Raw genomic sequence first — 72,089 nt, 5'->3', positions numbered from 1 at the left:
GTGCAGTAAAGGCTTCCTTCTGGCAGCTCAACTATGCAGCTCTTATTTGTTGAAGTATCGTTGAATTGTCCTCCTTAAAAACAACCACACTGTCCTTTTGGAGAGCAGCCTGCATTTCTCCTGTAGTTACCTGTGTTTTTTTCTTTGTATCCTGAGCAATTCTTCTGCCAGTTGTTGCTGCAATCTTTCTTGGTCTACCTGACCTTGGCTGGGTATTAAAAGAGCCCCTAATTTTCCACTTCCTAATAAGTGATTAAACAGTACTTACTGGCATATTCAGGCTTTGGATATCTTTCTATATCCTTTTCCATCTTTATAAAGTTTCATTACCTTGTTATGCAGGTCTTTTGACTGTTCTTTTCTATCTCATCATGGCTCAGTGTCTAGCCTGCTTAATGCATCCATGTGAGAGCTAACAAACTCATTGACTATTTATACACGGACACTAATTGTGATTTAATTGCCATTTTTAACCTGTGTGTGTGCCATCTTCTGTGTCTGTACCAAGGCCAAACATTCCATGGTATGTAAACTTTTGATCAGAGCCATTTGGGTGATTTCTGTTATCATGATTTTAAAAAAGTAAACACAGTTGATTGATAATAAATGGCTTCAACCAAACACTAACCATGAGTAAAAAAATGTTTTGTGCTATCATTCATATTCTCGGAAAAATGGCCAAGAAACCATAAATTCTGCCAGGGTATGTACACTTATGAGCACAACTGTGTCTGCTCCCCCCCTCCCCTCTGAAAGGTGCCAAATGTGGCACTGGAGGGGGGGGGGGGGAATTCAATCCGTGGAAGTTACATTTCTGAGTGGAACGCTGCTTTAAGCAAGTGTTGGCAATATTTTTATTCAAAGAAATTTAAAAGAAAGTATGCTAAAAAAAAAAAGATGATTTAAAATGTATCCTATAATGCTTATCAAACAATCAAAATTGTATCTGTGACTAAACTGAATCCAGCTCCATCTGGCAGCCAGTAATGTGTGACCAACATTCTGTGTTGGAGGTGCTTAGAGGATTAAGGAGTTTAGAATTAAATGCTTACAGTTCCAAAGTTTTTCAGTTGTTGAGAAGCTTTCTTTTGTTAATAATTCTGAAAATGTAAAAAATAAAAATCGTGCAATCGAGTATAAAACATTATGTTTTGCAAATAGGTTGTGGTGATTGTGCATCAATAGTACTCACAGATTTACATTCCTAATACTGTAGTACGGATTGCAAGGTACCCACACGGGTGGAATGCAGATAACAGTAGATCATAGTTCATATACAACTAAAGTTATCACAAACATGGAAGAAGGGAGGTAAACAATAGACCCAACACTATAGCCATGCAGTTTCTGTTTAGATGTAAAATTTTATTGTGTAGTATATCTAGAAACCAAGAGAAAAAATAAAATAAAACCACCTAACAATATCATACATGCAGGGCTTTTTTTCAGTGGGAACGCAGTTTTGGCACCTTCTGCTGGGAAGGTCTATTGTTGCTGGCGGAGGATCTGTTTTTGTTGGGATTTTAAAATGCTGGGAAGGGTCTATTGTTGGGGGGGGGTCTATTTTTGCTGGCTGGTGGTGGATCTATTGATGGTGGCTGCTGGGAGATTGTATTGTTACTGGCTGGGGGTTATTGTTGGGGGGGGGGGGGGCGGTCCAATGTTGCTGGATCCTATTGTTGCTGGATATTATGTTGCTAGGGGGTCAATTGTTACTGGCAGTGATCTACTGTTGAGGCAGAGGTCTCTTTTTGATGGCTGCTGGAGGGTCTATTGATGCTGGTTGCTGGGAGATCTATTGCATTGTTACTTCAGAGGTCTATTGTTGCTGGGGGGATCAATTGTTGTTGGGGGGCTGGGTGGGTATTTTGTTGTGTGGCGGGTCTAGTGTTGCTGAGGGGATATACTGTTGCTGGGGATTTTGTAGGGATCTATTGTTGCTGGGGAGGTATTTTGTTGTTAGGGGGTCTATTACTGCTGGAAGATTAGGAGATATAATGTAGCTGGGGGTCTATTGTTACTAAGGGAATCTTTTTTCTGGGGGGATCTGTTGCGGGTGGTCTATTGTTTTTAGGGGGGGTCAATTGTTTCTGGGGGGGGGATCTATTGTTTCTGGATGCATATAGTGTTGCTGAGGATCATGGGTAGGAGGTGGAGACAAAGGGTGACTCGGAAGGGGGGGGGGGTACTTGCACCTATTCTGAGGGGAAAAAAAGCTCTGCATACATTTATCTAAAGTGGGGGTCATTTGAAATAAGAGAAAATGAAAAAAGGGTGTGTAAGAGGGAGTCCAGAAGAACCCAGTGATTAAGTAGGGAATAAGAGAGTTTACCATATTTAGGGGCTTATCTTTCAACTGTCTGTGTCAGGGCTGTCTTAATGAGAGGGCACACCTGGGCACTGCCCAGGAGCACCAGCTTCATGTGAGGTCCCTGCACTTTCCTCAAAGCAGCTGGTCCTTGAGCCCACGCTGCCCCGAAAATAGCATACTAGCTCATTATGAAGTACTTACCTGAGATCAAAGCCCCTGCAGCCGTCCTCGTACACAGTTCCGGCGACCGACATCTCTCCCGGGGGGTTACTTCCGGGTATCGCGGCTCTGGCCAATCACAGTGCTGGAGCCGGGATACCTGTCACTCCCACGCATTCGCGTGGGAGCCGCCGGTAACGGCACACAGACTGAAGCAACGGCACATACACGCCATTGCTTCAGTTTGCCCCAGTGCACATGAGCTGATGACATCGGCACATGCAGGGGATATCTTCTAAACCGTGCAGGTTTAGGAGATATCCTGGGTAGCTACAGGTAAGGCTTATTATAGGCTTACCTGTAGCATAAAGTGGTCTGTAAAGATTTACAACCACTTTAATGCGGAGCTCACCCCAAAAGGGGAAGCTCCGCTTGTCTGCCTCCTACCTACTTGATGTCTGATTACCTGCGCTGTCTCCATTGTAGGGGCCCCAGAGCATTACTTTGCCCAGGGGCCCATGATGCTATTAAGACGGCCCTGGTCTGTGTAGTGTTTTACTTCTTGATCTTCATTTGTAGGAGTTTGACTGTTGGAACAGAATCCATGCAAACAATGGGCGATTGAAATGTGTCAGCTTGTCAAGTTTATCTTGCAGGACTGATTCCATTTCATGGCTATAATCCATATAATATATCCATTCTTTCAGGGTTGATGTAGAAGTCAATCTCTAGTATCTAGATATAAATGAGAGTGAGGGTAGTGGCGCTGCCTATGCACTCCCTCCTATACCCTTGTCAGTTGTGAAGGTGTGGGGTGAAATAGTATACAAATAGGCTATAATAGTACAATACCAAATTAAAAATTATATAAATGTGTAAATACCATAAATAGTGATAATAAACAGTAATTGTGGTCAAAAAGCCCCAAAAACAGACCTACATAAGGTGTCAGTGGTGGCCCAGACAGACCGTTACCTACCACCCCTCTTAGGTCTCCAGAAGACGTCATCACGAAACGTGCGTCAGGCGGAGTATGCGCATTACGTCACTTCCGGGGAAGAGTGAGGTGCAACGCAGCTGGAGCGCACGCTGCAAACCACCGCTGCAGACGCTTCTGTGTACCCGGTATAGCTACAGAGTGCACAAGCTACACTCGAGTGCATCTGAGCTTTTTATTCATTGCTTTTATTTTTGTTTTTAAGCTGTATACCCTGTACAGTGCGGTTTTCTTTGACAGCCTTTGGCTGTAATAAAATATTTTTTACCAAAGTACTACACTATGGGAGCATTTTTTCTCCTCTGAGGGATCATTGGAATTTGTGGATCTGTAACGACGTTGGAGTGGACTGCTGAGGAGAGGACTGGAACAGTGCCTGGAAAGCCTATATTACATGCCTTTTACCCCTGGTGGGGAGCTACGTCTGGTGAGTGGGGACCCCTTAGGGGAAGCACCGGGATCACCGCACATACATTGTGTATAGGAGCACCTTCCTCGCTATAAGAAATCTACTCCTAGTTCTGTCGTTTGGATCCATTCGAAATTGAAAACGCTAGTTCTAGAGACTGGTGTACTTTTTTCTATTGTTTATATGACCCTTGTTAACGGACTACTGTCTGAACCTTTTTGGACTATTACATGTCACATCTCAGGCTGCGGCTTGACTTTTTGATTATTTTTCACTTGTTTTTGATGATTTTGGTTACTCTTAATTACCTATAGGTATTTATATGCAAATTGTCTGGGAAAAAATACACTTTAATCATTTTATTTCACACAAACACAATATAATACCCAACTTTTTGGTAAAATATAAAAGCTGGAATTACGCCAAGTAAATAGATACCTAACATGTAAAATTGTGCATGCTCTAGCAATGGCGACAAACTATGGACAAATGTCCATGATTAACCCACGGGGGGCTTGATCTGGATGAATTGAGCTGAGGCTGCTTTTACCCGCTTACCACTTTGGCCGGGTAAGGTGTGTGGCGGCTGGGCTATCTCTTTCTATTTTTGCAGCATGTTATGGGTCTGGATGGACCTTTCCTCAGCCTGCACCCTCGCTGATCAGTGGCATCCAACTCGCTAGACCTTGACAGCCTGAGCAGGGACCCTTATTCTCTTGGATTTACTTTCTTGGAGATATGAATAACACTCAAAGTCCACCCTTTAAACAAAAATGGGAAACGGAACGAAATACATTTTTAACAAATGAACAATGGAAATAAATACAGTATGCACTATACTGCATAAATGTTCTTTCATTGCTCGCACACAGGAAATCATCTATGAAATTCTGTCTTTGTTGTATTGGATTTCTGCATAAAATTGACCCACACATACCTCCCACCTCCTGGAGATATATTAAAAAAACGAGAAATACTGGCACATAAATTCTAGATCTAGTTGAAAAAGCAAAAAAATAAAAAAATAAAATGCTACCCTAATGCCGCGTACACACAATCGGACATTCCGACAACAAAACCGTGGATAAATTTCCATCGGATTTTGGCTCAAACTTGTCTTGCATATACATGGTGCACAAATGTTGTCGGAAACTGCGACCGTCAAGAACGCGGTCACGTTCAGCATGTACAACGGCACAATAAAGTGAAAGTTCCATAGCAAGTGTGCCACCCTTTGGGCTCCTTCTGCTAATCTCGTGTTAGTAGAGGTTCGTTGAGAGACGATTTGCGTTTTTCAGCTTTGTGCTTTTCAGTCCGTTACAACGCAACGAATGTGCCATCTCCATTGCGAACGATAGTTTTACCAGACCGAGCGCTTCCGTCTCGTACTTGATTCAGAGCATGCGTGGAATTTTGTGCGTCGGAATTGTCTACACACGCTCGGAATTTACAAGAAGAGATTTTGTTGTCGGAAAATTTGAGAACCAGTTCGGAATTTCGAAAATTCCGACAGAAAATGTCCGATAGCGCCTACACACGGTCGGAATTTCTGACCAAAAGCTCCCATCGAACATTTGTTGTCCGAAATTTTGAGCATGTATATGCGGCATAATAGTAATTAATATCAAATTCATGAACACACAAATATCCTTATATAAAGAAAAAGGTGTCATAAAAATACTTAGTAATATAAACCAACAAATAAACCTTACAGTTAACTCAAATCTTCCAACTGTAGTGATGAAAAATAGTGGACACCCTTTCCAGATGCACTTCAAAATATACTGTGAAAAAAAGATTCCTCTTTCGAATACAAAACAAATATACAATAGTGAATATTGGTTGAAAGCCCTCAAATTAAACATCAATTTTCATGTGCAAACAGTGCATGCATGAAAAAAATCAAATGATTAAGCCCCAGGGTGGGATGAAACATGATGGAGACATGGGGCCAGATTCAGGTAGATCTGTGGCGGCGTAACGTATCGCATTTACGTTACGCTGCCGCAAGTTTTACGGGCAAGTGCTTCATCCCTCCGGCCCAAGCCCGCCTAATTCAAATGATCCGGGCAGGGGGCGTGGATCATTTAAATTAGGCGCGTTCCCGCGCTGAACATACTGCGCATGCTCCGTTTTGAAATTTCCCGCCGTGCTTTGCGCGAAATGACGTCGCACCGAACGTCATTTTTTGAACTTCGACGTGAGTAACGTCCTTTCCTATTCACGGACGACTTGCACAAAAAAAAAAAATTTTTAAATTTGACGCGGGAACAACGGCCATACTTTAACATGGCAAGTCTATCTATACGCCACAGAATAGCAGCTTTAACTATACGCCGGAAAAAGCCGATTAGCGACAACGTAAGAGAATGCGACAGCCGCGCATACCTTTGTGGATCGACGGAAAATGCTAATTAGCATACCCGATGCGGAAAACGACGCAAACTCCACCCAGCGGGCGCCGAAGTATTGCACCTACGATCCGAAGGCGTACGAAGCCGTACGCCTGTCGTTTCGAAGCCAGAAGCTGTCGTATCTTGGTTTGAGGATTCAAACTAAAGATACGACGCGGCAAATTTGAAAGTACACCAGTGTATCAGTAGATACACCGGCGTACTTCTTCTGTGAATCTGGCCCAAGGTCTGCATGAATTGAGATGTGGCTGCTTTTACCTGCTTATCACTTGGGCCGGGTTAGGTGTGTGGCGATCGGGTTACCTCTTTCTAGGTTTATGTTAAGGTTGTCTTAAAAATGCTGAATTTGGAGATACACTAACTAGGGAGACTTGCAAAAACTGTCCAGGGTCCTAGGTTTGATCTGGGGAGGAATTTTCCTAGATGAAAAAATCTCCTAATGGGGGAGGGTGCTTGTTAGGCCAGTTGGCAGAGGTAGTCTGTGTGTATTCTGGGTAGCGAATTTGGCCTTGCCTATCAGGGATGTGGGGGGCTTTTCAACATCGAATAGGCTGGGTTTCTATGGCATAGCTTAAAAATATTTAGGGACGCCCCTATCAAGGGATGCTTACCCACTCTATCAGATATCAATCACAGTATAAGCGGACAATGGAAGAGTAGTCAGAGGTCTGAATGTCCAGCATTGTTCTAGGGCAACTCTGCCTTTTTCTTTCTCATTGAGAAACCAATCTACTATTCTCTGTAAGTGGCCGACTTGGTAGTTATTTATAAGGTCCAATAGACCTAAGCCTCTTTCTTTAACTGCTTGTTGACCTGCTGTGGCGCATATAGTGCAGCAGAGCAGCTCATACAGAAACATAATGTACCTGTACGTCACAGGCTTCTTCCGAGTTCAGGGCGCACGCGCGAGACCCCGCCCATCGGCTCTACTGTGAACACAGCAGGACTAAAGTGGGGTACACACTATAAGGAAATCGGGCAAACGAACATTTGATTTCCCTTGTTGTTTCACAGCAAATCGGAACCGATGAAAGAAAATTTGTACAAAAATTCTCGTACGACAAATGCCAATTTTTTCGTTGTTTATTGTTTCTGATCATGCACAGTCTTTCTTTTCAGATTTTTCTTGTATGAAAATCGTACAAAAAACTTTTTGCCTCAGATATGCCAGATTAACTTTTATTGTGAACATAAGTGATATTCCGTATTATTTTTGCAGTGATTCATGTAAAATCATTTTTATATGACTCCATATATTTATTACTACAGTATATAGGAGATTTGTCGATTAGCTACCACAATTACTCTACCTAAGACCCCTTTCACATTGAGGAGTTTTTTAGGCGGTACAGCGCTAAAAATAGCGCTGCTATCCCACCTGAAAAACTCCTTCACTGCAGACTCAATGTGAAAGCCCGAGGGCTTTCACACTGAGGCGATGCGCTGGCGGGAGACAAAAAAATCTCCTGTCAGCAGCATCTTTGGAGCGGTGAGAGGAGCGGCATGTATACCGCTCCTTCCCATTGAAAACAATGGGAAACCGTGGCAATACCGTCCGCAATGCGCCTCTATAGAGGCGCATTGCGGGCGGTATTAACCCTTTATCGGCCGCTAGCGATGGTTAATATCGCACCGCTATCGGCTGATTCTATTTTTAGCGGCGTTATACCGCCACCGCGGCTTCCGCCCCAGTCTGAAAGGGGCCTAACTGATTAAAGTGGCTCTATCAGCACAGGGTCACTTGTATGTAAAACATACCTGCAGGAAGACGACATATACCTACCTTTCCAGGCTACCTGTTTTTTGTTTTGTTTTTAGAAACACTGCTTTACTAGTCACTGTCCTCTCAAGTATTTGACCAGTCAGATGGTTTAAATACCTGTTTACTCTGCTGCTCTCTGTGGTTTCTCCAACCCGTTTATACACCCTGTAGTAAGGTACGAGTGGGCAGGGCATTCATAGCAAGCGGATAAGAGGCATGGTATTTACACATCCAGAATTGTGTAAAATACTTGTATAGGACGGTCAGCAGTAAAACAGCAATGTTTTAAGAAATGGGCCACTGGAAAGGCAGTCCTCATTTTGCTGCTATATTAAACATCCATCTGACCCTGTGCTGACGGCGTCACTTTACCAGTTGCTGAGACAAGATATCAGCCACACAGGGCATACATTGTTTTCAATGAGTCATAAACTTGCATTGTGAGACATCTACACCACTAAAACACAACCATTGTGTACCAATGCAAAGCAGGAAGCAGAGCCTGACTAGGTATTCCTATTATTCAACGAGTGATCATCAATATCTGACTTAGTAAATAAGGGAGTGTAACAATTAAGCTTAATACCTAAAGTGACACTAAATAATATCCTTATTCTTCAAAAATAATCCATATACATCCACTACTTAAAGGGGTGGTTCCCCCTAAAACAAATTTCTAACAATACATTCGGAAAACTCCTTACACTGCAGGTAGGCTGGCTTTTTTTTTTTCGTACATACCTCGATCATATTGCATATCGCCGTTTCATCCCTCGTCTTCCGGGTATGAGTCTTGCTGGACCTAGTTGATTGACGTTCCTCCGACCGGCGCATACTGCGCGTCACGACTTTCCGACAGAAACCGAACGTCATTGCGCAGGCGCCGTATAGAGTCGGCTCTATACGGCGCCTGCGCAGCGGCGTTCGGCTTCTTTCAGAAAGTCGTGACGTCAAGTATGCGTCGGTCGGAGGAACGTCAATCAACTAGGAACGCCCACCGCCACGAGACTCATACCCGGAAGTCGAGGGATGAAACGTCGATATCGAGGTATGTACAAAAAAAAAAAAAGCCAGCCTACCCGCAGTGTAAGCAGTCTTCCAAATGTATTGTTAGAAATTTGTTTTAAGGGGGAACCACCCCTTTAAAGCGGAGGTTCACCCTAAAAAACATCTATATACCATTAAATCCAGCATACTTTAGACATGTACAGTATACTGGTATTTTTTTTTTTTCGCTGCACATACCGTCTTATAGATCTTTTTCACCCAGCTTCCGGGTTCTCACTCCCGCGGGGAATAGGCGTTCCTATGAAGAGGCGTAGATGATTGACGTGCGGCTAAGGCACGATCACGTGTTCCGAAAATATCCGAACTGGGACTCGGCACTATACATCGCTATACGGCGCCTGCGCACAGACTAGGAGCCATGTAGAGCTGACTGCGCAGGCGCCGTATAGAGCCGAGTCCCAGTTCGGATATTTTCGAAACGCGTGACGCGCCTTATCCGCACGTCAAACATCTACACCTCTTCATAGGAACGCCGATATCGGGAACAAGCAAAGTCAAAACGAGTGAGGTCAGAACACGGATGAAAGCACAGGGTATGGTCACTGGTCATAGGAGCAGACACACCACTCTGAACTCCTGCACAACTTTAAATAGGCCAATAGGCACCAAAACGTCTGTGCTCACGTGCACACCCATCCATGCTAACATACATGTGCAAGTATTGATGCATAACTGTGCTATGTGCATATCCTCACACATGGCTGTACACACTATTCACCTGACAGGGCATCTTCACAAAGTAAGTTTACAAGCTTCAAGATTGTTCATATTAATAGGAGTAGGCTAAAAATGATTGGAACACAATGTGAAAATGAATGCAATATTTTAATTCTTGACCATAGATAAACTTTGAAGCCAAACTCTGCCTGCACTGCATGGGTTAACTGCTTGTTTTGTCCAGAGCAAACACAGTGCATTAGATTCTATGAAAAACTGCACTCTCCCACATCCAGTGTTGGACTGTTCCTGATGTCTTCGTGTCCAAATCTGGTCTATGGGCGTGATGACGTCAGGGAGGAATAGTACCTGATTATTGGCATTAGTGGGAGGAATAGGGCTCCATTGTTGGTGTCAGTGAGAGGAATAGTGCCTCCATCATTGGTATCAGTGGGAAGAATAGTGTCCCTTTGTTTGTGTGCATTAGAGAAATAATGCCCCATCTTTGGTGTCAGTGATAAAAATAGTGCTCCATGATTGGTGTCAGTGGAAGAATGCATGCTCCATGATTGGTGTCAGGGGAAGAACGTATGCTCCATGATTGGTGTCAGGGGAAGAATGTATACTCTATGATTGGTGTCAGTGGAAGAATGTATGCTCCATGATTGGTGTCAGTGGAAGAATGTATGCTCCATGATTGGTGTCAGTGGAAGAACGTATGCTCCATGATTGGTGTCAGTGGAAGAACGTATGCTCCATGATTGGTGTCAGTGGAAGAACGTATGCTCCATGATTGGTGTCAGTGGAAGAACGTATTTTCCATGATTGGTGTCAGAGGAAGAATGTATGCTCCATGATTGGTGTCAGTGGAAGAATGTATGCTCCATGATTGGTGTCAGTGGAAGAATGTATGCTCCATGATTGGTGTCAGTGGAAGAATGTATGCTCCATGATTGGTGTCAGGGGAAGAATGTATGCTCCATGATTGGTGTCAGTGGAAGAATGTATGCTCCATGATTGGTGTCAGTGGAAGAATGTATGCTCCATGATTGGTGTCAGTGGAAGAACGTATGCTCAATGATTGGTGTCAGAGGAAGAATGTATGCTCCATGATTGGTGTCAGGGGAAGAATGTATGCTCCATGATTGGTGTCAGGGGAAGAATGTATGCTCCATGATTGGTGTCAGTGGAAGAATGTATGCTCCATGATTGGTATCAGTGGAAGAATGTATGCTCCATGATTGGTGTCAGGGGAAGAATGTATGCTCCATGATTGGTGTCAGTGGAAGAATGTATGCTCCATGATTGGTGTCAGTGGAAGAATGTATGCTCCATGATTGGTGTCAGGGGAAGAATGTATTCTCCATGATTGGTGTCAGGGGAAGAATGTATGCTCCATGATTGGTGTCAGTGGAAGAATGTATGCTCCATGATTGGTGTCAGGGGAAGAATGTATTCTCCATGATTGGTGTCAGGGGAAGAATGTATGCTCCATGATTGGTGTCAGGGGAAGAATGTATGCTCCATGATTGGTGTCAGGGGAAGAATGTATGCTCCATGATTGGTGTCAGGGGAAGAATGTATGCTCCATGATTGGTGTCAGAGGAAGAATGTATACTCCATGATTGGTGTCAGTGGAAGAATGTATACTCCATGATTGGTGTCAGTGGAAGAATGTATTCTCCATGATTGGTATCAGTGGAAGAATGTATGCTCCATGATTGGTGTCAGGGGAAGAATGTATGCTCCATGATTGGTGTCAGAGGAAGAATGTATGCTCCATGATTGGTGTCAGTGGAAGAATGTATGCTCCATGATTGGTGTCAGTGTAAGAATGTATTCTCCATAATTGGTGTCAGGGGAAGAATGTATGCTCCATGATTGGTGTCAGTGGAAGAATGTATGCTCCATGATTGGTGTCAGTGGAAGAATGTATGCTCCATGATTGGTGTCAGGGGAAGAATGTATACTCCATAATTGGTGTCAGGGGAAGAATGTATACTCCATGATTGGTGTCAGGGGAAGAATGTATTCTCCATAATTGGTGTCAGGGGAAGAATGTATACTCCATGATTGGTGTCAGAGGAAGAATGTATTCTCCATGATTGGTGTCAGTGGAAGAATGTATGCTCCATGATTGGTGTCAGTGGAAGAATGTATGCTCCATGATTGGTGTCAGTGGAAGAATGTATGCTCCATGATTGGTGTCAGTGGAAGAATGTATGCTCCATGATTGGTGTCAGGGGAAGAATGTATGCTCCATGATTGGTGTCAGTGGAAGAATGTATGCTCCATGATTGGTGTCAGTGGAAGAATGTATTCTCCATGATTGGTGTCAGGGGAAGAATGTATGCTCCATGATTGGTGTCAGTGGAAGAACGTATGCTCAATGATTGGTGTCAGAGGAAGAATGTATGCTCCATGATTGGTGTCAGGGGAAGAATGTATGCTCCATGATTGGTGTCAGTGGAAGAATGTATGCTCCATGATTGGTATCAGTGGAAGAATGTATGCTCCATGATTGGTGTCAGGGGAAGAATGTATACTCCATGATTGGTGTCAGGGGAAGAATGTATGCTCCATGATTGGTGTCAGGGGAAGAATGTATGCTCCATGATTGGTGTCAGGGGAAGAATGTATGCTCCATGATTGGTGTCAGTGGAAGAATGTATGCTCCATGATTGGTGTCAGAGGAAGAATGTATTTTCCATGATTGGCGTCAGGGGAAGAATGTATTCTCCATAAATGGTATCAGAGGGAGGAATAGTGTCTCAAGGGCCTGATTAAGGCAAGCAGAGAGCCGCATGTGGCCCACGGGCCGTAGTTTGGAGACCGTCCTAGACAATAAGGTGCAGTTATTGGGGCAGCGCAGGCAGTGCAGCGCAGGCACAGCCCCAATGAGTATGGAAAAAATTGCCTGCGGTTCAGCTTTAAGAATACATAGTTGCATAGAATGTTTGTGTCATTTAGTATATTCCTGTAAAACCTTTACCCTTTCCAATGCAGCTAAACCCTCCATCTACTAGATCTCCTACATACACCCTCACATTTCTTCCCCATGCCGTTGCTGTAAAAATCCTGTTACAGACAATGTCAGATTTTTAGCCAACAGAAAAAAAGTAAAAGTTTCTCCTGCTACTAGTGTTGCTAGGTGTATCACCGTGACCAAATCTAGCCACATCCAATCAGATCGGACCTCAGAACAACGCAACCATTAGGTTGGAAGTAGTTCCTAAAAGCACTGGATCTGTGACGCCTGCGCCGTGCACTAAGATTAGAGGAAACAAATAAACGTAAATCAATAGATGAGCTGGGAAAACGTGACAGAGCGAGCATGGACCAGCCTGTAACTCCATTGCATGTCATCCTGTTACCATGACAATACAGGGCGCCTGACACTGGCCACACCCCCTCCCTTCAATCACCGTCCTCGCACCTCTCAGACCCCGCCCACTCTGCAGCATTTACCTTCCTCTCCTTCTCCAACCATCCTTCTATCCCTGCTGTGTGTGTGCCTGCCTCCTCCCCGCACACTCCTCCTTATCCCCCCTCCTCCTTCTCCGATCTATGGCAGAAGGGATAGAAATCATAACCGCAACCCACTCCCCAAATTACAAGACAAAGGAGCCCTGCAGTGTCCCAGGACCGAGAGTATACACGGAGAGCCCGGTCCCTGGGAGGACCTCAGCAGGCTGGAATACAATACCTTTACATTCACTAAAGGACATGTTATGGAACACTTTTATTAGTTTTACATACTGAGCCACCTGTGCTGTGCACTCATCAGTAATGGCATAGCTATGGGGGTCCTAACTTCCCACCAACTACAACAGTACTCACCCCTGAAAAGGTCACCCCACTATGTACTGTACACACAGAGATCTCTGATCACCCCACTATGTACTGTACATATAGAGATCTCTGATGACCCCACTATGTACTGTACATATAGAGATCTCTGATCACCCCACTATGTACTGTACATATAGAGATCTCTGATCACCCCACTATGTACTGTACACACAGAGATCTCTGATCACCCCACTATGTACTGTACATATAGAGATCTCTGATGACCCCACTATGTACTGTACATATAGAGATCTCTGATCACCCCACTATGTACTGTACATATAGAGATCTCTGATCACCCCACTATGTACTGTACATATAGAGATCTCTGATCACCCCACTATGTACTGTACACATAGAGATCTCTGATCACCCCACTATGTACTGTACACATAAAGATCTCTGATCACCCCACTATGTACTGTACACACAGATATCTCTGATCACCCCACTATGTACTGTACACACAGGGATCTCTGATCACCCCACTATGTACTGTACACATAGAGACCTCTGATCACCCCACTATGTACTGTACACATAGAGACCTCTGATCACCCCACTATGTACTGTACACATAGAGATCTCTGATCACCCCACTGTGTACTGTACATATAGAGATCTCTGATCACCCCATTATGTACTGTACACACAGAGATCTCTGATCACCCCACTGTGTACTGTACACATAGAGATCTCTGATCACCCCACTATGTACTGTACACACAGAGATCTCTGATCACCCCACTATGTACTGTACACACAGAGATCTCTGATCACCCCACTATGTACTGTACACACAGAGATCTCTGATCACCCCACTATCTCTGATCACCCCACTATGTACTGTACACACAGAGATCTCTGATCACCCCACTATGTACTGTACACACAGAGATCTCTGATCACCCCACTATGTACTGTACACACAGAGATCTCTGATCACCCCACTATGTACTGTACACATAGAGATCTCTGATCACCCCACTATGTACTGTACACATAGAGATCTCTGATCACCCCACTATGTACTGTACACATAGAGATCTCTGATCACCCCACTATGTACTGTACACATAGAGATCTCTGATCACCCCACTATGTACTGTACACATAGAGATCTCTGATCACCCCACTTTGTACTGTACACTTAGAGATCTCCCCATTATGTACTGCACACATAGAGATCTCTGATCACCCCACTATGTACTGTACACATAGAGATCTCTGATCACCCCACAATGTACTGTACACATAGAGATCTCTGATGACCCCACTATGTACTGTACACATAGAGATCTCTGATCACCCCACTATGTACTGTACACATAGAGATCTCTGATCACCCCACTATGTACTGTACACATAGAGATCTCTGATCACCCCACTATGTACTGTACACACAGAGATCTCTGATCACCCCACAATGTACTGTACACATAGAGATCTCTGATGACCCCACTATGTACTGTACACATAGAGATCTCGGATCACCCCACTATGTACTGTACACATAGAGATCTCTGATCACCCCACTATGTACTGTACACACAGAGATCTCTGATGACCCCCAATACCCCTCTATGTACTGTACACATAGAGATCTCTGATGACCCCACTATGTACTGTACACATAGAGATCTCTGATGACCCCACTATGTACTGTACACATAGAGATCTCTTATGACCCCCAATACCACTCTATGTACTGTACACATAGAGATCTCTGATGACCCCCAATACCCCTCTATGTACTGTACACATAGAGATCTCTTATGACCCCCAATACCCTTCTATGTACTGTACACATAGAGATCTCTGATCACCCCACTATGTACTGTACACACAGAGACCTCTGATCACCCCACTATGTACTGTACACACAGAGACCTCTGATCACCCCACTATGTACTGTACACATAGAGATCTCTGATCACCCCACTATGATGATTCTAGTGATGTATTGTCATTCTAGTGATATATATCATAGTGATGTATTATAATTCTAGTGATATATATCATATTGATGTATTATCATTTTAGTGCTATATATTAGATAGATAGATTAGTGCTAGATATTATCATTCTAGTGATATACTGCATATCATAGTGATGTATTATAATTCTAGTGATATATATCATAGTGATGTATTATAATTCTAGTGATATATATCATAGTGATGTATTATCATTGAAGTGACTCATGACCATATTGAGGTATTATCATTCTGGTGATCTAGGATCATAGTGAGGAATTATCATTCTTGTTCTATAATCATACTGAGGTATCCTCATTGTAGTGACGAAGGATCATAGTGAGGTATTATCATTGTAGTGAGTTTATATCATAGTAAGGTATTATCAATCCAGTGATCTATGATCATAGTAATTTATAACCAGTCTATTGAAATATGATCATAGTGAGGTATTATTCTAGTGATTGGGATGATAGTGGGGTATTATTCTAGTGATTGGGATGATAGTGGGGTATTATTCTAGTGATTGGGATGATAGTGGGGTATTATTCTAGTAAGTGGGATATTATTCTAGTGATTGGGATGATAGTGGGGTATTATTCTAGTGATTGGGATGATAGTGGGGTATTATTCAAGTAAGTGGGATATTATTCTAGTGATTGGGATGATAGTGGGGTATTAGTCTAGTGATTGGGATGATAGTGGGGTATTATTCTAGTGATTGGGATGATAGTGGGGTATTATTCTAGTAAGTGGGATATTATTCTAGTGATTGGGATGATAGTGGGGTATTATTCTAGTAAGTGGGATATTATTCTAGTGATTGGGATGATAGTGGGGTATTAGTCTAGTGATCGGGATGATAGTGGGGTATCGCAGTGTGATGATCGGACTGCACTGTGATAGTCGTCGCTCGGGATCTCCCTCCATCCTCGGATGATGGTGATGCTGGGTGTGCGCACACTCGGTATGTATTCTCTCCGGTCAGAGCCGGACACTATGTAGAATGGAAAGGATGAGGAGCTGTGTCCGCACTGTGTAGAATGGTGCTTCCCCCTGAGTAGTATAGGGAGTACCCCTGAGTAGTGCGCTCTGGGTGTTCCCCTGAGGAGCCGGGCAGTGTGCTCGGTGTAATGTAGGGAGTCCCGCACATCGCTCCTCGGTGTAATGTAGGGAGTCCCGCACATTGCTCCTCGGTGTAATGTAGGGAGTCCCGCACATCGCTCCTCGGTGTAATGTAGGGAGTCCCGCACATGGCTCCTCGGCAGGCTCTCCCTCCCTGCACTGTAATGTATGGGGAATGCGCCGCCTGCACGTGGAGGTGTGCCAGTGTCCTTCCGCTGCTGCTGGCGGAGGGATCTGCAGTGGAGGGGGAGGGGGGCTACACCCGGGCGCTGCCCTATTTCCTTGGCTTCTCCCGGCTGGCGGAGCTCAGATTATCTCCGGCCGTGACGGAGCCGCTTCATCCCTGACACCGGCTACCCTCATCCCTACCCCGGCATCACCGGTATACCTCTCGGTCACCCCTCTCGGTGTCCCCCCCCTCCCCACTCAAGATGTCCGGCTGGCAGGATTACGTGGATATGCTGATGGCCGATGGCAGCTGCCAGGAGGCCGCCATTGTCGGATACGTGGACGCCAAATACGTCTGGGCAACCACCCCCGGGGGCTTCTTCCAGACGCTGACGGTAAGTGTGGAGTGTGTGGGGCGCACCTGTCGGGAGCGGACAATCATGATAATGAGGGATAACGGGCATACCCCCCCCCCCCCCCCCGCGGACTCCCTCCCTCATCATGCGGCTCTTCTCCCTCCATGTATCCCCTCATCATCCCCGGATCCGCTATGTCAGGCACACTGGCCGGACCGGTCTTTCCAGTCTGTCAGGAGCCGGGCGCTTCAGGCCGCCGGGCGCACATTGCGTTCACTGGAGAGCGCTTTGCGTAGCCCCCGGTCACTGTCATTAGGAGATTTACGTATTTGACGTAAGCGGCTTTCGTGAATCCCGCCCCCGCCGCTGACACCATGTTCTTCTGCAAGATGGCGTGCTCCCATTGATTTTTATCCTTCACGAGGAGGCCTCAGAGGATGCGGGGACACCCCACATTGTCTGACACCCCACTCAGCACCCTCATTACAATTCTGCTCTCTCATTTCATTGTGTCGTGTCACCGGGGCTTCTGTAAGGCATAGAGCCAGGACCTGTGTGGTGGGCAAGGGGGGCTGCACTTTGTCTCACCGGTCATTTCATTTTATATAGTCGTCATTTAATACCATACACAGAATTAGACAGTGTTCCCAGCATGGAGGAACCCTCAAAATAGCTTTCCAGTCTCAGTGAACCCCTTCTAAGGATGACTAGATTTACAACTCATGATACATTAATTTAATGGTCATTGGGAAGAATGCTCCTCACACGTGTGGTCATTGGGAAGAATGCTCCTCACACCTGTGGTCATTGGGAAGAATGCTCCTCACACCTGTGGTCATTAAGAATGCTCCTCACACGTGTGGTCATTGGTAAGAATGCTCCTCACACGTGTGGTCATTGGGAAGAATGCTCCTCACACGTGTGGTCATTGAGAAGAATGCTCCCCACACGTGTGGTCATTGGGAAGAATGCTCCTCACACGTGTGGTCATTGGGAAGAATGCTCCTCACACATGTGGTCATTGGGAAGAATGCTCCTCACACGTGTGGTCATTGGGAAGAATGCTCCTCACACATGTGGTCATTGAGAAGAATGCTCCCCACACGTGTGGTCATTGGGAAGAATGCTCCTCACACGTGTGGTCATTGGGAAGAATGCTCCTCACACATGTGGTCATTGGGAAGAATGCTCCTCACACGTGTGGTCATTGGGAAGAATGCTCCTCACACGTGTGGTCATTGGGAAGAATGCTCCTCACACCTGTGGTCTTGGGGAAGAATGCTCCTCACACGTGTGGTCACTGGGAAGAATGCTCCTCACACGTGTGGTCATTGAGAAGAATGCTCCTCACACGTGTGGTCATTGGGAAGAATGCTCCTCACACGTGTGGTCATTGGGAAGAATGCTCCTCACACGTGTGGTCATTGGGAAGAATGCTCCTCACACGTGTGGTCATTGGGAAGAATGCTCCTCACACCTGTGGTCATTGGGAAGAATGCTCCTCACACCTGTGGTCATTGGGAAGAATGCTCCTCACACGTGTGGTCATTGGGAAGAATGCTCCTCACACCTGTGGTCATTGGGAAGAATGCTCCTCACACGTGTGGTCATTGGGAAGAATGCTCCTCACACCTGTGGTCATTGGGAAGAATGCTCCTCACACCTGTGGTCATTGGGAAGAATGCTCCTCACACCTGTGGTCATTGGGAAGAATGCTCCTCACACGTGTGGTCATTGGGAAGAATGCTCCTCACACGTGTGGTCATTGGGAAGAATGCTCCTCACACCTGTGGTCATTGGGAAGAATGCTCCTCACACCTGTGGTCATTGGGAAGAATGCTCCTCACACCTGTGGTCTTGGGGAAGAATGCTCCTCACACATGTGGTCATTGGGAAGAATGCTCCTCACACCTGTGGTCTTGGGGAAGAATGCTCCTCACACCTGTGGTCATTGGGAAGAATGCTCCTCACACCTGTGGTCATTGGGAAGAATGCTCCTCACACGTGTGGTCATTGGGAAGAATGCTCCTCACACCTGTGGTCATTGGGAAGAATGCTCCTCACACCTGTGGTCTTGGGGAAGAATGCTCCTCACACCTGTGGTCATTGAGAAGAATGCTCCTTACACGTGTGGTCATTGAGAAGATTGCTCCTCACACGTGTGGTCATTGGGAAGAATGCTCCTTACACGTGTGGTCATTGGGAAGAATTACTTCCATACAGATAAAAACTTCTTATCTAGGAGGAAGACATTTCTCAAGGAACCCCTAGCAACCCTTGTTGAGAAACCCTGGTCTACAGCAACGGGTGCTCCTCCAGAGGTTGTGGGGCCACGTACACACCACCGGATCTCTGCTGGAAACGATCCGGCGGATCGTTTCCAGCGGAGATTCCTCCTCCGGATTTGGATCCGATGGCGTGTACATCCGCGGTGACGTGTCGCGACGCTGGAAGGTAAGTACTTCCATGCATGCGTCGAATCATTACGATGCATGCGAGGGAGGGGAGCGGACGGATTGATCCGGTGAGTCTGTACAGACCACCGGATCAATCCGCTGGAGCCGATTCAAGCGGATAGATTTCTTAGCATGCTAAGAAATTTATATCCGCTTGAAATCGATCGGCCCGAGGAATCTCCGCGGATAAATATCCGCTAGGCCGTACAGACGACCGGATTTGTCCGCTGGAACTGATCCGCGAATCAATCCCAGCGGATAGATCCGGTCGTGTGTACGGGGCCTTGGGGTTCCTGAAGCCATGGCTGATTGACCTTCTTTCTGATGGTGTCTGCATAGTTCCAGGGTTGCCACCTCATTCCTCGGCTCACAGCAGGAGTCCGGTTCGTCCCCATTCAGCTTTTCAGGTCTGATCTCCGCCCACATTTTGGGCTGAATTTGGACCTGAAATGGACCAAAACACGTACAGGACTCCTGTGCAGTTCGCACCTGAGCTGCTCCGGAGATGTGTGAATTGGCTCCATAGAGAGTCGGTCACAATCTCCTGCTATGCAAATTGGATGTGGAGAAAACCACATCCAATTCGCAATAGTGTGAACCTAGCCTCAAACCCTATCACATTAATTACACAGGTTCTGTGGCAGAATAAGGTGGTAACTAAATTCACTTGGTGCCTTATCTGCATTCAATTAGCCTAAGAATTTGTGTAATTCATGTGTTCAGGTTTAAGCCCTCGTTTACATTGGAGGCAGGTTTGATGTGTTTTGCCCGTCGAGTTTCTCGGCCGTGTGTACGAGGCCAGAGGCATTTTCCCTCCTAACTTCCCTATTTTATAAGTTTAGGTTTCCACATAGGCAGATCATGGCACACGTGTATATCGCACATGTTTTTGCATCTACAACCAACATACACGCTCTTTCAACATAAAGAGAAAACAAATACTCCTGCGCTTTAGAAGTTGTTTTACGGTTGGTGGAAAAACGTGTGTCACCACTGGTTTAGCCACCACCTTAGCTATGCTGCCACTCACTACAGGTCAGGGAAACCCAAATGGAACTCTAAAACTAAAAAGAAACAGAAGGCGCGCCAGCCTAGAGCATTACCTTTGTGACAATTTCTTATAAAAAAGGTATGTATTATACTGTATCAAGCAAAATGTATGTAAAGACAACCAGATGCTCCACCCAGCATGGTCTGCTGGCCAGTGTCAGTCATGAAGGTGAAAGTCCTAACAAAACTGATGCATTTCGAGGGGATCCCCTCTTCCTCAGAGCTAAATTTGGATTGCAGGTAGCTGATCTCTATATGGAGAGTATGATCCAAAAGTCCTATGTGACCTCTAATTTAGACCCCTCTCTTCAATGGACAGGCTGAGGAAATCAAGTCCTATGCACACGTGAGAACAAATTACTTATGACAGAATCATGCATTACAAATATATGTGTGTGTGTAAATGTATAAGAAGTCTAGAAAAAACGTATTTGACTCTGAGCCTTCAAGCATTGAAGCACTGTGTGTGTATATGTGTGTGAGAGAAACATGGGGCAATTGTCACAATGGAATATGCTGATAGTAAATATGCAGAAGTCCAGATTAACTGGCATGTCAAAAACGGGGCCATGCAACACACTGACAATGTTTTCCTGGCCCCTCTAATAACGCATGGCCCCATTTTGGACAAGCCATTTGATTTGGACTTCTGCACATTTACCATAAGTATATGAGACACAGTGCTTCAATGATTGAGGGTTCAGAGCCAAATACTTGTGTGTTTTTTTTCTACAGACTTCTTATATATATATATATATATTATAAGGGCCAGATCCACGTAGATAGGCGTAAATATAAGCGGGCGTATCGTAGTTGCGCTACGCCGCCGAAACTTTGAGAGGCAAGTGCTGTATTCACAAAGCGCTTGCGTCTAAAGTTACAGCGGCGTAGCGTAAATGTGCCGGCGTAAACGCGCCTAAATCAAATAAGGAACAGGGGGGGCGTGTTTTATGTAAACTAAGCATGACCCCGCGTAAATAACGCTTTTTTCGAACTGCGCATGCGCGCGCATGCTCAGTATCACATCGAATTTTCAAATTAAATTACGCCCGCTCAATGCCTAGACGACGTGAACGTAACTTACGCAAAGCCCTATTCGCGAACGTTTTACACAAACGACGGAAAATTCGACGCTGTCCCGACGTCCATACTTAACATTGCGTACGCCTCACTATAGCAGGGGTAACTTTACGCCGGTCCGACGCCTTACGCAAACAGATACGCCGGGCGCACGTACGTTTGTGAATCGGCGTATCTACCGAATTTGCATATTCTATGCGTAAATCTACGGAAGCGCCACCTAGCGGCCAGCGTAAATATGCAACTAAGATACGACTGCGTAAGAGACTTTCGTCAGTCGTATCTAAGCAAAAATCCGGCGTATCTTGCTTTCTGGATACAGAAAAAAGATACGCCGGTGCATCCTAGAAGTTACGCAGCGTATCAATAGATACGCCGACGTAACTTTTTTTTTGGATCTGGCCCATAGTGTTTGTGATGCATGATCCTGATGTTATGTCCTTTTAAGTGATTTGTTCTCATGTGTGCACTTATATGACTTGATTTCCTCAGCCTGCCCATTGAAGGGAGGGGCCCAAATTAGAGGTCACATGGGACTTTTGGATCATACTCCCCATACCTGCACTCCAAATGTAGCTCTGAGGAAGAGGGGATCCCCCTCGAAACACGTCAGCTTTGTTTGGACTTTCAACTCCATGACTGACACTGACCAGAGGAGCATCTGGGGGACTTTTGCTAGATACATTCACTTTATTTGTGAGTATAATACTTCCTTTTTTCTTATAAATTGTCGCAAAGGTAATGCGATAGGCTGGTGCGCCTTCTGTCTCTTTTAATTTTAGAGTTACACACCACTCTTTACCAGATACACTGAGGTACCATTAATTCTTAATGCCACCCCTAAACATGTGGAAATACAGAAAGTTTTTGGGTGCACAAAACCTCATGATGTCTCAGCACCAAGCTGAGGCATGTTGGCTAAAGGATATGGGACTTTTCCCCCATGTTTCCCACAGGTACAGAAGTTCATTCAAATGATTGGGCTGCTGTGACTGTGAAAACGCACCCACACAGAGATGTAAATATGAGAACATGGCCTTAGGGGTTCTCCTAGATGTGGAAATTATTTCAAGGGTTCCTCTGGAGGTACAAATGTTTAGACAGGCAAATGTATGCCTCCAGAGATTTCAGTTGCTTTTCAATTAGAGGGATGATTAGTTAAAGGGTTATTTCTCCTTAGTAGTACATTTTGCAGTCCAGTCAAGGGTCCCCAGTAGGGTACAAATCATTGTACAGTGTAGAGAAATGGAGCCTCCTTTAAATTACAACCCTGTTGGCCAACTGCAGCATCTGAAAAGCCATACAGGAAGAATTCTGAGTTATTAGCACCATCCTGCCTATACGCTAGGATGTATGGTCTGTTCAGCACCCCACCCCCCCCCCCCCCGCATCATCAGGAACAAGAGTGTAGCTGCTGTATTGACGTGTCCACAAATCTGCACGTGTGCAGTGTGCTGTCCCTTATCCATGGATCTGCATATATACAATGTGCTTTCCCTCTTGTCCACCAGTCTGAACATGCGCAGTGCATTCTCTCTCATCCACAAAACTGTACATATGCAGCATGCTCTCCCTTGTCCACAAATCTGCAAAGTGCTCTCCCTCATTCACAAATCTGCCCATGTGCAGTGCCCTCTCCCTTGTCTACAAATCTGTATATGTGCAGTGCCCTCTCCCTTGGTCACAAATCTGCCCATGTGCAGTGCCCTCTCCCTTGTCTACAAATCTGTATATGTGCAGTGCCCTCTCCCTCATTCACAAATCTGCCCATGTGCAGTGCCCGCTTCCTTGTTCACAAATCTGTATATGTGCAGTGCACTCTCCCTTGTTCACAGATCTGCCCATGTGTAGTGCCCTCTCCCTTGTTCACAAATCTGCCTATGTGCAGTGCACTCTCCCTCATTCACAAATCTGTATATGTGCAGTGCCCTCTCCCTTGTCTACAAATCTGTATATGTGCAGTGCCCTCTCCCTTGTCTACAAATCTGTATATGTGCAGTGCCCTCTCCCTTGTCTACAAATCTGTATATGTGCAGTGCCCTCTCCCTTGTCTACAAATCTGTATATGTGCAGTGCCCTCTCCCTTGTCTACAAATCTGTATACCGTATGTGAAGTGCACTCTCCCTTATTCACAAATCCACACATTTGTCCACACTGCACCATAACTTCTAACCTACCAGAAGCCCTTGACTGCACTGCAAAATTTGATATAAAGGTGAACTAACCTTGTATTGGAGATTCCTATGGGATGAAAGAAACGTAACTGCTTCCCGACCGCCCACCGTCATTTTACGGCGGCAAGTCGGCTCCCCTGTGCGAGAGCCCATAGTATAACGTCGGCTCTCGCGCAGGCCACTAGGGGCCCCCCGCTCGGCCCCATCCCAAAAATGTGTAAAAAATGTCCGAAGTGTCCGCCATATTGTCGCAGTACCGAAAAAAAACGCTGATCGTCGCCATTACTAGTAAAAAAAAAATATTAATAAAAATGCCATAAAAATACCCCCTATTTGGTAAACGCTATAACTTTTGCGCACACCAATCAATAAACGCTTATTGCGATTTTTTTGAATTTTTTTTTTTTTTTTTACGAAAAATATGTAGAAGAATACGTATCGGCCTAAACTGAGGAGATTTTTTTTTATATATATATTTTTGGGTGATATTTATTATAGCAATTGACGCTCTATTTTTGTTTATAGCGCAAAAACTAAAAACCGCAGTGGTGATCAAATACCACCAAAAGAAAGCTCTATTTGTGGGGGAAAAAAGGACGCCAATTTTGTTTGGGAACTATGTTGCACGACCGCGCAATTGTCAGTTAAAGCGATGCAGTGCCGAATCGCAAAGAGTGCTCTGGTCTTTGGGCAGCAATATGGTTTGGGGGTTAAAGTAGTTCTAAAGGCCAAGGTTTCCCCCCCCCCCTTTTTACATTCCTTGCATTAAGGTAAAAAACACCCACTAAGGGTCCCCTCTGAAACACTTGTCTGAGCCTGTCAGCGATCCAGTACTTTGCCCAGCTGCAGCTCTTCTCTTTCTACTCCCACAGGAGACTCAGGCAGCAGCGGGAGCCATTTATTCCTGCTGCTGTCAGTTACATCCTGCAGGGAGGGAGCAGAAGAATGCTGGTGTGGTCTCCAGAAGAGTTCCCACTCCTGCCTCCATGTCCTGTGAAGAGAGAGCAGAGCTACTGCTCTCAGCACAGTGCTGTATCGAGATCAGGCTCGGGTAAGTACTTAAAGTGTTACCAAACCCACAACAGTATAATCAGTCTGTATATGCAGAATAGCATGCTTGTTATACTCATTGTAGAACTTAGGGGTTAATCTTCTGCATTGTGTAAAAAGGCTGTTTTATTCTGTATGCACAGATCCTCCCCCTCATGCACTGTCTATCTGGGGAAGGTCAGCTAACACAGGCAGGGTAGCCAACCTGCACATGCTCAGTTGTGTCTTTTATGCTGGAGAGAACATTTCCTTGTTCTCAGAGCTAGCCAGGTCACATGATTTTGACATCACACATGTGGGCGTGTATACAGGCTATAGTGGAAATCTTCTCCTACCTGAACACACAGCTCTGGAGAAACTCTGCATGATATCATGTAACTGTGGTATACAGATCAGCCAAAAAGGTTTATAGTGGCAGTATTTTAATGTAAAAAAACGATTTATAAGCTTTGGGCAATGTGGGTGGGCAGATTAACTATTTTCATATTATTTGGTTTAGTAACACTTTAGGGGAGGCTTGGGGGAGATGACATTGAAAGGTTTTTTACTTTTCACTGTAAAGAATGTATTAAGTTAAAAAACATTTACTTTTAGAACCACTTCCTCTCACAATCACGTTGTGCCATAGATGGCTGGTGCTGTCATACCTTAAAGGGGTTGCAAAGGTTTGTTTTTTATTTTCTAAATTTTAACCACTTCCATACTGGGCACTTATACACCTTCCCGCCCAGACCAATTTTTAGCTTTCAGTGCTGTTGCACTTTGAATGACAATTGCGCGGTCATGATACACTGTACCCAAACTAAATTTTTATAATATTGTACCCACAAATAGAGCTTTCTTTTGGTGGTATTTGATCACCTCCTGGGATTTTTATTTTCTGCAAAAAAAAATAAAAAAATGACCGAAAATTTAGAAAAAAACGTGTTTTTTTTTTGTTTCTGTTATAAAACATTGTAAATAAGTACGTTTTCTCCTTCACTGATGGGCACTGATGGTACTTCACTGATGGGCACTGATAAGGCGGCACTGATGGGCACCGATGAGGTGCCACTGATGTGGCATTGATGGGCACTAATATGCGGCACTGATGGGCGGCACGGATGGGCACTGATAGGCGGCTTGGATAGGCGCCACGGATGGGCATGGATAGGTGGCACGGATAGGCGGCACGGATGGGCACGGATAGGCGGCATGGATGGGCACTGATAGGTGGCACGGTTGGGCATAGATGGGCACTATTGTATGTGTTGTACTAATGGATGCCAATCAGTGCCAAACAATGCCTGCCAATCAGTGATGCCCTCCTCATCCCTGGTGGTCTAGGGTGGCATCCTTTTTTTTTTTTTTTATCCCTGATGGTTTATATGGCCATCCCTGGTGGTCCAGTGGGCATCCCTGGTGGTCCAGTGGGCATCCTCGGGGGGGGGGGGGGGCTGTGCTGATGAACGATCAGCACAAACCCCCCCCTGTCACAGGAGCAGCCGATCGGCTCTCCTCTACTCGCGTCTGACAGACGCGAGTGAGGAAAAGCCGATTACCGGCTTTTCCTATTTACATCGTGATCAGCCATGATTGGACACGGCTGATCATGTGGTAAAGAGTCTCCGTGAGAGACTCTTTAACTTGATCGGTGTTGCGGGGTGTCAGACTGACACCCTGCAACAACGATCGCCGCGATGTGCGCCCCCGGGGGCGCGCAGCGGCTAAGAATCCTGAGGACGTCATATGACGTCCAGTCAGGATTCTACAACCACTTTGCCGACGTCAATATGTCATTGGCGGGCGGCAAGTGGTTAAACTAGTGCATTGTTGGTTCACTTACCTTTTCCTTCAATTTCCCTTCTAAATTTTTTTTTTCTTTGTCTGAATTTCTCACTTCCTGTTCCTCCTCAGTAAGCTGTTCAGTAAGCTGTTCTAAATGACTTTCCCCCGCTCGGAAGATGGGGGCAAGCTTACTGAGGAGAAACAGGAAGTGAGAAATTCAGACAAAGAAAAAAAACATTTAGAAGGGAAATGGAAGGAAAAGGTAAGTGAACCAACAATGCACTAGCTTAAAGGAACCAATTTAAAAAATGAAAGACGAACCTTTACAACACCTTTAACTGCTAAGGCTGCTTTCACATTGGGCAGTGGAGGTGCTGCTATACCGTCGTATTTACCACGATATTCGGGCGCTAGCGGTGCGGTATTAATTAACCCCCGCTAGCGGCCGAAAAAGGGTTAATACCGCCCGCAATGCGCCTCTGCAGAGGCGCATTGCGGGCGGTATTACTGCGGTTTCCTATTGATTTCAATGGGAAGGCGCGGTATAGGAGCGGTAAACACCCTGCTCCTATACCGCTCCAAAGATGCGGCTAGCAGGACTTTTGGAGCGGTCCTGCTAGCGCACCGCTTTAGTGTGAAAGCCTTCGGGCTTTCACATTGAAGCCGGCAGGGCATGATTTTTTTCATGCGGTATAGCAGCGCTATTTTTAGCGCTGTACCGCATGAAAAACGACTCAATGTGAAAGGGGCCTAAAGGTCCTTCAGACCTTATGGAAGCTCATATTACACTGCTGTAGCTGACACACATTTTTTTCTGCAGCCAAGTGAAAGTAAACCTTAGAGATTAATCAAAGTAGAAAACATTTTTACAAGATCTGAAATGTGTAGGTGCATTTTTTATTTAGGTGGGGGCAAAACAATTTTACATCTGTAAACCTGCAAAGTTGGAAGAGTCCGTCTTTGCTATGACTGTGCTGCATTAAGATATTTCAGTAAAGACTTGTTAAAAGGGAGGATCTTTTAAATGTATTACTAAACCCAAACATGTAAAAAGCCACCTTTGCATGCATGGTTCTGGCTGGCACCTACATGTGTTCATTTAAAGAAAGATAACCAGGCAGCAAGCCATGTCCTGGCTTGTGTATATGGGTGCTACAGCGCTATTAGTAATTATACCACACAATCAATAAACAAATGAAAAAGCTGCAATAAAGGGGTGAACCAAACCAAAAGGACAAAAAACGTATATATAATACGCTAAATCAACTAATTGTGTAAAGAATATCAGCGCAAGGACTGGAGATAAAAATCCTAATGATGAACAATAACAATGAACAATAAATTCACCAGTTCATAGAGTGATACATTAGTCCCATTCACACTGAGGTCATGGATCAGCTCAGCGGCACACTCCAACAACACACATGCACTGTGTGTCGGTTGATCAGACTTGAAATCACTAGCAATGATACCACCAGAAATCAAGGATCATGTCAGGGTGCGCATTCCACCAATCTTCAGATGCTCACAAGGTATATGCAGGGAGAGAGAAAAAGACCAACATAGCATAATACTGCATGAGTGAGAAAAATAGTATTCACAATGCAGTAATAGCACTCACGAATCCTCAGATTAACAACGGCTACAACGATGTGTGTGCTGCTCAGTACATCAGGTTCCTCATTCGGCACATCCGTGCGTCCCGTCACTGAAGCTCCTCCCCCACGCGTTACGTCACTAGTCACGTGACTTACTCATGGATCACCACGTGACCCATGAGTAATCTGAGGATTACAGTTTATATTTAATAAAATGATTGCATTTCCATGTTCTGTGTACTGTGAGAGACCAGATATAGTGAATGCAGGGTCCTGGGTTTAATAACACTTTAAAGAGGAAGTAAACCCTCATGGGTTTTACTTCCTCTTTATTTCCCTGCAAAGGCAAAGCATAATGGGCTACTGTGCATTGCATAGTAGCCAATTATGTGTCACTTACCTGAAACCGAAGCCTCCGATGTCCCCGCTGAAGGAAGTGTCCCCCTTCAGCCATCTTCCTTCTGGAGCCGCGGACTCCAGCTCTGACTGGCCAGAGTCGTGTGATGTCACTCCCGCTCATGCGTGTGGCCACCAGTCACGGCATGACCCCATCTAGAAACGGCACAGCGCGCCCTTTCTAAAGTGTGCATGTGCCAAATGCATCGGCGCATGTGCAGAAGAAATGTTCGTATGGGGAACTGTAAATATCTTTAGGTTTAGGAGATATTTCCAGTGCCTACAGGCAAGCCAGCCTTAATCTAGGCTTGTCTGTAGGTGAAAGTGGTTGTACAGGTCATGTTTTATCTATGGGGCTCAATTCACTGAGATATGTTAATTTTTGTGTAAAGCTTAGTGAACTAAGCCAAATAGGTCTAATTGTTACATTTCGTTGTCTATTTCTACGTTTCCTGCCATATCTATAACTATATCAGCATTTAAAGTATCGCTATGGTCATATTCATTTCCACACAGTATTTAGATTATTCCGGTTATTCTGAATGATCTTGAAGTTTGTAAACTTTGTAAAGACATCAAATAGTACGTTGGATTTCTAAATACTCGATTTCATCTTATAAGCTCTGTTTACTGTTAAAAATAACAGTGAAATGCAAAACTCCAGTGGGTGTAACAAGAGTTTCCGTAAATCTCAGTGTATCGTTACAGTGGAGGAGTGCGGGGTGTACTAAGATGACGGCGATGGAACGTCACTTCCATTACCAATTATGACAGGTCGCCATATCTGACGGAACACCTGCCTTCTGAACTACAGCGGTGCTGAGAGGAGGAGTTTTGGGAGGTGGAGGGAGTAGAGGAATTATTGCTTGCAAGGTACCATGGGATATGTAGTCCTTAGAAGGTGGAGGTAAACAGCAGAAGAAAAGCTGCAAAGCATTCAGGGAATCTAGAAAATTGTGGAAAAAGATGGCCAGCTGTCAGGCAACACAACATAGACATAGACTCTACTAATATGCATGCTAGTATCTTAGAATGTTTCATTGCTAGGATACTGCATGCTACTACCTAGTGTTTTCACTGATCACAAAGTATTGCATTATTTTTTTGTTGTCCAAAATGGCCTTATAGGATTCTTCTGGACATTACGTGGTTCCATGCATGGTTTCAGTTCAGTTGCACACAGAAGTATATCAGGTTAAAGAATGAATTGATGATAAAATTACAGTTAGGCCTCTTTCAGCTGGGTGCTGTCACACATACTGTTTGTTTTCACAGACGCAGCGGTTCTCCCTTGGCATGTGGAAGTGGATGCACCCCCCTGAACGCACACTGTTCAGAGCCACTCGCCCGCACCCCTGTCATGTTTTGACATGTGGCTGTGTCCGTGTAGCTGCTGCATCTGCATCAACTTCCATAGGCTGCCTACACTCAGCTCAGGGAGTCAGGTGGATGCATATGTGAAAACAAACGCCTGTCTGAATGAGATCTTAGTATAAAGATGTAATACAAGGATAAAGTGCAGCATTTTTCATACTGCTATTTATGTTAATGATTTGTAATGAACACAGACACTACAAACATCACTGTGACTGGGTTTTGTGCTCCTCCCTAACAGATGAGGCACATGCACAGAGTAACATTTGCTGGGCCTGGCCTGTTGATTATGGAATAAGCGGGCCTGGAATGACTGTGCAGTTATTTAGGAGGCCTGCGCTCTCTTCCCCCAAGCCATAGGCACTCGCTGATCTCACTGAAGCTCGTACTTTTACCTAACAATGCAGACAGTTGAGTGCAGTATGCTGCAGTCTTTTGTCTTGCTGTAATTATTTCAATCTACACATGGCTTTCATTGAGCAGCCGCTTGTCTTTGGAACACTGCCATAAGACACGAGTGGCATTTCATTGGTTAAATGTTAGGAATCTCAGCCCTTCTGAAATTTTAACTGTCATGTGTTGGAAGTATGGCTTTGTGAGGCTTTGTTTCTTTTTTTTGTGCTAAGGATATTTATAAAGAACAAATTCTTGTATTATCAATGGGACATTAATATAACAAATAAAACATTTCTGCCTCCATATGACCTTAACCCCCCACTGCTCAGTGGACTTAAATATGGGCTTATATTCCTGAATGTAGAAAATAATATTTCCACTCAGTAGAAGCTGATTTTTGAGGTGGGATGAGTGCAGTTCTCCACACGTTTTTCTGATTGTTAGGAGGCATAGGGGGCATATCTATTGTACATTCATGGTATACTTTACCCTTTAAAAATACATAATAAATGCACCCAAATGAATGAAAAAAATATGAATTTAATATTTTTTTTACACCAACGCCTGCAAAGTGTCACAGCCGAGATCAGTTTATCCCTAGTGTAATGCACAGCTTCCTGTAGGCTATTCTTCCAGTACTACCTCTGGTTATAGGGCAGGAGGAAGAATACATAGACTAGAAGTGCTGGGGCATCAATGCACTTGTGCTGCATTGAGATCTGTGAGTCCATCTGCTCAAGTGGCAGTGGAGCTGAGAATGAAGGATGCAACTGTGTGGGGCTCTGCCTGCACAGCTACTAATGAAAAAAGGCCACTCTGGGAACAAGAAATCAGCTTTTCAGGTAAGTATGTGGGTGCTGGTGGATTTCAGTGGTTCATGATACAACCTAAATATTTGTAACATGACACATGATCTGAAAGGTTGACAATTTTTTTGAGTTTTATGTTGGCGACTGACAAAAATGTTTTATGAGACTAAATAAGCTAATCATAAAAGAACAAGAAGTATATCCACAGCTTAAACATGGAAATTTGAAAGATGTTGGGTGCGTTCCAGTTGACAAAGTTTGTCCCAGGCATTTTTTATTAAATTCCCCTCAAAGACTGTGTGTAAATACATCAGTTAGACTCCTTTCACACTGGGGCACTTTGCAGGTGCTATAACACTAAAAATAGCGCCTGCAAAGCGCCCAGAAAGAGCCGCTGCTGTCTCTCCAATGTGAAAGCCCCATGGGCTTTCACACTGGAGCGGTGCACTAGCAGGACTGTAAAAAAAAGTCCTGCTAGCAGCATCTTTGGAGTGGTGTGTATACCCCCTCCACCGCTCCTGGCCATTGAAATGAATGGGCACCGTGGCTATACCGCCGGCAAAGGACTGCTGCAGCTGTGCTTTGCTGGTGGTTTTAACCCTTTTTCGGCCGCTAGCGGGGGTTAAAAGCGCCCCGCTAGAGGCCAAATAGCGGTAAAACGGCGCTAAAAATGGCGCTTTACCACGGATGCACCCAGTGCCCCTGTGTGAAAGGAGCCTAAAACAGACCCAGACAAAAGCCTTGTTGCCATTGCCCTGTATTTTTTATATTATATATGTTTTTTTCTTCTACAACCTCACACAGACAGTATTGTTGTGTACTTACTGTACATATACACACACTACTGACCCATATATGCTCTTAGTACTGACCCATATATGCTCTTAGTACTGACTCCTATATGCTCTTAGTATTGACCCATATATGCTCTCAGGCCCCGTCCGCACGTCCGAGAAACTCGACGGGCAAAACACATCGTTCTATGCGAGCCAAGTTTCCTCATTGACTAACGAGGAAATAGAGAACATGTTCTCTATTTGGCTCGACGGGATCCTCGTCGGTTTCCTTGGCCAAAAGTGTACACACGACCGGGTTTCTCGGCAGAATACGGCTCCGATCGAGTTTCTGTCGTGTGTACGGGGCCTCACTGTCATAGTACTGACCCATATGCACTCTCTTTCTTTCTCTCTCTCTCTCGTAGTACTGTCCCATATGCTCTCTATTTTTTTTTTTTATTATTATTGATTTTTTTTCTGCATAAGTCACATGCACTGTTGGGTATTTAGTGACTGATTGTGGAAGTCTTGTTTCTGCTATCTAGTGGAGACTGCTAGAGTTGCAGTCAACAAAACCATAAAATGTTTTAAATGCATTTCGTCATGATGGCCACCTGCCACCTGCCAACTGGGATTTGTCCATCCCTAATTTAGTGTATATGTGTTTGAACCTAGAATTTTTACAATTTTTCTTCCTTTGTAATAAAAAAAAATATTACCAAAAATAAGTAGAAGAATACTTATCGGCCTAAACTGAGGAGAATTTTTTTTTTATATATATTTATTATAGCAAAAAGTAAAAAAGATTGCATTTTTTTTCAAAAATGTTGCTCTATTTATGTTTATAGCACAAAAAATAAAAATCGCAGATGTGATCAAATACCACCAAAAGAAAGCTCTATTTGTGGGGAAAAAAGGACGCCAATTTTGTTTGGGAGCCACGTCAAACGACCGCGCAATTGTCAGTTAAAGTGACGCAGTGCGGAATTGCAAAAAGGGGCAAGGTCCTTAACCTACATAATGGTCCGGGTCTTAAAGGGGAGATTGACCACCTACGAGCCCCATCGCGGGATCCAGCGCTGAGCTGGCTTGCCGCGATGGAGACAAAGCCGTCATAGAAGCGACGGGGATCCGACTTGGATTCCCGCCAATTCTACACGTGTGCGGCGTTTGGTATGAATCCTGAGGGGGAACTCCCTGCCGGATTGTAAATAAAAATCCGGCATGGGTTCCCCCCTCAGGAGCCGGGCCCTTGGGTCTGGTATGGGTTGTAAGGAGAGCCCCCCTACGCCGAAAAACCGACGTAGGGGGTTCCCCTACAATCCATACCAGACCCGTATCCAAAGCACGCTACCCGGCCGGCCAGGAAGGGAGTGGGGACGAGCGAGCGCCCCCCCCTCCTGAGCCGTACCAGGCTGCATGCCCTCAACATGGGGGGGGGTTGGGTGCTCTGGGGCAGGGGGGCGCACTGCGGGGCCCCCCACCCCAGAGCACCCTGCCCCCATGTTGATGAGGACAGGGCCCCTTCCCGACAACCCTGGCCGTTGGTTGTCGGGGTATGCGGGCGGGAGGCTTATCGTAATCTGGAAGCCCACCTTTAATAAGGGGGCCCCCAGATACCGGCCCCCCACCCTAAGTGAATGAGTATGGGGTACATCGTACCCCTACCCATTCACCTGCATGCAAAGTGTAAACACAAATAAACAACACAGGGTATTAAAATATTTTATTAGTCTACTCCGGGGCCCCCCTCTCTTCTTTAGCTCTTTCACGAGGGGGGGCTTGCTTCTTTGACGTCTTCGGGTGGGGGCCGCTCTTATTCCCGCCATCTGGTTCTCTTCCGCCGCCGGGGGGGTCGCTTTTATAAAAGCGCCCCGCCCCGGCGGGCTTCCTCCGACGTCTTCCGCGCGGGGGGGGGGTGCTTCTGTCTTCTTGCTTCTTCTTCTGTCTTCTTGCTTCTTCTTCAGTCGCCTTCTGCTGTCTTTGTTCCTTTAGGTGTTGACACGTCGCTTCCTCCCGCTGCAATGCCGGTTGCGGCGGCTCGCACCGACTTATATAGGCCACCTACGACGTCACAGTCCCATCATGCTCCATCATGTGCTTTTACTATTCCAGCGAGTGCAAGATGTCGGCAGCATGTCGCCGAGAAACAGCGCGATGCTGTCGTGCTAAAAACACATTCTCGGCGGCAGGTACTGTAACAAGTGTCAGAAAAAGATTTGGACTTTAACCTCCCTGGCGGTATGATTCTTTCTGGTTTTAGGCGCTGAAAGCGGTACAATTATTTTGCATGGAAATTTGGCGTTTTATATTGTAGGCCTGTAATTCTAAAGCCCCATACACACGGTCACACTTTTTGCCAACCAACTTCAAAATCGACAACTTTTCTAATTTGTGTGATCGTGTGTACGCTCCATCGGACCAACTTTTTCGGGTTTCATCCGACAAAAAAGTTGGGTCTGCAAACAGACCAACTTTTCGGCAACAAAAGTCCGATGGTGCCTTGTCTGACCGTGTGTACAGCAAGCCAACAAACTTTTGTACAAAGTGCAAATACGCATGCTCAGAACCGATGTTAAAATCAATCAACAATAGCAGAAGTTAACCAAAGGGTGGCGGTAAAGAGCAGAAAAACCATGTGATGTTGGGTAATTTTTAGAAAAGTTTACAGAAAAGTCTGACCGTGTGTATGCTATTGGTGTGACCAGACAAATCAATTAAGACAAAAATCCAAGGGAAAGTTTGTTGGATGTGTGACTGTGTGTATGAGATGCAAGCGTTAGTTACAATGTTTCCTGTTAAGAACTTGGCAGACTGCCCGGATATTTTCTTTTGACAGCTGATAAGCCTCTCCACTCATTATATGAAAGTATTGGCAAACTCTGCATTGGAGATCGTCAGGGGGGTTGAATCGAGATCACGATTTTTTAACAATTACCGTATTTATTGGGGTATAGCGCGCTCCCGCGTATAGCGCGCACCCCTAAAGTTGCAGCGGATTCCTGTGGGAAAAAGTGTTTTTGTACTTACAGTTTTGGTGTCTTGTGCAGCGTCCATCGGCAGCTTCGTCGGGTCCGGCGTCCGTCTGCGGCTTCGGGTGTCCTGCGGCGTCCTCGCGTCCTTCCCGCTCGTTTCCCGCGCCGAGTTTGAATACTGCGCCGACATATACAGAGCGCAGTACACTCGTGTATTGTCGGGCAGGCTCGGCAACTCTCGCGCTGACGTCCTGTACGTCCAGGACGTGAGCGCGGAAGGAGCCGAGACTGCCCGACTATACCCGAGTGTACTGCGCTCGGTATATGTCGGCGCAGTATTCAAACTCTGCGCGGGTATCGGCGTATACCGCGCACCCACAATTTTGCCCTGATTTTCAGGGCAAAAAAGTGCGCGGTATACGCCGATAAATACGGTAATTGTGCAGCTCTAATGGAAAGGTGGTTCGTTTGCATCCGGCCGCCCAGAAGAGGAGGCTGTGTCTGCTCTGCAAACACAGACCAGCCATCAGCCTACTAAGTGGACAGCTGTCCTGCTCAGCAGGCGGACTCCGACGGTTTTCTGCCTCAAAATAACCCCCCAGAATTTGTGGGTTCTAACTCTGATAAAAGCTTAAAAATGCTGAAAAACATGGCTATTCGCCATTTATCAGCGTTTTTAAGCCATAAGCTTATGTGGAAGTATAGTTTTGCTAAAAAACGCTACAGCAAAAACACTGCAAAACACTTTCTACGCCTAACGGTACTGGCGTTTTTATAATGTCCAGTGCACATGAGGCCTAAAACTGAATGAAGTGTCACTTTTCCCAGTGCACACCAGCAGCTATGTGTTCAGTGTGGATTTTGGCATGAATGAATACATACTGAACGTGTTTAAAGAAAACGTTCTCACCCATCATCCACTGAGATTCTGCTGAAAAACGGACAGTATTTTTTGTACCAGCAAATTTCTCCCGACATTCTGTCCATGTGTATGGGGCTTTATTCTGAATACTCCAACCCTGGTTTTCAGCTACTTGGCACAACCTCAAGAGAATGCGCCAGCCTATACACCATTATTTGCAGCCAGGCATGTATTTATAATATCATTGCAACCATGACCATCTGTCATCTACTGGCCTTCTGTTTTTTCAATCCTGCAGAAATGTTTGCTATATGGATCATATCATTGCACTGTGTATGTCATGGGAGAACTTCTATAGATTTTCAGATCCTTGTGTATGAAGCTTATGTTGGCTCTTAGAACCAAAGGACTACAATGTAGTGTGCGACAACACCTTATACATACAATTATCTTGGATCCTCACTACCACACCTTTTGTTATTGGTTCAAAACATTATTATGAAAGGGAAGCTTCTAGGTTAAAGTAGAGTTCCACCCAAATATGGAACTTCCACTCTTTGGAATCAGGGGGGGGGGAGCAGATACCTGTGTAATACAGTTATTTGCTCCCACTTCGTGGCATAGATCACCGCGGTGATCACACTGACCTACGCCATGTCCGGTGCCTAAAATGTCCTCCCTCCGCTGTCTTCTGGGAAACACACAGGTCCCAGAAGACAGCAGGGACCAGTGAGGATGCACAGCGCGACTTGCGCATGTGCAGTAGGGAACCGGGAAGTTAAGCCACAAGGCTTCACTTCCTGATTCCCTCACTGAGGATGGCAGCTGAGAGCCGAGTGGTTGATCGGCTTCAGCTGCCGACATCGCGGGCACCCTGGACAGGTAAGCGTCCATTTATTAAAAGTCAGCAGCTGCTGTATTTGTAGCTGCTGGCTTTCAATATTATTTTTTTTAGGCGGACCTCCGCTTTAAGGTCCGACTTTACGTTCTTTCAACCAAGGTTGCATCAAAAGTTGCACCAAAGTAGTGTTGACACCTTTTCAAAGTCACTGCAACTTTAGGTTGCACCAATTTGGACATCTGCCATTGAAAAGAATAGGCTGTGACTTTGTCCAGTGTCGCATGGAGCCTTAGTCCATTTGCATTTTCATTTTTGGTTATTTTCTTTTCATTGTGGTGCTTATTTGTAGTGTATGTGTGTGTATGTGTGTATATGTATATATATATATATATATATATATATATATATATATATATATTGTTGTGTTGAAAAAATAACAGATTTGCTGGCAAGATCAACAGGTGAGGGAAAATCCCCAAAAAACAAAGCTAAATTGACACTCCTAAAAAATGTTGGTTTCCTTGAGAACTTAGGGGAGTTTATACTGAGCGGAGTGGTGTTCAACAGAAGGGGCACAGGAAAAGAAAATATTCACACTCTTGTTACAGGTATGCCAGCTTGTGGCTTCACGGCTGTGCATGTACTGCGTATGCGCGAGTTGCGCTGCACTCTCGGACAGGACAGGCGATCTTCTGGGACCTGTCACGTGTCCCAGAAGATTGCATAGAGGGAGGGGTCGCCTAGGGGTAGAGGAGGAGTTGGCTAAGCAGCCTGAAGACTGAACGAAGTACGTACCCACTCACCCCCCCCCAAAAAAAAATTACATGCCAAATGTGAGGAGTACTTAAAGCGAAAGTCCCACTTTTGGGTGGAACTCCGCTTTAAGGTTTTAGAACCACTTTAAGATAATAGGAATTTTGACTCACTCCTTAGTTCCTTATCTCAAGTTCCGTCCCTCTGTGAGTTGATCACGCCTACGTCTTGCTTGATCAAAAAAACTGGAGCCCCCCCTAGATTTGATAGGTTTATATGGGTACACTCGAGGGGGTGTTTTTTAGCCAGTCCAATCACCAAATAGTAGCAGCATATTATTCATGTTTTATGTATACCAGTACTGTACTGTATGCCAAGATAAGGAATTTACACTTAAAGTAGCAGTTCAGGCTAAAACCAACTACAGTATCTCTAAGGCCTTGTACACACGGCCGAACATGTCCGATGAAAACGGTCCGTTTTAATCGGACATGTCTGCTGGGAGGTTTTGGTCTGATGTGTGTACACACCATCAGACCAAAATCCCCGCGGACAGGGAACGCGGTGACGTAGAAGACACTGACGTTCTCTGACACGGAAGTTCAATGCTTCCACGCATGCGTCGAATCAATTCGACGCATGCGCGGGATTTCGGGCCGCTGGTTATACGTCATAACCAGCGGACATGTCCGATGAGTCGTACTAACCATCGGACATATCCGACGGACAGCTTTCCCAGCGGACAAGTTTCTTGGCATGCTAAGAAACTTTTGTCCGCTGGAAACCTGTCTGCTCGGCCAGAAAACTGTCCGCTAGGCCCTACACACGGTCGGACATGTCCGCGGAAACTGGTCCGCGGACATGTTCGGTCGTGTGTACGAGGCCTCAGGCTCCATGCACACAGAAGCTGATAAACTGCAGTTTATTGGCATTTGGATTTTTTTTTTAAAAAGCCCATGAACTGAGCTTTGGAGTTTATTGGCTTTTTTCTGAATGCCCGAAATTTGTGTTCAAAGTGCTGTTTTTTGGCAGGAAAAAATGCAGAAAAATGCTAATAAACGCTATTGCAAAAATGCTAAAAAATGTTGAAAGGCTCCCTGCAAAGCTACTGGCGTTTTTTATAGCTTTTTTTTTACTTCTGTGTGCATAGAGCCTTAATCTACTGGCAGCCACATTCTAACGTATCTAACCCTGTAAAGCAAAACTCGCTATACATACCTTTTGTGAAGCCACTCCGGTCCAGTCTCCAGCGGCAGATGTGTGCAGAAGACAGCCAACACTGGCTGGGAAATGGCTGGGAAGTGACGTCACGCATAGAGTTACTATGGGGCTTCTGTGGTCGGCTGCCTTTTCTGCACACTCCTAAACAGAGATGGAGCCGCTGACCGGAGCAGCTTGAAGAAAAGGTATAGCAATTTCTTCTTTACAGGGCTAGATAGGTTAGTCTTAGAATGTTGCTGCAAGTCTATTTAGAGTTACTTCTACTTTAAGTCAAAACTCCTGTATTTATCTGTCAGATATGTGATGTCTTCCCCATTGTCACCTGTTTCTATATTGCTGCTAAGTGGTGAGGAAAGTGGAAATAGTGTGTACAGCACATGGAAGTAGTTCTGGCCCTGTATCAAAGGTTATCTAATCTTACCATTGCACTAAGGAGGGATGGCAACTCTTGCTGATTAGTTACATAACAAGCAAGTGAACTCCTTTTACCCCTTATCTAGGGGCCCCTTTCTGCTAATCCCTGAGTATATTTATATCTGTTTATTGAGAATGGAGCTTCTTCATAGTATGCAAAGCTAAAATGGATAAATGAGAAAGGCCTTCTTTGTGGATAAATGCACCAAACTGATCACACTAACCTCTTCTAGATCATATTGATTTCTACTTTCAGCACTACATCAGTTTTTATCAGATAAAAGGTCAGTAAATCGTTTTACTGTACAAGGAATTGAATCAGGTAATTGTAAGGAAGGTGGGGGAGGCAAAAAAAAACACATCACTTGTGCGTTAAGGAAAGAAGCTTTTGATCATAAAAAACAATTGACACGGGTAAATGCGTCTAAACGCGACAGGCGCCTTTTAGCACTTGAGTGTTTTTTTTTTTTCATTTCAGTGGCAATGAAATGAATAAATGCCCAAGCGCTTGACGCTCCTAAATGCACTTGGCATTTTTGCAGCTCCTTTCTCCTGCCAGGAGAAAAGTGTTTAGAAGAGCCCCAGTGTGTATCAACCATATCCTCAAGAGATCTTTCATTCAGGATATCCTTCACCGGACAATTCTCTTGCACTTTTTAAATGTTGATCGGTGTGTCCCTTGTAGGCATCACTACTTTGTCTTATAACTGCTTAATTATTAAAGCCCAGTCCATCATGGATTGTAAGTTGCAATCTTAGGCCTCATTCACACGGACGGACCATTCGTGTCCACCTGCCAGTTTTGACGGCGGACCTGAACGGCCGTTCCATGCATCCCTATGGAGCGTCGGATGTCAACGGAGACATATGTCTCCGCTGACATCCGACCCCATCCGATCCACTAAAAACAGACGTATGGGGGCACCATAGGAGACAGCGGTGCCCGACAAGCTCCTCCCCGCTCAGTGAGCAGAGAGGAGCTTGTCATCCGTCGGCTCAGCAGAGATGTGCGGACAGATCTCCCGCTGAACTGGCGGGGACAGGCGGACTCCGTAGTGACGGAGTGTGACGGAGTCCGCCTCGTGTGAATTAGCTCTTACATAGTTTTCTGATGTGGTATTTTGTGCCCTGATATATGGGGATTGTATTATGATGCTTCCACATTATTGAGCATCATTCAGCAATCATTGCCGGTTGCTATCTTTGGGGGAGATTTATCAAATCTGGTGCACACAGAATCTGGTGCAGCTGTCCATAGTAACCAATGACGTTCTAGGTTTTAGCCCAGGTTCACACTGACTCAACTCACACGATTTCATTCCTGCATGTCAGTCCCGATTTTGGGGGCGATTTCAGAGACATCTGTGAAAGTTTTTGCACAGATGTCAATGAAAATCACATCCCGAAATCACCAAAAGTAGTATAGAAACTACTTTTGGGAATCGGTGCGGCTTCGCACCAATTCAGTCAATGCCATTGCCGGCAATTGCTGCCGATTTGTCATGCAATTTAACATGTCAGATCGCATCAGTGTGAACCAGGGCTTATTGTCAAAGCTTAATTGAACAATCTGAAGTTCAAAGCTGTTTGGTTACTATACAGAAATGTACCAGGTTCTGTGTGCACCAGCTTTAGTACCCCCCCCCCCCCCGTTCCGTTCCATTAGAATATACATGGCAGTTGAAGGTATCCTGGTGGGGAGGAAGTATACTTGGCCTGTCTGCTTTTGCCTTGAATAGGCTAGTACAATTTCAAAAGCACAACTGTACAAAAGTCTCCAGGATATGTAAAGTGGTGAAATCAAAATAGTCAAATAAAAAACATATCCCATATGCCGCGGAGTCTAGAAAACGTTTAACACGGTCCTCCTTGGGGCACTAGAACCTTGGCACCCCAGATGTTTTAGAACTACATTTTCCATGATGCTCAACTACACTGCAGAGTGCATGAGCATCATGGGAAATGCAGTTCCAAAACATCTGGGGTGCCAAAGTTCGCTGCACTAGAACATCTCTCAGATACAGCACAAGAGATGCATGACAGCCATAAACAAAAGTAAAGAATGTTTGATCAAAATGGACATGACCCAGAAATGCATTACTCTGGACACCATGAAGTGAGTGGTAACACCTGCCAGGCCGACTGGCACAGTCCAGAGTGAGCCCTGGCATTAAATGTTCAGGAGCTGCAGGGGGCTGGTCTCACAGGAAGATCACAAGACTCTCCTGGCATGGATATTGCTCTTACATTGCACACTTGGCTGTGTACACTGTGTCCTATTACCTTGGTACACATGAGTGTGTAGATTATGCTTTTTTATCTATTCATTATTTAGCCCTGGTTCAGCGGGAATGAAATCATGCGAGTTCAGCTGAGCTTGCACGATTTCATTCCCGTATGTCAGTCCTGACTTCGGGGCGATTTCAGAGACATATGTGCGGGTTGCTGCGCAGACGTCAATGGAAATTGCACCCTGGAATCGCCAAAAGTAGTGCAGAAACTACTTTTGGGATTCGGTGTGGCTTAGCACTGATTCGCACATGCCGCTTATTTGGCATGCGGATTGACATGTCAAATCGCATCATTGTGAACCAGGGCTAATGGTTGCTTTTCTTGCACTAGATTGTTGCACTCCCCAAATTTGTATTGCCCCTTTACCCTCTTTCATCTAGGGAAATCAAACTGTATACATTTTCATCACCATTTAAATTGTTATTTTTATTAGGCCTAAGGGGAGCTGGTGGCTCTTACTGGTGACCTCTTTTTTTCAATGCTTTTCAACAGTTTTGCGTTTTGTCTTAATGCCATTTTATATAATGCTCAATAAATAACTGGAAAGGCATATAAATTAGGGGAAATAGTGGTGAAGATTCAGTAGTGCATATAGGAAAAGATGTGTAATTGTGAATGGGCTGCATGTTGTCTATATAGGGTTCCTGTTAGAGTCCCGTGGATTTCATATAGTAGAGTGCTTATTGCCTCCTCTGTTATTTATCTTTTATGTACAAAAGTTACCATTAATATGGAAAACCCATTCTTTTTTTGGTGGTTTAAAATAAGTGATTTAAAAAATAAATAAAATGAACCACTTAAAGCGGAGGTATATACCATTCCATCCAGCATACTGCCGACATGTATAGTATGCTGTAATTTTTTTTTTCCGCTGTACATACCGCCGTATAGCTATTTCCCCCCCCCCCCCGGCTTCCGGGTAGTGGCTCCCACGGGACTGGGCGTTCCTATTCAGAGACTAAGTGATTGACGTGATGACAAAAGCTTCCCCCTGCGCATAAGACGCGTCACCAGTTTTCGAAAGAAGCCGAACTGCGAGTCGGTTTTATACGACGCCTGCTCACCGAAGTTCTGCTTCTTTCGGAAACTGGTGACGCGCATTATGCATCGGGGGGAAGCTTTTGTCATCACGTCAATCACTTAGTATCGCAATAGGAACGCCCAGTCCCGCGGGAGCCACTACCCGGAAGCCGGGGGGGGGGGGGGGGGGAACATTGCTATACGGCGGTATGTACAGCGAAAAAAAACAGCATACTGTACATGTCGGCAGTATGCTGAATGGAATCGTATATACATGTTTTTAGGGTGAACCTCCGCTTTAAGGACCAGCCGCTGCAGTTGTACTACGGCAGGTTGGCTTCCAATGCGCAAATCTGCATCCTTGTACGTCGGCTCGCACAGGCGCAGTTGTGGGCGCGCGCATGCAGCTGGCGGCACACTTGCGCCCCCTACTGGGTTGTGGGTTGGGCGGACTAAATGTCCACTGGAAACCCGCGATCGCCTAACGCAGAGGTGCCTTTGTAGACAAGGCAGATCCCCATTCTGACAGATGACACGAGGGATCTACTGTTCCCAGTGACTGGGAACAGTGATCTGTCATGTCCCAGGCAGCCCATCCCCCCTACAGTTAGAAAACACAGAGGGAACACGGTTAACCCCTTGATTGCCCCCTAGTGTCAACCCCTTCCCTGCTAGTGTCATTTTTTACATTGATCGGTGCATTTTTATAGCACTAATCAATGTAATAATGTCACTGGTCCCCAAAAAGTGTCATTTAGGGTCAGATTTGTGTGCTGCAATGTCGCAGTCCCGCTAAAAATCGCAGATCGCTGCCATTACCAGTAAAAACAATAATAATTAAAAAAAAGTCCCTAAATCTATCCCATAGTTGGTAGACGCAATAACTTTTGCGCAAACCAATCTATATACGCCTATTGCAATTTTTTATTTTTATCTTTTACCAAAAATATGTAGAAGAATAGAAATCGGCCTAAACTGATGAATAAATTTGTTTTTTTATATATATTTTTTGGATGTGTATCATAGCAAAAAGTAGAAAAAAAAAACAATTCAAAATGATTGCCGTCTACCCAGCATATAATGCTTTAATTTAATGTGTGTGTAATGGTATGTTGGTGATTTCTTCTTGCCTTTATTTGTATGTGTTCAGATGAGTCTGTTAGCCTGACTATTGTTTCTAGCTGTCATTTCAGAATTGTGCATAACGCAGTCGCACATTACTGCTGTACACAAGTTAGAAAATTATATTAACATGTATAGTGGCGTGTTTAATTTACTCTTCAGACAGAACCTGTAATTTCTGCTTGGGGATTTTTACTTCATATGCTTGCATTCCCTTCACATTATTACTACTGAGTGGCACCTGAAACAACTGTTTTAGTTTTTGTTTTATGTGAAATGAAACACCTTGCCTGTCTTCTTATTCTAACAGGCTCTTGGAGTACACAGTGATCCATGAATTTGGCATGGCATACACAAATGTACCAATTTCATGATAAGAAGTCAGAATGGCAGCCTCTGTTTCTCACAGTGGTTTATGTCCCCTTGTATGAAACTTTCTCTGACACAAGGTTAGGGTAATGGATTCTTCCCGTGTGTTGCAACCCTAAGCCAGCCATAGATGGAGCAATTTTCTTTCCTGCAACAAGAGGTTGCAGAAAATTGCTTGATTCCCCCATCAACACAGTCAGTGTTGATGGGGGAATTCCCCATGTGGAGCCATTGTGTTGTACCTCGGCAAGGGGTGCCCCCCCCCCCCCCTCCCGGGAGAACACAGTGATTACGGCTAGCAATTATAATAGCTGCTGGCAATAATCGCTGCTAGCAATAATCGCATGTAAAATCTGACAGGTTGGTTGTACACAAGATGATCAATCGATTAATTTGGGTACATTCAGCCTGCCCATACATGGCTCAAATCTCTGCCAGTCCCTGCTGAACCGCCTGGGACTCAAACTGTTTATGGCTGGCTTTAATTTAAATCCAAGCAGATCTAACACTTATATTATTTATGTGCAGCTCAGCACATCTTGTGAATACACACAGCAGCTTGCAAGATTTTCTTCATATTCAGATCGAACACTTGTTGGCCCATTTTGTGAACTTGAATTCTTGGAATACAACAAATATTTTATTGTTTCTTTTTTGTCTTGTGTAATAAGTGGCCCAGATAAATAACTTGAAATAAGTACTGTCCACACGCTAGTGCTGCCGCATAATTGGGCATCTTTAAGTTGATCACTTACTACATGCTACATGCATTTTTGTTTTTATCAGTGATTAGGAATATCTTTTGTGACATCATTGTTGCTAGGAGATAGACTGGCTAATAAGGAAAAATGCAGGTATTTACTTTTTTTCTGCACTCCAATTGAAGTTTAAGGGACAGAAAAAAAACACGTTTAGCACCAAATGAGGCACTTGCTCTTTTCTAAAATGACATTGCACCATGTCACATTGATGTGATTAGGCACCATAGAGAGTGTGATTTCCATCCAAACCCAGGACCCCACATTCACTATGTCTTGTTTCCCACAGTATACAGAACATGGAAATGCAATTATTTTAGTAAATATAAACTGCTAAATACCTTTTCTCGTCAGCAGCATATAGCAATCTTGTGACATCTCTCAGTGTCTAGTTAAAGCTTGTAGGAGGCGTTTTCATTGTACTCTGACTGTCCTATGAGGCTGCATGACCCCTGACCCTCTATTCTGACATTGCTAATTAGCCCTATGCTGATCACATGCACCCTCCCAAAAAACAACAACAACTTACTAGCAATACACACCAACCTGAGCATGTGCAGAGATCCCCTAAGGCTCTTTACTATCAGGAGATGATTGGGGACAGTAAAAGTAGGGGAGGATCAGAGAAGATGGGATCAAACAGCCTTTTTACACAATGCGAAAGATCAACCCCTTAGGTTCCACAGTGAGTATAACAAGCATGGTTTACTGCATATACAGACTGATTTTACTGTTGTGAGTTTAGTAACAATTAAAGGCAGGGTAGGAGCACTTTCAGTAAAAGTACACTAACCTACCCTCCCTGACCTGCTCTTTTCTATAACCCCCCACTATAGCCTCTTGCTTGAAGCCTGCCCCAAGCAATGGCTTTGTTTACATCCTCTAGTCCTCATACGCTTGTATAGGACCAAGACTGGAGGCACTTCAGAAATGATCCTTTACAAATGTAGGAGGGCATACTGCACTAACCTGGTCAGCATTGAACAGGATTTTGGCTGGAATATAAACCAGGTGGCTGGTGGTCAAAGAATATCACAGCTAGCCCTCTGAAAAAACAAACCAGGTTCTGGGATGAGGGTTTCTAGTATATAATATGGCAGGTGGGATGGAAAGGGTGGGTTAGGTGAACTTTTAAGGAAGTACCCTTAACCTTCTTTTAAATAAAATAAAAAAGACAAAGATGTGCTAGCTATTCAGAATTTTTGTTTTTCAGCCGTTTGAAAGTGGAACTAAAGCCGCTGTCTCACACCTACTCAACAGTGGTCCAGCGTCTTATGAGGTCCCCTGTCACCGCCAACATCTCCTCCACTCATAACTGGCATGGAATGATGTAAATCACGTGCAAAAGTTAATTCATCCTACTATACAGGCACCATGCTGAGACGGTATTATGAACTGCGGATACACAGCTCAGTGTGCATTGTAGAAGAGACATATCATGCTAAAAATGTGTTGTTTCACTTTAACCACAATAAAACGAGAAATCTGGTTGTTAAGCATTACTTCATTGTATCTTTGTATGTCATTGAGAGCCTAGGTGTCTCACAGTTAAAGCTCTAGGTAAATACAAGTTTGAGTAAAACTGTGAGGATTGTTTGTTTACTCAGAACCAGAAACGGCCTTTAAGCTATCGTTGTTGGTTTTTTCAAGATATGCAGAAATAAAAAAACGCTCAATTAATTTGCATATATACATAATCAAAATGTATTTTCTGTGACTTTTATTGTTGGTGAAGGCGTGGTCTCTTGGAGTTATGACTTCAGTGATGTTTTATGTATATGTACTTCTCTCTCTCTCTCATGTTTGTTGGTATGATGTGCTGCTCCTCTTTGTGTTCTGGAACTCACTTAAATCCAATCTTTTTTTCTTGAAATTGCAGCCTGCAGAAATAGATGTACTGATAGGAAAGGATAGAGAAGGATTCTTCACTAATGGTCTTACTGTTGGAGGAAAGAAATGCTCGGTGATCAGAGACAGCCTGTATATTGATAATGATTTCACAATGGATATCAGGACAAAAAGTCAAGGCGGAGAACCAACATACAACATTGCTGTAGGCAAAGCTGTCAGAGGTAAGACCTTTTTATGTGTATAATAATAATAATCAATTAATAATATGGCTATGTCCTTGAAGGGAAACCTTTTTTTATTTTTTAGTATTCTTGATTTTGATTCTTGACACAAAAATGTTAATAAAACAAATGTATTTATCAGTTTAGGCCAATATGTATTCTTCTACATATTTTTGGTAAAAAAAAACAATAAGCGAACATTGATTGGTTTGCGCAAAAGTTATAGCATCTACAAAATGGAGAATAGATTTATGGACGTTTTCTCTGTCTTAACTGGTAATAGCAGCGATCCAAGATTATTTATTTTTTGCGACATTGGGGCAGACAAATCTGACCCCAAGTGACACTTTTTGGGGACCAGTGACACTAATACATTGATCAGTGCCTAAAAAAAAAAAAAAAGCACTGATCAATATATAAATGACACTGGCAGGGAAGGGGTTAACACTAGGGGAAATCAAAGGGTTAACTGTGTTCCCTGGGTGTGTTCTAACTGTGTGGGGGATGGGTTCACTGGGACAACACAGAGATTGCTGTTCCTGATCACTAGGAACAGCAGATCTCCACGTTGTCTCCTGTCAGAATGGGGATCCACCTTGTTTACATAGACAGATCCCCGTCCTACCTCTCTGGAGCGATCGCAAGTGGCCGGCAGACATCAAGTCCGCCAGACCTTTGCACGCACGCTCTCACGGTGTGCCTGTATAAGTATGTCGTTTTGTGCAGCCGGGCCAACTTGCTGCAGTATAGGTGCGGTAGATGGGTAGTGATTAAAGTGGTTGTAAACCTTCATCTATACCAAGTGAAGTGATACACAGAGATGAAACGGTGGTGAGACGCATTTGTGAGCGTTCATCAGCGTTTTTTGATGTTAGAGCATTTTTACAGCTGAAAAACTCCTCTCCGAACCCACTCGCCAAAAACAGTTGATAAACGGCCTATGTGTGCATGGACACATAGGATAACATGCTGGAGAGTTTGACTGTAGAAAAAACGTCTAAAGCCAAAAACAGCAGCTGTAAAAACGTCCAGTGGGCATGAGGCCTAAAGCTTGCCTAAGAGCAGCTGAGGCTTTCAATCAGCTGGAGGTCCCTCTTCCCTTTTCTCTGTGACATTTAGTGCTCTTAATTGAGACAAGCACACACTATAGAGGCATATGCTTTGTTCATAGTTCATGTCTGAGATTTATAACTACTTTAAATACTTTAGAACTTGCTGCAACATGTGACAAGTCTGGAGGACAGACATTTTATGGAACATCAATTCCCTCCATTGCGTACTCTTCCAGGAGGGGATATAGGTTAGATAGCCAAATTACCCATTTGTGATGATTGTAACAACTCATTAACCACTTAAGGACCCATTCACGCCGCTATACGTTGGCAGAATGGCACGGCTGGGCACAATCACGTACCTGTACGTGTCTCTTTAAGCCTAGCCATGGGGTCGCGAGCGTGCCACCGGTGGCGTGCTCGCGACCCGGTCCGAAGCTCTGTGTGTGTACCTTCCTCCGTTCTTCATTGTGGCAGTCTCAGTGATCATCTGTTCCCTGATATAGGGAAAGACGATCACTGACATCACACGTCCAGCCACGCCCTCTACAGTTAGAAACACATATGAGGTCACACTTAACCCCTACAGTGCCCCCTAGTGGTTAACTAATAAACTGCAATTGTCATTTTCACAGTAACAATGCATTTTTATTGCACTTTTCGCTATGAAAATGACAATGGTCCCAAAAATGTGTCAAAATTGTCCGATGTGTCCACTATAATGTCGCAATCACGAAAAAAATCGATGATCGCCGCCATTAGTAGTAAAAATAAAAATGCAATATATCGCCTATTTTGTAAACGCTATCAATTTTGCGCAAACCAATCGATAAACGCTTATTGCGATTTTTATTTTATTTTTTACCAAAAATGGGTAGAAGAATACGTATCGGCCTAATCTGAGGAAACGTTTTTTTTTATAGGTTTTTGGGGGATATTTATTATAGCAAAAAGTAAAAAATATAGAATTTTTTTCAAAATTGTCGCTCTATTTGTGGGGAAAAAAGGACGGCAATTTTGCTTGGGAGCCACATCGCACTACCGCGCAATTGTCAGTTAACCACTTAAGCCCCGGACCAAAATGCAGGTAAAGGACCAGGCCCTTTTTGCGATTCGGGACTGCGTCGCTTTAACTGACAATTGTGCGGTCGTGCACCGTGATTACCAAACAAAATTAGCGTCCTTTTTTTCCCACAAATAGAGCTTTATTTTGGTGCTATTTGATCACCTCTGCGGTTTTTATTTTTTGTGCTATAAACAAAAATAGAGCGCAATTTTGAAAAAAAATCTATATTTTTTACTTTTTGCTATAATAAATATCCCCCAAAAATATTTTTTTCATGACTGCGACATTATGGCGGACACTTCGCACAATTTTGACACATTTTTGGGACCATTGTCATTTTCACAGCAAAAAATGCCTTTAAAATGCATTGTTTATTGAGGAAATTACAGTTGCAGTTTGGGAGTTAACCACAGGGGGCGCTGAAGGGGTTATGTTTCACCTAATGTGTGTCTACAACTGTAGGGGTGTGTGGCTGTAGGAGTGATGTCATTGATTGTGTCTCCCTATAAAGGGGATGACACGATCGATGCAGCCGCCACAGTGAAGCACGGGGAAGCCATGTTTACATGCGGCTCTCCCCGTTCTTCAGTTCCGGGGACCGATCGCGGGACCCCATCGGCGATCGGGTCCCACGGTCCCGGAGCTTCGGACCGAGTCGCGGGCGCGCGCCCGTGACGCACAGCTGGGTAGATGTACAGGACGTGCCGGTATGTCCATCTGCCCAGTCGTGCCATTCTGTGGACGTATATCTACAGGCGGCGGTCGTTAAGTGGTTAAAGCGACGCAGTGCCGAATGGCAAAAAGGGGTAAGGTCGTTAACCTGCAAAATGGTCTGGGTCTTAGGTGGTTAAAGGGATCTGTCATTATAGTGTAACACTTTGCAATGTTGCTACCTGTTACTACAGACAGGACCGCATTATATTGTCAACGACTCTTTTACCTGTGTCCTGTTATTTTCCCTGTAAACACCTCTGGAAAAGCTTAAAGCGTTTGTTACCCCATCACTTCATATTCCTGATTAGTACCTGCTGTACCATCATATATGTGTGCAGGGGGTGTTCCTAATTACTATGTACCGTACCGATTACCCCTACTACCTGGGTTCTCCCCTATTGTTGCCCCACCCCACAGTGCTGCTAGCTTCCCTCCTTTCCCGCCCGAGGCTGCTGCAGGGAATTTACCAGCCCCTTCATTTCTGAATTAAACGCATTATGTTCATTCATTACTGAAGCATAGTAAACAGTGTTTACTATGCTTAAGTTTGTGAATGAACAGGAAGCCACTCAGCACAGAGCACTTCCCATTCATCGACTGTCCAGTGCAGCTAAGGCTGCAAAGAAAGGGACGTGTGTTTGAGCTTTGGGGTGCACACCCTAATGAAACAGGCTGCAAACACCTATGTGTACCATGTATTGTATAAGAAAGTATCCTGTTCTCTTTGTATTGCTTCCTTTCGTGTAAAATCCCTGGTGTCCTTGCCTGTTTATCTGCTTTTCTATTAACTGACCACACTAAGCAGGAGAACACACGGTGGTCAGTTAACTAGCTATGCTGGGAATACAGCCTGCTCTGGTGGCAGGAGCTGGAACAATTTACATGTTCCAGACTAAATGCGGCCGGAACATTTGAACATGTTCCAAAAGGTGAACCTAACCTTATATTGCCCATTCAGACCTCCCCAATCCGGTGCAATGCATTAACACCTGATGTTATAGCAGGCTACTCATTTGAATGGCCTGCCAGCGCAGCCCAATTTGCATATTCCATCGCAGTGCATTGCAATTAAGGTATATTGGGTGTGTTCTGGTTAATAAACACGCATTTACTACAAATACTTTTTAGTATTCTATCTGGGTTTTCCCAAAATGTGGTTCCTGATGTTTGTAGTGCAGTGTATATACTGTATGTGTTCTTTTGGTGGCAGCAATGGAACATAATGCATATGTAGCATATTTCTTTTCTTTTTCTTGTGCGAACATGGGTTACCTACAAGAAGCTGTTCAGACCCCATAATTCTCTCATGATGACTTTTCTTCACTTTTTTTAGCATACAATTTTACAATTTTTTTCAATTTTACCTGGAATATTTTTTTAACACATTTGCTAATAATTTAAGGAGGTTGTCAACAATTTTTTTTTTTCTCCTCCTTTAATTTTTTTTAGAAGCAAATGCATATAATAAACAAATGTATTGGGCAATCTGTGGCTGGGCTGGAGTGCACAAAGCAGCCCCATAGTGTTAGTGTGTGTGTGTAGGTACAATACATCAGCAGCTGCTGCTAACTTAACTTGTGAGTTCACTTCTCAAGTGTGAGAACAGACACAGCAGCTGTTGTTTTATTCCCTTTCCAACACAATTGGCTTCTTTGTTGAATTCCAAAATTAAATTGCAACTTGTAAACCATAAAGGTTGTAATTCCTATTTGTTACTATAGTCTACCATTAAATCTAGAACCATTTATTGTATAGAGCGTACCAAATGTATCTGTGAAACAAAAATAAGCACCTTACCCTATGGGTTCTCTGGTCCTGCTCATGACAGCTTTCAAAAGGCTGTATTTGCGGGCATCACACTTTAGTTTCCACTTCATACTTACTACCAACACTTCTAAATGTCCCCAAAAAAATCTTTTTTTTCTCTTAGCTACATCCTCTGACTCTTCTCACAACAATACTTTATGATTATTGTTCAGGATTTATATACAGGCGTTCCGCAGGTTACAAACAAGATAGGGACTGTAGGCTTGTTCTTATGTTGAATCTGTTTTTTTAAAGGGGTGTTCCAGGCATTTTTTGTGTTTATTAAAAGTCAGCAGCTACAAAAAGTGTAGCTGCTGGCTTTTAATAAACACACACTCACCTGCTCCACGTTCCAGCGACGCGCCGGCCGGGGCTCCACTCCTCTCCCCGGCCGGCGTCTTCATCCTAAGTGTGGGCACCCGGCCGTGACAGCTTCACGGCCGGGCACCCACTGCGCATGCGCGAGCGGCGCTGCGCTCTCTCATTGGACAGGCGATCGCATGGGACCTGTCATGTGTCCCAGGCGATCGCCTACAGGGAGGGGCTGCAGTAAGGCGATTAAGCTATTCGCCTTACCAGCCCCTCGGCGGAAGGAGGAAGTGGGACAGGAAGCCCCCACTGCCCCCCCAAAAAAATGACATGCCAAATGTGGCATGTAAGGGGGCGAGGAGTGGGTTAAGAGGAAGTTCCAAATTTGGGTGGAACTCCTCTTTAAGGAGCATGGTGATTTACACATAGTGACGGACCGATAGACCTCTTTGTACACAGACTCTCCATGTCTAGGGACACCCATCTGTCCCTAATCACAGGTAATCTTGTATGGTTTGTCGTTGATTTTGTACAGGTTGAGTGGCCACAGCTTACCGAAATCTTGTTTAGTGAAGCTGAGTTTCTTTCAAGAAATGGTGCCTAGGATGATATCATTAGTCTGCTGCAGGTAGAGGGAAGCATTTCAGCTTCACAATGATTTTACAGTAACATTGTAACTTTTAAATATACTCAATTTACAGTGCTTTATAACAGTGGTCTCCAAACTGTGGCCCGGGGCCAGATGTGGCCCTTTGCTTGCCTATATTCGGCCCTATAGGTACTATTCCCACCTCTGTTACAAGGCACTTTTCCCCCCACTGACACCAGCAGTGGGGCACCATTCCTCCTACTAATGCCAATGGCATTTATTCCCAGAGCATTTTCTACTCACACTGGGCACAGCCCGGTTCCTAAAAGGACAGTAAACTGGCCCATTGTTTTGAGACCCCTGCTCTATAACAATAACTAAAATGTGTTTTTTACAATACAATCCAATGCCTGGTACACACGTTTGGATTATCGTACGACGTATCGTTCGCATTTTGTTGCATAAAACTAATATCGAATACAACAGTTCAAAATGTGCTCTACGAAAAATAAGAATTTTGTCGTACGATTCTAGAAAAACGTTCCGGTGTGCGTAGCTACATATCTGAAATGTCAAATACATGTGACCCCTGCGTCCTTCTGGTTAATGTTCGTGTTTTTTTATCATGCGTGGTATGTGTCTAACGATTTTTTAGCGGACTCATACTGTACTGATTAAACAATTGTCATACGATGGGCTGCCGTCCAAGCAAAGTTTTCGTGTTTGTTCCTTCGGATTTTGTTGGACAAACGGTCGTGATCGGCTGTTGAAAGCTGTGTACTAACGATCAGATTATCAAACGATCTATCCGAAAGCGATTTTTATCATCTGATAATCGGATTGTGTGTATGAGGCATAAATGTCCATTCAAGGTACTACTCTAATATAAATGTTCCTCTAAAGTGCAGCATCAATAGTGTCCATTTATAGTGCAACTTCCAATCATCCTCTTGCATATGCTGTAATGATACATAAAGTTCTCTGTGCAAATTGTGCAAAATGATGCCATTCCAATTTAATAGTGCAAATTGTGCTTCACTCCACCTCTGTGAGCCAGCACCACACTCAACAACTAGCTACGAGTAAGCATCACACGATAAGAAACATGTCAGCCATCCTTTTCCTTTTGTTCACTTCTTTTTGACTGCAACATTGTTGGTTGTTTTTTGGATTTCACTTGCTGAATAAAGATATCGTTTTAAGGAGTGCGGAGTGCTTGGGGACGTCCCTAAGGTCAAGATGCTGCTGTGTCCGTCCATGAACGGAAGAGAAAATAGAATTTTTGTACTCCCCGTAAAATCCATTTCTCTGAGTTCACGGACACGGGTATAGCGCAAAAAATAAAAACGGAGGTTATCAAATACTAGAGCTGCACGATTCTGGCCAAAATCAGAATCACAATTTTTTTTTGCTAAAGATCACGATTATTGCAGCGTAACATTATCTTTCACGTTACTTTACTGTTTCTTTTTTTTATTTATTAAAGTGTATTTTTTTTCCAAAACGATTGCATTTGAAAGATTGCTGCGCAAATAGTGTGACATAAAATATTGCAACAACCACCATTTTATTCTCTAGGGTCTATGCTAAAAAAAATATATAATGTTTGGGGGTTCTAAGTAATTTTTTTAGCAAAAAATAACGATATTAACTTGAAACCCACAAATGTCAGGAAGAGGTTTAGTGTTTTACCACTTAAGGACTGGAGGATATACCCCCTTAATGACAGGCCATTTTTTGCGTACCAGTAAAGCGATTTGCGGGAACGAGCCGACTTGCCGCAATATAATGATGGCGGCTGGTCAGCAAGTGGTTAAGGACTGCTGAAAAGTGTCTTTAGACTTAGAAACACTTGTTTTCCTTGACCTACAATAGGAGAGAGGTCTACTAATCAGAAGGCACAGCTACTGTTTTTGTGACATGCAAGTATGGTTCCTTCTATGTGGATTTATATTTAAATACTAAACCGAGAAACAAGTTAAACCAACATTTCATATTTCTGATATGTGCCTGCTACTTGTATGAAAAAGTATCCTGTTCTCTTTGCATTGCTTCCTTTGTGTGAAATACCTGGTGATCCTGCCAGTCCCTCAGATTTCCAATATAAACTGACCACACTAGGCACGAGAGCACAGCATGGTCAATTTTCTGACTGTGCTGGGAACTCAGCCTGCTCTCCTCCTCTAATGATCAGATTAATGCTTACACCCCCCTCCCTGCACATCCATTCATTGGGAAGTTCAGTGTCCTGCTGTTTCTCCTCCCCTACCTCTCAGAGCTCATTTTGCAGCTCAGAACTGAGGGTATGTGAACACTTGTAAAAAGAAAAGAAAAAAAAACCTATTTGATGGTTTAATAGATGTCAACATAAATGGTTTGCCTTTCATTTATATTTTAAACGGAATGGGTTGTTTTACAAGGTGAGGGTTTATATATACTTTAAAGCTGAAGTCCACAGATGGATGATATATATGGGAGTTGTTTTGCCTGCCAAGGATTTGACTTTCTGTCTATCCAAATGTGAGTTTTACACAGCACTGTCAGGTGGATGACATCACTTTCTATAGATTGTAGAACAGTGGTGTTCTTTCTCCACCCCCAGGTTGTTAACTGGACTTTGAAAGCAGCAGTAGCAGAAAACAAATGAGGTTGTCTCTGTACTCTGTATTGTCTGTTGTTGTCTCTGTATTTTTTTCCCTCAGTTTAGGCCGATACGTATTCTTCTACATATTTTTGGTAAAAAAAATCGCAATAAGCGTTTATCGGTTGGTTTGCGCAAAATTTATAGCCTTTACACAATAGGGGATATTGCAATGCAAAAAATGCATTTAAATTGCATTGTTTATTGTGAAAATGACAGTTGCAGTTTGGGAGTTAACCACAGGGGGCGCTGTAGGAGTTAGGGCCCTTTCACACTTATACTACTTGTCTCACGATTTTGGACTGCAAAATCGTATGACAAGTCGTTCTCCATTATTTTCAATAACTACCATTCATACTGGCACGACTTTAAGTAGTGCCGACTTCAAAGTAGTCCTTGCACTACTTTGGTCCGATTTTGATGCCACTTACACAGGCATTCATTGAAATTGCAGCCACGAATCGCGGTAAAACCGCGGCCGCGAAATCGCGGTAAAATCGTGCGACTTTGAAGTCGTACAAGTGTGAAAGGGGGCTTAGGGTTCACCTAGTGTGTGTTTACAACTGTAGGGGGGTGTGGCTGTAGGACTGACGTCATCGATCGAGTCTCCCTAATAAAAGGGATCACTCGATCGATACGCCGCCACAGTGAAGCACGGGGAAGTCGTGTTTACATGCGGCTCTCCCCGTTCTTCAGCTCCAGGGAGCGATCGCGTCGGAGCGGCAATAAACGAATAGCCGCACCGTCGTTCCGGATCGCTCCCCGCGGGAATCCGACCGCCGCATGTAGCGGGGGGGGGGGGGGGGGTCCCGGTTGGACCCAAGTCTTGGCAGGGACGTACAGGTACGCCAATGTGCCTGTACGTGCCATTCTACCGACGTACATATACATGCGGCGGTCTGGAAGTGGTTAATGGGTGTGCACAATTTTAAGGCTTGACACGTTTGGTATCTACTTGCTCATTGCAATCCCATATTTTTACGTTACTAAGAAATTGGGTATATTATTGTGTTTGCACTAAAATTCATGTATGTTGTATTTTTTCTTGAAACTATTGTGTAACATAAAAGATTGCAACTGCCAAACCCTCATTTTTTTATATATACAAAAGTCTCTCACATTTTTGTAAATATTTTATTCTATCTTTTCATGTGACAACACTGAAGAAATGACACTTTGCTACAATGTAAAGTAGTGAGTGTACAGCTTTTGACTGGCAGGGGAGTTATCCAGCTGTGGCAGATCACTAGCTCATATAACTATATTGTATATTGAGTTGGCCCACCCTGTGCAGCTACAACAGCTTCAACTGTTCTGGGAAGGCTGTCCACAATGTTTAGGAGTGTGCCTATGGGAATGTTTGTGAGGTCTGGCACTAATGTGAATGAGAAGGCCTGGCTCACAGTTTCTGCTCTAATTCATCCCAAAGGTGTTCTATCGGGTTGAGGTCAGGACTCTGTACAGGCCAGTCAAGTTCCTCCACCCCAAACTTGCTCATCCATGTCTTTATGGACCTTGCTTTGTGCTAGGGCTGCAACTAACGATTATTTTCATAATCGATTTGTTGGCCGATTATTGTTTTGATTAATTGGATAATAGCTTTAAAAAAAAAATATATATATATTTTTTTTGGGGGGCCAATTTGTTGTTGGGCAGTTTACAAAACACAAATTGCCGCAAAAAGACATTAGATGGTTTTCTGCAGCTTCTCCATTGAAGTATATTGAACCAAAAAAAAACAAAATAGCACCGTTTTGCGTTAAAAAGTCCTTGCTCTTTCCAAATACGCAGGAGCTGAAAAAAAATCATGGATGTGAACGTGTCCCATAGGAAAACATGTAAATGAACTGTAGTGTGTTTGCAAAAAGCACCAAAACAGAGGTGTGACCCCGGCCTGAGATGGTTAGTAACATAATGGGGTTAAAAAAACTAAAATAAGTACAAAGAGCAAATAATCGCTACTGTAAGGGGTTCATTTTTTTACTGTGGGACAGTGAAAGTGATATTTACAGTAGCGATTTGATTTTTTGTACTATAAAGGGACAATTTTGTTTTTTCTAACCCTATTATGTTACTGGCCGATTAATCGATTATAAAAATTGTAATCGATTATTTTTTATCGATTTAGTTGTCGATTAATCTCCCACAAAGTTGGGAGACTGTGAGCCAGGCCTGCTCATCCAACATCAGTGCCTGACCTCACAAATGCTCTTCTAGAATAATAGTCAAACATTCACATAGACACACTCCGAATCCTTGTGGAAAGCCTTCCCAGAAGAGTTGAAGCTGCAAAGGGTGGGCCAACTCAATATTGAACCCTACAGACGATAACTGGGATGCCATTGTAAAGGCAGGTGTCCCAATACTTTTGACAATCTAGTGTACTCTTCAGCAGCCAACATAGGGCTAGATTCAGGTAGGGGCACGCAATGTTAGGCGGCGTAGCGTATTTACGCTACGCCGCCGTAAGTTAGAGAGGCAAGTGCTGTATTCACAAAGCACTTGCCTTCTAAGTTACGGCGGCGTAGCGTAAATGGGTCCGACGTAAGCGCGCGTAATTCAAATGTAGATGAGGGGGCGTGTTTTATGTTAATTCTTGGTGACCCTCTGTGTACATATCCCAGTGTGCATTGCTCCAAAGTACGCCGCAAGGACGTATTGGTTTCGACGTGAACGTAAATTACGTCCAGCCCTATTCGCAAACGATGTAAAAAAATTCTAATTTCGACGCGGGAACGATGGCCATACTTAACATTGCGTGCGCCTCCTAATAGCAGGAGTAACTTTACGCCGAAAAAGCCTAACGTAAACCACGTAAAATAATAGCGCCGGGCGTACGTAAATTTGTGAATCGGCGTATCTAGGTCATTTGCATATTCTAAGCTGAAAAAGATGGAAGTGCCAACTAGCGGCCAGCGTAAATATGCACCCTAAGATACGACGGTGTAAGACTTACGCCAGTCGGATCTTAGGCTAATGTCGGCGTATCTTGCTTTCTGAATACAGAAAAAAGATATGCCGGCGCAGCTTTGAATTTACGCGACGTATCTATAGATACGCCGGCGTAATTCATTGCTGAATCTAGCCCAAAGTGTGCACAATACCAAGGCAGTGTCCTGAAAGAATGTGCTCAATCATACCTTCTGTGCTCCATTTCAAGTATAACTTGCTGCACAGGAGGCTGGCACTGGATTTGTTTCTTCCATCGCATACTAAAGTGCTGTGTGCTATGCTTCATGCCAACTCATAATGTTGATTGCCCTGTGCAGTGCATTTTATAAGGTGCAAGAGCTCCCTTCGTCTGTGATTTGTCTCTGTAACCTAAAGCCACCCCTGTGCTTTGGAGGAAGTGCAATTATTGTAAGACCAGGGGGGTGCCTGCATTTAGGCCGGATTCACACCTATGCATTTTTTGTGCTTTTTGCATTTTCATGGGAAGCCATGTAAAATGAACTATAGTGCAAATCGGCAAAATGGGAAAAGTACTAAAAATGCATAGGTGTAAATCAAACCTTAAAGTGTTTTTTAGTCTGCAGACAGCACCTGACTCGGTTATGCCTAGTACACACAGTCAGAAAATTGTCTTTTGAAGCAATTGTACGATAAAATGATCGCTAGTAGACAGCTTTCGAGAGCCAATCGCCACAGTTTATCTGAAATTTTCCAATGGGACAAACTTTTTTTCTCGTATGATACCAGAACGTATGATTTTCCTTTGAATTAGGACAGTATTCATCTAAATAGAAGACCAAGACCACGCATGCTCGAAAATGAAAGAATACATCACTTCCATTGTATTCTGTCATACGAGAACTTTCCTAACTTTAGTAACCTAAGAAAAAAGATGATCATTTTCTTTGTGTGTACGAGGCATTAGTCTTCATGGGCTGCACATATTGTATTAGAGGCTGTGTTGAAATTGAATTGCAGTAGCACATACATGTAACTGATTTCTTCTTCTCTTTTATCTTACAGTCTTGGTCTTCGCAATGGGCAAAGAAGGAGTCCACGGAGGCGGCTTGAATAAAAAGGCATTCGCAATGGCGAAATACTTGAGAGATATGGGATTTTAGCTTTTAGGCCAACTTACATTCTAGGGGAAAACAGACAAACATTGCTACTAAACTTTCCTACATGAACAAAGCATTCTTTATCTGGAAATTTTATTAGCAATAAAATGGGTGATGGGGATGATCCTGTGTCTCCTTTGTATCCCTATTTTGGTGGGGAAAGTTGTTGTCTTTAAACATTTTTTTTTTCCTTTAATTTTTTTTTTTGTGTTTTTAAGCAATTGATTTATCATGGCAAATTGTGTCCATAATAGGACAACCCAACAGGATGTTTTGTTGACTGCTTTTACCCTCCTCAAAGGCTTTACTACTGAGCAGCATCTCCTGCCGGCTATAACTTTACATTGCATCTCGTCTGTCCACCAGACTGTAGAATATAGTTACAGTTTGTCTTTCATTTAACCATAATCTTTGTTGGCGTTTACTATATTTCTGTACCACCCATTGCAGTCCCGTAATGTGAAACGCGTGGCTTTTCAGTGTTATGTACGCATAGGCTGGTATACTGAGTGTCTGACCCATATGTTAACATTGTGTTTAGAAGTCAGGTGGTAAAAGGGTGGGGGTTTAACCCAGTCTTAAGACCGTTTTAGGTACACTGAATGTACACCTTGCCACAAACTGTACCTCAATTAAAGCTGTTTTAATGCGTACTCTTCTAAAGTACGATGTAGTTGCCTCACTTTAAAGCAGATAGCAATGTAACTTAAACCCAGTTTGCCATCAGATATTCCTGGTTTGTGCTGTTCTTCTGCCAGCACAAGTCTTAAGCACATGCTAGTGTTGTCCTGTACAAAGTCTGGGCTTAGTATAGTAAGTAGAAGCCTAGTAACTTGAGTCAGCAGGACTGCAGCAAGGCATGGGTAGCAGCTAGATATATAAGGGGGGAGAAGAGTGGTGCACAAGAAAACACTAAGCTTGATGCAAATTTGTACATCCATTGGATTGATGCGTTTTGAGCAGTTTGAGCATATACACAGCTCAACTTAGTCTTCCTTTGCTCAAACACAGGTGGAAATCACTACTTACAAAAACACTAGGTCCACTTTTCGCTACTCTTTAAAGTTATTGTAAAGCAATTTTACCTTTTTTTCTTTTGGTGTCTTACAAATTTACCCTCCTGTATGTAATCATAACTGCAGACTACAGTGCCACAAGCCTATGGTTTGGCATTTATCTGTGGTGAGCGCCTGCTCGGAAGGACACGCTTGTGCGTTTTTAGTGCAATAACGTAAATAATATCATCTTTCTCTCACACTAGAGTGTATGCCAAATCATTTTTTTAAATAAACGTTTTAAAGCCATTTGCTAGAGTTTATTCTTTTGTCATGGTTGTGGTGGGAAAATTCTCTTTAAACCTATGAAATCTTTATTTCCGAATCTTCCACCTTGTTTTGCAGCACATAATAAGTTTTTTTTTGTAGATGGAGACATTTTGGGGCATATTTATAACTTATTTCTTTCTGTATTATTAATTCATGGCTATATTTAATGAAAGGCCCATATCAGAATAAGTAGCATAATATTCAATTTTATACTCCCTTCAAATATATCTTCTCATTATTGTTGGTTATGCTGTGATCTTTTGACATCCGTGTAAACGTTATTCCTGTCTGCCAGACATTTAATTTGGATGTTGGCTGATCATAGATCCTGATGTACACTTCTAAATAATGGCTGATGTATGACATGCATTACAAACCTTATTTAAGATGCCTGTTTAACTAGAAGCGCCATGCCAATATGATGTCCTTTATTTTTGAAGGAACTAATAAAGATTTTAAGTGTAAGGAGCTATGAACAGCCTTAAGCCAGCCATACATGGATCAAATCTGGTTCAGCAAGGATTGGTCGAATTTCAATCCATGTATGGCCAGGCTGGCTGTCCAGAAGTTGATCTACCAGTTGACTTTTGTACAACCAGCCTGTTGGAAAACTTCCACACGATCTGGCAGCACTGATCCGTGTATTCTGACAGCAGGAAAGACGGAAAACATCTCAGCGGGAGGAGTTCCCCCATCCACCTCGTCTGGGGAATTGGGTCTTAGTTTAACCCACTGGTTGAACAAAAGAGATTACTACTTTATCGACTTAGTGTAAAATCTTAGGTACTTTGGGATCTTGTGACTTTGCTACAAGCTATTCTGTCTTCAGTGACGAGTGTGTCAAAAGGCAGGGACAGCCGCAGAGGGAGGAACTTCTCAGAGGACCATCGCCTTAGAGAAGCCTTTCTCATCCCTTTTACATGTAGGAACCCTCAGGGAACCCCTACTATTTATATAATTACAGCGAACGGTACTTTAGTGTGTGGGTCACTACACTACATTTGTGGTCCCCCACTTACAGATGGCTAAAATGTTAATTGGCATTAGCAAATACTTATGAGAGAGGTAGAAATTCCTCATGAAACCCCAAGCAACCTCTGAACAAGCCCTAGGACCCTACAGAACCCTATAGATGAGAGAGCCTGCGGTAGAGGTTCCAACAGTTTACCTAGTACAATAAGACCACTAGTTTTGGTCACTTTTTATTTAATACAGGCTCTTGGTCAGCCAATCAACAGGGAATATCATGAAGCCGATCTCCCTTATATTGATGTGGTTTATTTGTCTTCATAGGACCAATTGCAGTTACATATTTACCCCAAACATTAGACATAATTTATCTTGAGATGACTACCACTTTCAGTCTCATTATTCAGCTTCTTTTCATTGGCAGGTCTGAGGATGTCATTGCTGCTGGATTATTATCTCTATATATCGTTTTAAGGGGGTTGGTAGTTTTGAAATAGTGCTGCTGACAAACATTAACCCAGAGAATAACAACTGTTGAACATTGCTGCAGAAACAGTTCATTACATTTCTTTGTATTATTTTAAACGTGTATAACCTGGTTGTCAGTTAAAATACATTACTGTCTATTTTAATAATAAAAAAATACAAGTTCCTTGTACTAAAGAATAATAGATGGCATTCTTTAGAATGAAGCAAGCTCTATTTGTGATAGCTTCATATGTATTCTGTGCCATATGACAGTATGGAGCCGTGAGAGGGGTTTTAACTGACATAAAGGTCCTACTTCCTCCAAAATGGCACTTCTGTAAGGACATTTTAGAATTTTGCTTCTGTTTTTGTCTTGTGTATCATGTACAAACTGTAAACACTTGTTAATTTGTCCATTTCTTTCCCTGCACTTTTGTTACATCTGGGATACAGTCTAACTCATCTGATTTAATATGCATTTAAAGAAATGCCATAAAACTTTTAAACCACCTTGTTTACAGACAGATGAAATTAAATTTATTCCAACCAAACGTACGAGTCGTGTCGTGTCTCCAGTGGGTGTGGCAAGGGGTGAATTTTTACATGAACACTTATTGCTGTATACAGACATTTATTTACTTATAGCGAGGTGAATCAAACAAAAGCAAAAACCAACCTAAACACAGTGAGTAGCATTAAAGTTCAACTCCAGGCAGATGTGAATGCAGTTAGCAATTTTTAAAATGTACACTGCTCAAAAAAAAAGGAACACTTTGAAAACACATCAGATCTCGATGGGGGGAAATCACATGGATATCTATACTGATATGGACTGGGTAATCTGTTAGAAATGAAAAGATGCCACCTGGTTTGATGGAAATGAAAATTATCAACCTACAGAGGGCTGAATGCAAAGAAACCCCAAAAATCGACGTGAAAAAAGGCTGCAGCAAGCTAGTTCATTTTGCTGAAATTTCATTGCAGCTACGCAAAATGGTGCTCAGTAGTTTCTATGGCCCCTACGTGCTTGTATGCATGCCTGACAACCTCTGGGCATGCTCCTAATAAGACGATGTGTCCTGGGCCATTTCCTCCCAGATCTGGACCAGGGCATCACTGAGCTGAACAGACTGAGGTGCAGCATTGCGGGATCGGGTGGACCAACACATAGGCCCAGATTCACAAAGGACTCCACGTACGCCGTCGTTAGTCCGAATGTGGGCCGTCGTATCTTTGCGACTGATTCGTAGAATCAGATACGCCTCACTGTTGCCAAGATACGGCACAGCGGCATAAGTCTCCTACGCCGTCGTATCTTGGGGTGCATATTTACGCTGACTGCTAGGGGCGCTTCCGTATATTTCCGCGTTGAATATGCAAATGAGCTAGATACGCCGATTCACGAACGTACTTGCGTCCGGCGTATTAAAATACGCTGTTTACGTAAGGCGTACGACCGGCGTAACTTTACCCCTCATAAAGCAGGGGTAAGTCATGTTAAGGTATAAACGTCGGAACACCGTCGTATTTTACGTCGTTTGCGCAAGTCGTACGTGAATGGGGATGGGCGTAGGTTACGTTCACATCGACTAAGCAGTGAGCCGGCGTAATTTACGACGTGACACTGAGCATGCGCCGTTCGTTGGGCGCGTCATTTACTTGGGGTCACGATTCATTTCCATACAACACGCCCCTTACCAGCCTACTTTGAATTACGCGGGCTTACGCCGGCCCATTTACGCTACACCGCCGCAACTTACGGAGCAAGTGCTTTGTGAATACTGCACTTGCCTGTCTAAGTTGCGGCGGCGTAGCGTAAATAGGATACGCTACGCCCAACTAAAGATACGCCATTGTATCTGAATCTGGCCCATAATGTCCCAGAGGTGTTCTATTCGATTTAGGTCAGGCGAGTGTGGGTGCCATTGAATGGAATCAATTCTGTCATCCACCAGGAAGTGGTTGCATACTCTTGCCACATGAAGCTGGGCATTGGCGGGCACCAGGAGGAACCCACATCTGTCACAGCTATGACTAAGCACTAGTTTCAGTGCGAAACGCGTCAGCAGTCAGGTTTTATTTTATTTTGCTGTGACTTGTAGTGATGTCCTTTTTAATAAAGGCTACAAATTGTTCAGAGTGCGGCTGTCCAGAGACAATTTTTGTTCCTGTTTCCCGTGTGTCACATGCTTGGATTGAACCTGCTCTTGTCACGGTCGCTACCATGCCAAACAGACAGCGAGGCGTGGCCACGCCCCAAGTGGCTCTGGGTGGAATTGAACCCAGGACCTCTCCGCTGCTGCTCCAGGTCTTTGCCTCTGAGCCACTCCTCAGTTGGTAGTCTGCATGCTGTCTATCGAAGCCTGGTTCTGAACTATGTGCTGATTGCCTGTCGCTGGATCTCCCTGCAATCTGCACCTGTCTATCCTGGTCCAGCTGAGGCAGGTTACCCAATCAACCAGGGTATAAAGCACTGCCTCACTATGAGGGATGTGTCAGTTCATTGTTCTGTGATTGTCCTGTCTGTGCCAACAGTTCCTGTGGTGGTTTTCAGCTATTAGTTTGTTACCTGCTGCCAGATCTCCTTGCCTTGACCCAGACTTCCTGACCACTCTCCTCTCACCCGGAAATTCTGACCTTTTGGCTTATGTACCTTGGATTGCTGCTGTCTCCTGCCCTTTGACCCCGGCCTGTACCTTCGGACTTCCTCTGCCCCCTCCAGCCCTTGACCCACGGCTTGTGTCCCGGACTTGTCCTTGGTTCCTGTTTGCAAACCCTGAACTTTCCGTCAGTAGTTACCTGACCCTCAGCTGTCATCAGTGTACCACGTCTGCTCAGCTACAAGACTGACCCTGGCTTCTGACCTTACTCTGAATTGTGGAATCTAGGACCACGGCTATACTTTGACTATCCTTGGCTAATCCCTATCTGGCCCCCGTGCACAGGCTCACAGCCCAGGTAGTGTCTTACCTTATTACCGTGGGCTGTGTACCTGCAAGGGTGAGCTTACAACTCTGCAAAATGGACTCCACTCAAGGTAAGCCCTTACAGCTCTCTTCTGTGGGCACCAGTGGCAGACCTACCCTCATGAAGTCTATTTGTGATTGTTTGCTGAGACACATTTACACCAGTGGCCTGCTGGAGGTCATTTTGTAGGGCTCTGGCATCCCATTCCTCCTTGCACAAAGAAGCATATGGGTTAAGGTATAACTGCCTGTCTCCTGGAATTTCCCCCACGTTCCTGAGACTGCTGGGAGACACGGCAAACCTTCTGGCAATGGTACCTATTGATGTGACATCATGGAGGAGTTGACCTGCCTGTGCAACCTTTATAGGGTCCAGGTATCACCTCATGCTACCAGTAGTGACACTGACCCTAGTCAAATGCAAAACTATTCAAAAACAGTTAGAAAAGAGGAGTAGAAGAAAAAATTCAGTGGCTTCCATCTGTAAAACCATTCCTGTTTTGGAGGTTGTCTCATTGTTTCCCATCTAGTGCACCTGTTTATTTAAACTAAAGCAGCTGAAACTGATCAACAACCCCCTCTGCTACTTAACTGACCAGATCAATATCCCAGCTTAATTGACTTGATGATATACTCTGATTAAAAAGTGTTCTTTTAATTTTTTTGAGCAGTATATTTTGAATGCATAAAAGGGTGCAAAAAGAACGGCCTACAATTGCACTTCCGGCGCCAAGGAGACTAAGTGACTCAACCCGAGTGTGTTAGAGGTGGAAGAAAACAAATGTGAATAATAAAAGCTATGTTAGCTGTGAATTTTAAAAGCTATGCCGGTGGTGTCAGATGGCATAAACTTTGTGAGCAGCTATTTTTAAAAAATGGTAAACCATTTCCAAGTATAAAACTAGTAGAATCAATAAAACGTGAACAGGTGTTCAAACTGATAAAAACAGCGCTAATATGTGGATAATCATCCAAATAAATTAATAAAATAGTGAAACCTGAATGATACTGATGGTGTGGAGGGTGATCTATAGCTGGTATAAGTGCACCTGGCACCAGATATTGCACCAATAGTGTGGATAAGTCCCAAGAAGCAACTGGGATGTGTGCTTACCACAAAACAAAAAACGCTCTGGATTTTGTTTTCAAACCTTCAGATCAAACTGGTACTGTATGGGTTAATACTCAAGCAGGGTCATATGTGGAGACAAAAAAAACAATAACATAATCATGGTACAGTATTGTCTACACAACAGCCCATTAGCCAAGCTGGATGACAAGTCCCTAGTGTATGCCCGTACAGTGATTATGAATGATAAAAACCAAGAAAACTAGTTCACCGCCTCTCACTGGTGTCCTCCCGTCCACAGGGGCCGCGCTAGTGCTGCGGATGCGATGGTGTGCTGTGTCCTGGATGCGATTGGAAGATGACGCCCTCAGTTGAAGTCAGAAGTGACGAAGCGCGTCAGGTCGTGGCTACACAGCGCTACACAGGAAGTCTATGTGCGTTCCACTGCGCTCCACTGTCTTCCAATCGCATCCAGGACACAGCACACCATCGCATCCGCAGCACTAGCGCGGCCCCTGTGGACGGGAGGACACCAGTGAGAGGCGGTGAACTAGTTTTCTTGGTTTTTATCATTCATAATCACTGTACGGGCATACACTAGGGACTTGTCATCCAGCTTGGCTAATGGGCTGTTGTGTAGACAATACTGTACCATGATTATGTTATTGTTTTTTTTGTCTCCACATATGACCCTGCTTGAGTATTAACCCATACAGTACCAGTTTGATCTGAAGGTTTGAAAACAAAATCCAGAGCGTTTTTTTTTTTTGTGGTAAGCACACATCCCAGTTGCTTCTTGGGACTTATCCACACTATTGGTGCAATATCTGGTGCCAGGTGCACTTATACCAGCTATAGATCACCCTCCACACCATCAGTATCATTCAGGTTTCACTATTTTATTAATTTATTTGGATGATTATCCACATATTAGCGCTGTTTTTATCAGTTTGAACACCTGTTCACGTTTTATTGATTCTACTAGTTTTATATTTTGAATGCAACTAGTATAAATACCTAAATTTGTCTTGATTCCAGGCACTTTAAGGCTAATTTGAAACTGTGGTGCTTTACAGGCGCTAAAAAAGTCCTGCAAGCAGCATCTTTGAAGCTCTTTAGGAGTAATGTATACACCGCTCCTAAAGCACCCCTGCCCAAGTCAATGGGCAGCGCTTCTAACCATTTTTCGCTTGCTAGCAGGGGCTTAAAAGCGCCCCGCTAGTGGCTGAAAAGCTCTGCTAAAAATAGCAGCGCTTTACCGCCGACACTCCAGTGCCTCAGTGTGACAGTGTCCTTAAAGAGAAGTTTGGGATAAAAAAAACATTTATACTCACCTAGGTAAATGCAGCATCGATCTGATGTTGCAGTTGTCTCCCACCGCCTCTACACCGAGAACTGAGCGATCAAAGACCACTAATCGCTCAGTTCTCGCTCATCAGAGAGCCAGCAACTGAATCACTGGCTCTCTACTCTGCCCCTCCAGCGCTCACTGATGCACTAGGCTGTGGAGGGGTCAGGAGCAACTGTCTTGGGCTCCGAGAGGCTGAGCCAGCTGTTGATCCAGGGATCCGAGTGGATCGTAAGGTCAGGATCTCTCGAGAGTCTGGATAGGCTAAGTGACTGAATACGGGCCCCAGGAGTGCAGAACGAAGTGCACTCCTGTTATGCCCTGGAGAAATCAGGTCAAAAAAGCTTTGGCCATTCTCTTTTATTTCCCTGTACAACAGTACTCAGACTGGGAAAGGAAGAACCAGTACATGAAGCCAGTCTGTGTCCTGCATTCACATGTGATGACAAGAAACGTTTCCTCACCAGTTACAGCCTGGGGGTGGGGGCCAGAGCTAGTAAGAAATCCTATTTTTTTTTTTCATAAGTCAGCCCTGAGTGCCTATAGGTTTCTCACAGTACAGTAAAAGGCCAGTCTGTTCAGAACATGTTTTAGTGTTTGATGATGGAGTTACAGTTAGTGGTGTCTTGTGACTATTTAGGGACTCTGGAGGGGAGAATGATTTTTCCATTATTGGACAGGACGCTTCTTTAAATCATTGTGGTTGGGGGGGGGGGGGGGGTTGATGCTGCAGAGATATTTCCTTTATAAACCTTTCCCACTCCCAACTAGCTTTCTTTTTTTGCTAATTATCATTAGGTGATGATCCTCGTCTTTCTACTTAGAAAGGTAAGAAGCTTACTTTCTACTATGGAGGTTTTCTCTGTCTTCCAAGAATGATTACTTCATCACATGGCTGCATTATAACCCTTTTGGCTTTTATGCAGCTTCCAGATCGGTGAACTCTGTAGCAGAGCCTTGGAGGACCATACCTGAACCCCACCTGATGGAAAATGTGGGGCTGGCCTGTAATGTTGCTATGCACTGGGTCCTGCAGTAGGTGCTCCCCTTATTGTAGCTGCTGACTTTTCATATTAGGACACTTACCTGTCCAGGTATCCCGCAATGTCAGCACCTCAGCCGATTTTTAAGGCAGCTCTAAATGTGCTGCAGATGCCATTCCTTGTGGGGGAAACTGGCAGTGAAGCCTTGCGCCTTCACAGCCGGTTCCCTGCTGCGCTTTGTGAATGGCCCAGCGACGGGGGAAGGAGGAGGGGGGCCGAAGTTAAGGGGGACCTCGCTGGAGACGGGTACCTGTCAAAAACAGGTACCTGTCCCCCCCCTGAAAGGTAAAAAATGTGGCATTGGAGGGGGGTAGGAAGTAAACAAGCAGAGCTTCGCCCTTTGGGTGGAGCTCCACTTTAAACCGATCACAACATACACAAAAAAAATCTCAGCATATAACAAACTGTGCCACACATGTGAAGGCTGGAGTCAGAGCAATAATCCTAAGGCTATAGGTCACTGTTGACTATAAACGAATGACCTGTACAGGCTCTTAAAGTGTCGCCTATGACAAATTCTGGGTACCATCGTTTTTGCGATTTTATGGGCATAGGCAATCTCAAGACTGGACATGTTTGGTATCTATTTACTCTACACAACCACATCTTTTATATTTTACCAAAAATTGTATATAGTAACCAGATTTTTTTGTTACCATAAAAATCTGTTTCTCTGAGTTCATTGACAGACACAGCCACTTCTTCTGAACCATAAGATTAAAAGCGCCACCTACAGGATAAAGACACTAGGCAGAAAAAGGACATAGCACCGCCTATGGGTAGTCCTAGGTGGTTTAAACCCCCTCTCTGGTATAGGCAGGTCTGTTAGTCACAAAACAGTACAATGACAAAAACACTGACTGTAAAGGGATTTTACAGTCAGTGCTGTCTTCTTTTTCTATCTAGTGCTATAAACCCTATGTTCAAGAAGAAGCGGCATTCATCAATGAAAGTAAAAGAAAATGTGTATGTGTACACTAAAAATTAATTTTAAAATTTATTTTAATATTTTCCTGAGAATACACATTTGATAAATAACTGCGCAAATATTGTGCGACATAAAGTTGCAACCACCACAATTTTATTCACCAGGGTCTCTGCCTTCAGAATTGATATACTTTTTTGGGGGTTAACAGTAATTTCTATTAAAATAAAAATGCAGTTTGTGTGCAAAAAAAATGCCTCAATACACAAGTGGTTAAAGGTTTGTACTCTTTATAGTGCCAAAACCAAATGGAGGAGTTTGACCCATTCTGGATCCGAAGACTTTCAACCTGTTCCTAAGGGTACTGAAGATTTGCATGGGAAATGGAGAGCAGTACATGGGATTGTTTTTGTTGGTGTAAGCTTGCCTTTCAAATAAACCTTCTGGAACTCAGAGTAATTGGGATGTCCCTTCAATGCTGGCCTCATTTTGCAAAGACCCCCAGAAGTATACAGATTGACAATACCACGGCAGTGACATCAGCCATCAAGGGGGCGCCAGAAGTTGCCATGCTCTAAGACAAGTGGACTGGATCCTCTTTTGAGCAAAACTACACATATTTCAACCTCCAGGAAACCAGATTCAACAACCAAACGGGACAGATCCCCTTGGGGCCTTCACTGTGGATTGCCCAAAAGACCATGGTAGTCTGACATACTCAAGCTCCGTAGGCTCTTTCGTATCCTCCAGACCTCTCCAAGGGCCAGTTTTCCATGCTGCTTCTTGGTCACTGGTTTTAATAGCAAAGCTGTTGATCCTACTGTCCTTAGGGACTGGGGCTTTTTGGATTTTGTCACCTATGTCCTCTTAAAGACAAGGAAGTCAACTTCTCCTAAAGCCTACCATCGCACCTGGAGTAAGTTGAGGAAATTTAATGCTGAAAAAAACAGGCTTGAGTACTGTGATACATTTGCCTATATGTCTCAGTGTACTGCTCCCTGCTAGCCATGGGTAGAGGTAGAAAGGAATTTCATGTGTGATTCATTCCTCTGACAGGTTATTGACGTGCTAATGTCCCCTCACTATTCTAAACGTTAATTGATCTATTGTGTTGTGTAAAGAAGATCTGTGTTTACCCTTAAAAGATGAGTATTGTATCATCAGGCTAAATGATTAGAGAAGTAGTATGTTAATTATTCTGATTGCTTCAGTGTAGTAATTAACTCCAGTGATGTCTTTATCTAAAGAAACGTGTCTGCAGGGTCGGCTCCGACTTGTCTCCTATAATCTGTATGGGAAACCCCACTGTGTGAGGGGGGCGTTCCTAACAGGCTGTAACCACATATAAGCTGAGTTTTTGTGTCAATAAAGTGTCTTGGTTCCAGCATCCAGTCTTGACTCATGTGTGGGGAATCCTGTGATGTTCTTGTATGGAGAGGAGGGAATGCTTGACGGGGATATCATACCGATACCGTCACAAATTGGTTGGCAGCAGCGGGATCTTCCCTTCTACTCTCCTTCACACCCGGATTCCAAGCAGACACTGGAAGAACTACTGGAAGGATTGCTAGCAACAAAACCAAGCGGGTCATCATAGCGGAATCAATGGAGATAGACCAGGAGGACGGGATTGCAGCAACGCCAGCAGTACAAGAGATGGGTACACCAGTGATTCAGGAGGAGGAATCGCCAGCCAACAAGCTAATGAGAGAGAAGCTAGCGTGGTTCGGCCCGAACCCAACGCCGGATGTGGTGCTGAAAGTGATGGACCTGTTAGCGGAGGAGGCTAAACAAATAAGGGACGCAGAACTACAGAAGGCTAAACAAATAAGAGACACAGAACTACAGAAGGCTAAACAAATAAGGGACGCAGAACTACAGGAGGCTAAAGAAATAAGAGACGCAGAGCTACAGGAGGCTAAAGAAATAAGAGACGCAGAGCTACAGGAGGCTAAAGAAATAAGAGACGCAGAGCTACAGAAGGCTAAACAAATAAGGGACGCAGAACTACAGAAGGATAAACAAATAAGGGACGCAGAACTACAGTTAAAACTGGCAGCAGTCCAACAAGCAGCCGCACCTTCTCCGAACAGTGAGTACAGCACAGCAGACGCAAGGAAGATTCCGTTTAGCGCTTTTAAAGCTTTTGATGAAAAGGACTGTGAAATTGATAACTACCTGGCGGATTTTGAGCGACAATGTAACCTGCACCGAATAGCTAGAAGAGAGTGGGTTGCAATATTGTCAGGCAAACTGTCAGGCAAAGCTTCTGATGCTTTCCGGACCGTGCCAGATCAGGATATCCATAGCTACGCCCGGGTTAAAGAAGTGCTCCTGGCTCGTTATGCAGTAACCCCAGAGTCCCACCGACAGAAGTTCAGGGACTCACGCAAAACCACAAAAGACTCTTACGCAGAATGGGCATGCCAGCTGTCCCTGTCGGCCTCTAACTGGGTTAACAGCAGCCAGGCCACCACCGCAGAGGACATTTTGCAACTAATGCTCCTGGAGCAATTTTACAATCACATCCAGACGGATGTCAAAGATTGGGTGAGAGATCGCAGGCCCATGACTCTACCAGAGGCCGCGAAGTTGGCGGATGAATATGCGGATACTCGCAAGACAAACCAGGTCACACCACGGGTACAACCTCCACGACCAACGGCGCCCTCACACCCACCAGCCGCTAGATACCAACCTCCTAACAGACCGGTGACATCTAGCCCTCGCTATCCACGCCAGGAGGACAACGAACAACGCTGCTTCCGGTGCAAACAGTTGGGTCACTTCAAGCAGAATTGCCCCATGAATGACAACACCAGGTCAAATTGGTCTCAACCTGGGTACCG

At 44.2% G+C, this 72,089-nt stretch overlaps 1 protein-coding gene across 1 annotated transcript; it reads left to right on the top strand.

Moving 5' to 3' along the window:
- Positions 1–16,961: 16,961 nt before the first annotated feature.
- Positions 16,962–62,440, top strand: PFN2 (profilin 2). Its single transcript, XM_040349148.1, has 3 exons — positions 16,962–17,293; positions 46,688–46,880; positions 59,033–62,440. The coding sequence occupies exons 1-3, from the start codon at positions 17,162–17,164 to the stop codon at positions 59,128–59,130; spliced, it is 423 nt and encodes a 140-aa protein (XP_040205082.1). The 5' UTR covers positions 16,962–17,161; the 3' UTR covers positions 59,131–62,440.
- The last annotated feature ends 9,649 nt before the right edge of the window (positions 62,441–72,089 follow it).

The sequence above is a fragment of the Rana temporaria genome, chromosome 4 (genome assembly GCF_905171775.1).
Source record: "Rana temporaria chromosome 4, aRanTem1.1, whole genome shotgun sequence".
NCBI classification, from domain to species: Eukaryota; Metazoa; Chordata; class Amphibia; order Anura; family Ranidae; genus Rana; species Rana temporaria.
The sequence above is the reverse complement of the archived record's forward strand: the minus strand, read 5'-3'. Positions and strand labels throughout refer to the sequence as shown.

Coding starts and splice junctions, on each gene's coding strand:
- PFN2 (XM_040349148.1), top strand. CDS start 17,162: ATGTCCGGCTGGCAGGATTACGTGGATATGCTGATGGCCGATGGCAGC. Junction 17,294..46,687: donor GCTTCTTCCAGACGCTGACG/GTAAGTGTGGAG, acceptor TTGAAATTGCAG/CCTGCAGAAATAGATGTACT. Junction 46,881..59,032: donor TGTAGGCAAAGCTGTCAGAG/GTAAGACCTTTT, acceptor TTTATCTTACAG/TCTTGGTCTTCGCAATGGGC.